Source organism: Pinus tabuliformis, chromosome 5_2, assembly GCF_031772625.1.
Source record: "Pinus tabuliformis cultivar Carrire ecotype Pingquan chromosome 5_2, CPIR1, whole genome shotgun sequence".
Classification (NCBI taxonomy): Eukaryota; Viridiplantae; Streptophyta; class Pinopsida; order Pinales; family Pinaceae; genus Pinus; species Pinus tabuliformis.
The window spans coordinates 121,951,544-122,023,632 of record NC_142306.1 but is presented as its reverse complement, the minus strand read 5'-3'; the positions used below and the strand labels follow the sequence as shown (position 1 = coordinate 122,023,632).

General features: G+C 37.8%; 1 protein-coding gene and 1 pseudogene across 2 annotated transcripts; one reads left to right on the top strand and one right to left on the bottom strand.

Moving 5' to 3' along the window:
* Positions 1 to 7,088: 7,088 nt before the first annotated feature.
* On the bottom strand, positions 7,089 to 8,613 carry LOC149157804 (taxadien-5-alpha-ol O-acetyltransferase pseudogene; annotated as a pseudogene).
* A 10,066-nt stretch (positions 8,614 to 18,679) lies between these two features.
* Positions 18,680 to 69,589, top strand: LOC149157803 (uncharacterized). 2 transcript variants are annotated; one of them, XM_089436020.1, is made up of 7 exons: positions 18,680 to 19,882; positions 20,559 to 20,769; positions 52,770 to 52,826; positions 53,137 to 53,172; positions 67,268 to 68,590; positions 68,724 to 68,930; positions 69,085 to 69,240. In XM_089436020.1, the coding sequence occupies exons 1-7, from the start codon at positions 19,185 to 19,187 to the stop codon at positions 69,103 to 69,105; spliced, it is 2,553 nt and encodes an 850-aa protein (XP_089292146.1). In that variant the 5' UTR covers positions 18,680 to 19,184; the 3' UTR covers positions 69,106 to 69,240. The 2 variants fall into 2 exon arrangements, with proteins under 2 accessions (XP_089292146.1, XP_089292145.1); XM_089436019.1 differs by having other exon boundaries at positions 68,724 to 69,589.
* The last annotated feature ends 2,500 nt before the right edge of the window (positions 69,590 to 72,089 follow it).

Below are 72,089 nucleotides of genomic sequence, written 5' to 3'. Positions count from 1 at the left end.
CATTTTTCAAACCAAAGGGCATCACAGTCCATTGATATTGGCCATGAGGAACAGTGAAGGCTGTTTTATACCTGTCAGCAGGAATAATACCAATCTGCCAAAATCCACTTTTAAGATCAAACTTGCTAAACACATTAGCATTAGCAATCTTAACAAGTAACAATTCTTTGTTAGGCAGAGGATATCGAATAGGAAGAAGAGCATCATTCAAAGCCTTATAATTAATCACAAACCTTTTCTTGCCTCTTTTCTGCTCACTATGCTTATTGACATAAAAAGTCGGGCAGGCCCAGGGGCTCTTGCAGGGTTCAATAAGCTTTTGTTCTAACAATTGTTCAATTTCTGCTTTGCATAATTCTTGCTCTTTTGGACTCATATGATTTGCACTGGCTTTTTGTGGCCTAGGAATATATCCTTCTCGGTAAGGTAGTGCAACAAAATACTTTTCTCTTACCCAAAAGGCATCTGGCCTACTGGAAGTACAATCTGCACGAAGTTTATCAGAAATTTGTTGCAAAGTTTTGGGACCATGTAACTCTGCATTTTTTACGATCTTATTAATCTTGGTCAGATCTTGCAGACTATACTGGAGAGGATCCTGATCTTCAGGCTGCACATTAATTTTGTAATCACTGGAAGCAGGGACTGTGATAGGACCAGCAGTGGTGGAGAATATAACATAATCTTGTCCAAAAGTGACTGGCAAATATTTCTTCAGAAAATCTTGTCCTAACAGAACATCAGCACCAGTATCAAAACTATACAAAGTGACAAAAACCTGGACATCATTCAAGAAAATAGGAAATTCAGGAGCTATGTGACTTATTTCCATTAAATCACCAGTGATAGCCCTGAATTGGAGTTTAGTAGGCTGCCAATAATAATGAGGAATGGCTTTATATTTGCAGCAGCTACTCATAGCACCAGAATCTATTTGAGCATCCAAAGTATAAGGTTTAATGCTAGGGACTTTAATTCTTATTGGAATAACTACTCTGTCTCCGATGCCCATAACATTAAAAAGCTCAACATTTTTCTTTGGGGATATCTCTTCAATAACTGGCACATTTTTCATCAGTAGGCTTGTTAATTTAGAATTACAATCATCATAATCAGAAATAAGTATTTGAAGTTTGGATGACAACTGTATCATTTCTGACCTTGTATGATGAATTGAAGATTCCAAATCTGTGATCTTCTTTTTAAGAGCATCAATTTGATTCATACCTGGAGATACTGAAATCTGCAAAGGTCTGAACATTGAATCGAACTCTTTCTCGATGAAGTCATCATCATCTCTTTCTTCTTCTGAAAATCTTTCTTTCCTTTTGGATGGCAGTTGTTTCTCAAGATTCTCAAGTTTTTCAGTCAATCTTCTTCTTGCCGTAAACTGAACTGGATCTAACTGTGCTAGATCAGCTTTGACTGCTGCAATCTTTGCTTGTATCTCTCCTGAGGAATTCAAACTGAACATTTTAATATCAGGAATGAATGTTTCATCAGAATCAGATGATTCTGAATCAATTGTTAATTTCCTGATTTCAGGAATTTCACTATCTGAAGATTCTGAAGAAGAACTTGAAACTTCAAAATATTCTCCATCAGAGTGGGATATGAGATCCCAATCTTGTGGATCATGTATTGTAGAAAAGATATTCATTACCTTCATCTGCTTTTTATCTTTTCTTTCTCTGCAAGCGTTCGCATAATGACCTTCTTTACCACAAATAAAACACACACCTTTTTTAGAAGGTTTTGATCTTTTCCTAAATACTACCCTTCGTCCTTTAAATGATCTTTTGGAAGGAAAGTATTTTTTCTTTTTAGGAAAGTATTTATCAGCCTTGCAGGAGCAAGAGTTATCAAACTTTGCCTTTTTAGAAACCTTTCTTTCACTTTTCTTGTGACAACCAAAATTATAGGTTTCTTTGAAATTATTGCAAAGCTTTGTGCTAAAGTGCATCTGTTTTGAAAAATTCTTCTTGGCTTTGCTCTCTGCACATTCTTTCTGCAATATTGTGACAATCAATTGGTGAATAGCTGCAAATGATTGTCCTTCCAAATTTACTTTATGATCTGCTATGTACTGGTTAATTAGATCAGGAATTTTACCAGGCATAGACTGGATGTAATATCTCAGATAGGCAACATTATGTGGATCACTAGCCTGATACAGAAGTTTTTGCATAACACAAAAATACTCTTGCAAGTAATCAATGTCGCATAACTTCTGGGAGAGAAATAGCTGTGAATGATGGGCTGAATCTTCAGGGACTAATCCAACAAATTCATGTTTTAAAGCTTCAAACAATGCTCTTAATGGATCAGTACTATGTTCAACTATTTGATCTTTCTCTTCCTCTGCAAGCCTTTCCCACCATTGCTTTAGTATGCCAGTAAAAGACCATACAATCTGAGTAACTACATCAGACCATGATACTTTGGCTTCAGCTTTCCTCTGTAATGCCCAAGCATGGACATTATGCAAAACAACAATTACTTCATTATAATCAAGGCAATCAATATTTACTAACAATGAATTTCCATATCCTCTGGAAGCAGGATTGTCTAGCCTTATAGGTATAGATTGCAGATTTTCAGTATATCTGCTGAACGGGCTGGATGCTGATGCTTCATGTGCATTGGTATCACCAGCACCTCTTTTCCCTTTGTTGGAATGGAAAAAAGAATCACTTCTGTCTCTTTTAGAACTTGATTCACCTTGTGTTTGCTCACCAGTTACTCCTGACATGGCCATTATTGAAGGAGCAGATGGTTGGCCATTTTGTTTCATCAAAGAACTAAGGCTGACATAGTTCTTTGGTAGTCTTAGACTTTCAACAGAAGGAAGATCAGCTAGTCTATTCTTCATCAACTTTGTCTTTTCTCTAGCTAGATTGATTCCTTTCTTGATCTTCTCAAGTCTGGCTTTATCTATATTCTCTATCCCTTTAAAAAAGATTTGCTTTGATTCATCAGAATTGGAGGAGAATTTCAGCTTTGAACTTAAGACATCTACTTCTCTATAATGAGGTGGAGAAGCAGGAGTGGGGAGTGCATTTGTAAGATGTTCCAAAGACTTGGAGATGATACCCATGTTTGACTGAATATTATTTAACTTTTGTGTGTGTGTATCTTGGATTCCCAATGTCTCAATATAACCAGTATGCATCTTTTTGATGTGCTCTTTAATTTCTAAAACATCTCGGGCTATATCATCAATATTCTGAAGCATACAAACTATTTGGTAGTTTGTATAATTATGCAGCTTTTCATTTTCATTCTGATCTGGATCAGAAGTTGCTCTCATAGATAACCATTGGAAATCTGCTTTCTTCGTTCCATTGCTAAATGTCCTTCTAGAATTTCCAGATTCTAAATATCTTTCTGGTATTTTTGCAGTAACTTCTGACTGAGCTCTAGGAAGTGAGAAACTTTTGATATCAGGTATAAAGACTTCAGAGCTAGGGGATTCATCAGTCTGGAATGTAGAAGATGAAGATGGAACACAGAACTGACAATCGTCAAGTTTATGAGAGGTGGATTTTCTATGATCCTCTCTTGGAGCAGAATGTCTTGATGATAAACTTCTGGGAACAGGGGGTATATGTGGATTCCTACCACCCAAAATTGTAGATCTGGGGAAGGATGACATAGATCTAGTAAGTGAAGGAGTGGTAGATTTAAGACCAGAGGATCCGTCAGGATGATGGACGAGAGACAATTTCGGAGGAACTTTAGATGTTTGCAGTTGAGGATATTTCTGTGAAAGTGGAATATAAGTACTATTCCATTCATCTGGAAGAGTACATTCTGCAAAACCAATCTGTAGGGGAGCAGTGTTACCAGGGCCAACAATAACACCTTCTTTTAAAGCTCTACCAGCTAACTTTGGATTCAGAGGAGGCATGGAGGTGGAGACAAATCTCAGGCATATAGAAGCATGGAGCTGAGCAATCTGTGACTGTGGGGCAACATCAAAACCATAAAACTGAATATAAGCATTCAAGAATTCATTGATATAAGGGTCTGTCAATGAAACTTGATACCTAGGGATAACTGATGACCAAACAGGGCCATTATTGAGGGGACTTTGGAATCCTCCCAATAAAGCGTCGTCGAAGTTATTCATTCTTGTATCAAGGACACATGTCAAGCATGAAGTATTTAGACCAGGACGGACTAGAGGATTAATTCCAAATTGTATGATACCGATATGGATATATCTATAACCATTTTCTAAACCCCATTTGATATTTTCTGGCTGTATTAGTGGGATTTGATATACAGACTGGCCAGTGGAAATAGGAATATTCACAGATGTAAATCTAAATAACTGAGCAGCTCGAAACTGGAAAACAGGCATTTTATAAAGCTTATCAATATCAATCTCTGGCAATGTCCAGTTAGGCTGTGGTTCAAATTCTTGTACTAATACTTTTTCATCATAGAGAACATCTTCATTTCTGGTTTTATTTAAAAACTTATTCATAAAAGACCATCGATTCTTATGAGCTATCTTTCTGTCTTCGGGCTTCTGAAGAGAAAACTCATTCACATAACCAGCCATTGAAAGAAAGTATGAGTAAGCACCTGAACAGAGGAGAATCAAAGCTTTTGTGCACCAGGAAAGCAAACACGACAGTCCTTCGCCTTCACAGCTCTCTACCAGCGCCTTATCGCAAACTTAGACTCGTGGACAGTAGCTCAGACAAATACTACTTAATGGAAGAACCAGACAATTTAAAACAGCTCTTGGACAAAGAACCAGATGGCTCTGATATATATATATATATATATATATATATATATATATATATAGCACTTAGTGATGATGGTCTGCGCCCTCGGAACAAGGAACAATTTTTGGCTACTACAATATGTAATTTTCATCATCCTTTTTTCCTTTTTGGAAAAATATATATAAACCACCTGTAATTTTTCATTGTTTAAGTTGCATTTTCACATGTAAACTTTTTTTAAACTACTTTCTTTGTCTATAAGTTAATATAAGATTATGTTATTTCATATTTCCTATGGACATCTAAATTTTTACCACTTCTCCTTAGTATGAACACTATTATTGATATTTTATAATACTTTTAATTAAACAAACCAAACACATGCATATCTCAAATACCCAATTTCAACAGTCGATTGAAAATTGTAATATTTATTTTTAAAAGCTTCGAACCTTCACATCCCAGTGCGGAAGATGCTTGCATTATACTCAAACTTGTATCCTCTGCAATTAATCACTTTAATAATCACAAATACCCAATTTCAAAATCCGGCTATTTGCTTTTCACACAAAAATCAAGATACTCAACCAAGAAAAAAAACAATTGTTGATGATGGTTTTTTCTAAAGTCGTTTATTTAACTTACAGTGGTCCTTTTGCTAAGCCACTGCACTATGAGGGAGGTTGATGTACCATTAAAAGCATCCAAAATTTTCACATGGCTTCATAGCTTCATTCACACCCTCTCAGGAATTTTAAAGATTTTAAGATTGGGGAGCAAAGTTGTGAACCCCCTGAATAAACCCTTCAACAGTGCGTAGGAGACTAGCATCCAATTAAACTCACATGCTCTGCCTCACTCACTATTGTACCCTGATTTCAACCTTGCTATGTTAGTTAGACAACACGCAATGCATAGAACTACCCAAGCAACAAAAGCAATAAAAATAAACCATGGCTGCACCAAAGCTTGAAGATATTAGCCATCGTCCAACAAAACGACTACATGGGATTTCTAAGCATCTTCTTTTCCTTTAGACAATGATGATTTTATCTCTTCTACTTTGTTGCCTTCTCTTTCTACCTAAAGAAATGTTTATGTAAGTCTAGAGTATTTTTCTGTACTCTCAGTTTCTAGTAGTGCGAGAACCAATGCTCTTTTTACAGTCAGTATGATTACTTCCAATGGCTTAAAATAGACTTGGGAAAATAGTTCTATTGAAGACCGTGAAGAGTTCATAAATATCATTAAAAACACAATTAAAAAACAACTAATTAAATATTAATTGAAAATAAATTATTGCTGAAAAAAAATTACAAAACTGACTTTTACCATATCTAAACCAAAAATACTAATAATAGTGGTTGACATGGAGTTGAACTTCTTTGAACTATAAATAAAACAGATTAACACATTATTACAAATATGGTTAAACTAGAATGTTGAACTTAACCATAAATAAAATATGTTAACACATTATTACAAATATAGTAAAACGATAATAAATAACAATACCAATAGCAATTTGTCCAATGTAAAACATCTTGGAGGAGAGGCTCGACTATCATGCTATTTAACGCATATAAAATCAATACCGTTCATGAGATTCGAATTTCTGGAAAGTCTTGTCACCTCCCAATTTCAACAACACGGTTTCCTTCAATGACGCGTATTTCTACTCTAGATTCTGCTCCTTTCAAATCCTCCAGTTCTGCTAAAAACTGCTTGTACTTTTCTTCCTCCCTCACCCTGCACTGTGGTATTTGGATTTCCATGGTTTGGAGGGCAAGAGTTGTCTCAAGCAACCAGTTTATCATAGCCATTTCTCTATCATTTAAATAATGTAGAAACACATTTACTGTTCGAACATTGAACATAGGGAAATCTTGACATGATGGGTTGGGAGCTCCCACAAACTAAAACCAGTCACAGAGTTTTAGAGGATGGAAAGCCTTTCAATCTATTTCCTCTTTTTTCTTTTTTACACAGATTTCAATCTGATGGTTTTTCCACTGAATTAAATGACAGCTTGTAAATAATTTGACCATGATGAATTTGACAGAATACTACACAGATTTCAATCTGATGGTTTCTCCACTGAATTAACTGACAGCGTGTAAATAATTTGACCATGACTTGCCACTTGGTAAAAGGAAATCATATCAGATACATTAATTAACTCCAACCATGACATGTTATAAACATAGTTACTCTTTAGCAGATAGAGAGATGCACATTGGAATTAGAAGAAAAAGTAAAAACAATGTACAACGGAATTAGAACAAGTAAAAACAGAGCTCCCACAAACTAAAACCAGTCACAGAGTTTTAGAGGATGGAAAGCCCTTCAATCTCTTCCGTCTTTTTTTATTTGAAAATTTAAACAGTCTTGCCAAAAATATGCATTCATGCCACCCAAAGATGTAGAAGGTATCTTCACACCACTCTTCTTTTTCGGGGGACGCAGGAATGCAATCGGGAATCCTAAAGTCCCAAGCAAACTGATAGGGCATGCAATCACGGGTTCACCCCGCCCAAAGTCGACTTCATTAAATCCCAACCACCTCCACTTCATTAAATCCTAGCCACCTCCAGTCATTAAGGTACGCGTCTTCAACACACATATGCACATCTGTCATCTCTGGGCATGAGCGTTTCATTTCAAGGAACGCTATGCTCGATCTCAGGTACTCCTCATTTAAACATAACTTTGCCTTCTTTATCATCTTTACAGCATGCGAAAGGGATCCAGTCACAACCTCTCGGGCTGTATTACTGCGTGCACATGCTAGGTACTGACCATTGCCGTAGTATCCCTCTGCAAGAGGGGGGTTGAACGCCCTCCTCACGTCCACCCCGAAGAGAAGCCTGACAGCTTGATCAAGAGGAATCCCCAGAGCCCTTGTTCTTACCCGCCAGGCCAACGCTGCTAACACTTCGAACGTGGTACAATGCTCCTTCAACTCTTCTGCGATGGGCTGCTTTATACTCTGTAAAACATCCGAGCTGAAGAAAAACGAAGCCAGTATTACGTCTTTGGTTTTCACATTGGCCATCTGCTGCTATTGAGCCACTTTCAAGGAGCTCATCATGCTGAAAACGGACCAGATGGGACTGCTGTTGGGGTTTCAGAAATTCCCTCTGCCATACTGCTTCAACAGACAGCTTCGTCTCTCCTCTCGCAATCTCTGCAAGTCCCATGAGAAACTGGGCTGCCCCTCGTCCGTCACACAGACTATGGTTGAAACTCACACCCACAACAAAACCCCCGCAATCGAAGCGAGTTACCTATTTTTGTCAAAACAGAAAACACACAAACGCAACAATCAAGATCAACTCAGGTTGGAGTTGAGCGAATCCATTAAAATTGAGGAATAATGGAAAAGTAAGAGGAAAAATTTCACCTGAAAAATGAGAGGGGGTACGTCCTCGACTTGTGCAGTGAGCGGAAACTGAAAGAGCAGTTGCTCAAATGAAGGTTTCAGCTCCTCCAACTCGCCCAGCAGTGAAAGAGTGTTATGCGTGGAGGCTTCCACAAAGAGAGCGCCCTCTCCTGTGCACTCCACCTGCAGTTTTCGGCCATCTTCGGTTCTCTTTACCCGGCCTGCAAGTGGATAATAGTACACTAATACTCGTGACAGTGCATCCCTAACAACTTTCACAGGATTTGTGGTACCATAAATATTATTACAGTCATTGTTATACACAAGCAATGTATCGAATCTGCGCCTGACGATAAGATGGTCATCTAGATTGGAGATATAGAGTGTGGTTTTGGGAGAAGGTGGGGAAGGCAGCACGATGACAAACCCCAAAACATTTACAGTCAGATGAACTTGGGAGCAATATTCTTTCATATCAAGCTTCTCCATGGACGAAACTCGCTTCTGCCTTGTTCATTAATCGTTTTTTCTGTTATTCATTAACTTATTTCAATTTTGGATTAACAATCAAAATTCCTTCAATAGTCTAACACACAAATCCACGGTGAACAATATGACACGGCCGCGGCCGGGGGAATTCGTTTCAAAGGGACACGCCTTATGGTGTAAAAATGTGGTTAGGTAGTAAATGTGACCAACATCACATTTAACAATCTCCCCTAACAATGTAAACTTTGAAACGGGAACTGTAAACTCAAAACGAGAACTTTAGCCAAAAAACCCCTTAAAAACATCAAAAACAGTGCTAAAAGCAAAAAGTGTTGATGCTGGAATAACACTCTTTTTTCTCTTTTTTTTTTTTTTTTTTAGGGTAAATTTTGAACATGTTTTAAAAATGACGGTGAAAACCAATTTTTTATGCAAAAATTGTCCCAAAAACGCCTTCAAAACAAAAAGTGTTAACGTTGGGATAACACATTTTTTTTTCCCTTTTTTTTTTCAAGGGTAATATTTCAACATTTCGAAATAATAGCGTAAAATATTTTATCATGACCCTAGAAAAGATTAAAATTTCAAACAAATAATGAAAACATAAAAAAAAAAAAAAAAAAAAATTAAAAAAAAAAACGCAAAACAAAAAAAGTTTAAAAATTTACAAAACATAAATTAAAGCATATACTAAAAAAAGAACAAAAAAAAAAAAATCAATCATAAAAATGTAAAAAAAAACTAAATTAAAAAACTAAAAAACACTTGAAAATTATAAACAAATAAATAGTAAAAAAACATATTTAAAAAAATGGAAAAAATCAAAAATCAAAAATCTTGTAAACAATAAAAAAAGTTGTCAAAAAAAAAAATATATATATATATGGAAAAGAAAAAAAAAAATTAAACAAACTATAAAATTTAGGTAAAAATAGAAAAATTTAAAAAACATTATCAAAAAACTAAAAAAAATGAAATTAAAAACAAACTAAATTTAATAAAAACATAGAAAATTAACCAAAAAATAATAATTTAAAAACTACTAAAATTAATATTAAAATGTTAATTACTTAAAATATATATATATATTAAAAAGACAAAAAAAAAAAAGTTAAAAAAAAATTATCTCATAAATCATAAAAGAATTAGGAAAAAAAAAACAAAATTAAAAATATATATATACAAAATTAAGTAAATAAAAACATCAAAAAACCTAGGAAAAAAAAAAAACAAACAAACAAACTAGATTAAAAAAAATATATATATATATAGTAAAATTAACATCAAAAACATTTAAAAAAACATTGAAATTAAAACACAAAAAAAAACCCAAAAAATTTAAAAATATGCCTTTTCAGATTAAAAACAAAAAAAAACAAAATATTTAAAATTTATAAATAAACATCTATTTATCTATTTAAAAAAAAAAAAAAAAAAATTAAATTTTTTTAATACATATTGTTTTTTTTATTTAGAAAAATATATATTAAAAATTTTTAAATTAATTGATAAACAAGTTTTTTTTATTATTATTTTAAAAAAACAATTATTAATTTTTTTTTTTTTTAAGCAACGTTTTTTTTGTTTTTTTTTTTTTATTATTTAAAAAAAACAATTATTAAGTTTGTTTTTTTTTTTTTTTTTTTTTTTTTTGTTTTTTTTTTTTTTTTTTTTTTTTTTTTTTTTAATGAAAATATTTATTAAAAAAAAAAAAACCAGTTTTAAAATTTTTATTTTAAAAAAAAAAAATTTATTAAAAAATTTGTTTTTCTGGCCTCCGGGCGGCCCACGGCGGCTCGACCACGGGCGGAGGCGCTGCGCGCAGCCCTCCACCCGTGGTCGAGCCGTCGCGGGCCGCCCGGGGGGCGAGGGGCGATTCCCGGAATCGCCCGTCGGCCCCCGGGCGATTCCCGGAATCGCCCTTCGGCCCCCGGGCGGCCTGTGGCCGCGCCGCCACGGGCCGCCCGAGGGGCCGAGGGGCGATTCCGGGAATCGCCCCTGGCCCAAAAAAACAAATTTTTTAATATTTTTTTTTTTAAATAGAAATTTTAAAACTGTTTTTTTTTTTTTAAATAAAAATTTTCATTTAAAAAAATTAATAATTGGTTTATTTTTTTTAAATAATTAAAAAAAACGTTGCTTAAAAAAAATAATTTTTTAATAAATGTTAAAAAAAAAAAAAAAAATTGTGCTTATCAATATCAAATTTGTATAAAAAAATTTTTTTTTTTTTTTTTTTTTTGTTTTAAATAAAAAAAAAAAAATGTAAGTTTAAAAAATTTTAATTTTTTTTGGTGTGTTTAATCAATTTTGTTTTTGATTTTTTAAATAGAAAATACATGATTCTTAAAAAATTTAATTTTTAATTTTAAATACATGTTTTATTTATTTATTTTAAACATATATTTCTAAAATTTCTATATTTTTATGGTTTTTTTTTTTGTAAATTTCATTGTATTTTTTGTTATTTTGTTTTTTTTTTTAAATGTTTTTAATGTTAATTTTACTAGTTTTTTATTTTTATTTTTTTTTAATTTTCTATTTTTTTTTTTTTAATCTAGTTTGTTTTCATTTATTTTTTTATTTTTTTTCTTGTTTTTGTTAATGTTTTTTTAGTTTTTATATTTTGACTTACTTAATTTTATATATATATATATATATATTTTTTTTAAATTATGTTTTTTTTTTTTTCCAAATTCTTTTATAGTGTATGAAATAATTTTCTTTTATTAACATTTTTTTTGGATCTTATTTTATATATATTTTTATATGACTTTCTTTTCTTTTTTTTTTCAAAAGGTGGAAAAACCTATCAAACTCAGTTTGTCAAACCAACAGTGAGGACAGCCATCTCTGGCTGCTATCCGCGAATGTCAGTTGACACATCACTGTTATCAAGGAAAACCACGCCACCTAAAATAACCCGCTGGTGGTCCGTAAGGGAGCAGGCTTTCACTCCTGCCAGATGCCTCTGGGTCTTGGGCCGTTACCCTGTTTCCTTACGTCCGAGGAAGACGAGCTCTTAGTCAAGCAGAAGCAGTTTTAGGGCATACTCCAGGCCCTTATATGACTTTCTTGAAGTAATCAACATTTAAAAAAATAAATATAAAACAACTTAATTTTTTTTTAAGTAATCATAATTTAAAAAAACAATGGACATAATAAATTTTAAAGTGTGAAAAAATAAATCCTCTAAAAAAAAAGGTATGATGCATAACGCGTTGCATCAACACGTTTCAAAATCAGCGTAAAAATCACTAACATTTAAAAACAAATATTTATATTTGATACATGAGAATATTTAAATTGTCAAAAATATGCTCCAAAAAATAATTATTGTATTCTGCATCACCACTCTTCAAAATCGGGTCATATTTTTACTACCTCTATGAAACGGATAATCGTATCGGTTATTTAAAGTGCCAAAAACTATGTTCTAAAAAAAATATGTGTATTCTGCATCGCCCCTTTTCAAAATCGGGTCAATTTTTTGTTATCTCTACGAAATGGGTAACAGTATCAGTTCCCGTTTCAAAGTTTACATTGTTCCCTTTCTAACAATATTTTATAACCTTATTTTTTAGGGATACTTTTTTTTGTTTAATTTATGAATGTCACATTTTGAGCATACAAAAGCTATCTTTTCTTCGGAGGTCAAGTTAGACACCAAATTAGTATATGAGACTCATTGTTTATGGAAAAGAGACCCACAAAATTACACAACTATGACTACTCTTTCTCGAGCATACAAAAACTCTCTTTTCTTTGGAGGCCAAGCTAGACACGAAATTAGTGTATGTCACCCATTATTTATAGAAAAGAGACCCACAAAATCACATAACATATGTACTCTTCCTCTTTGAATTTCAACCTCTTACAAGAAAATACATGTTATTAATTTCAATCCACTCATAATGTATTATAATCACCTACAAGAAAAAAAAAATTAAGGATGATTTTTTTTTTTTTTTTTTCACTAAAACGGGTATGTTTTATTAATATGAGAAATAGCTTGGGTTCACGCTATAGCGGCCAACTTTACATTACATCCATTTTTGTTTCTTGTGCTGCTACTATAATCAGGAACCTCATGGATTACAGGGATGAAAAGAGCTTTCGCCATTTATGAGGAGTTGTCCTTTCCCTAGCATGCAGCCTTTGTTTGCCATCAAGTCTGCTTCACTATTCAGGCTTCTGAGAATGTGAAGGAATTTGTAGGAGTCAAAGTCGAGCAGGACGCTCTTTAATCTGTTTAGAGATTTATTGAGGCCTGCGTTGTTGAACAATTTGCCCGTGTTTAAATTCTTTATTAAGATCTCTGAGTCTCCAAATGCTTGGAATTCTTTATCACCTCTGTCTCTAGCTATTTGACAAGCTGTAAGGAGACCTTGGATCTCTGCGTGATTGTTGGTTTTCTGCCCGATGCCCCAGCAGAAACTGTCCCTTTTAGTGCCATCCGGGGCATAGATGACCCCTCCGGCTCCTGCTGTCCCGGGGTTGCCTTTGGAGGCTCCGTAAAAAAAAATCGTGGTTATTTTTTGTTGCCGCCACCATTCCTGGAAGTTGGGTTCGGAATCCCTTTTACGCCATTCCGGGTTCACTGAATGTGGAGCTGTTAACTGCTTCCAAGGTTGAGGGAATAGGGGGCCCAGCCACCTCTCTTCTTCAGGGAGGAGCAAGGAATCTTCTGGAGAATGTTGTTGTTGGACTGCTTCAAGGAGAAGGGATTTGGACTTTGCCGCTGCCACGAAAGGAGTTTGCAGCTTGTCATTGAATATAAAGTCCTTCCGGGTCAGCCAGATCTGCCAGCAAACAAACTTGGGGATAGTGTTCTAAGCTTTTCTCCAGATGGACTTGCTGGGTATTTTGCTGGGGTAGCTTTGATTCCATGCATCGAATAGATCAGCAACAGAATTATAAGAGGGGGCTGGGACATGTAACTCTTGAAGGATGAGACCCCAAACTTCTTTGGCAAATTTGCATTCCATAAAGAGATGTCTGGCTGTTTCTGAGCTCCTTCTGCACAGCTTGCATTTGTGCGGCCCTGCTATGCTTTTCTTCATCAAATTGTCTCCAGTTAGCAACTTGTTGTGGACCAGCGTCCAGAAGAAAAAGTTTACTTTGGGAAGCGCTAATGGTTCCCATACTTTCTTCCAAAATTCTGGCGGTTTACTGTTGTTCCTGATGGGTTGGAGGGAATTATAGGCTGCGGCTGTTGTGTAAATCCCCAAGCGCCCCCATCCCCAGCTATCCTTCATCTTTCTGTTCACTGGGGTTGCGTCTTCTAACAGGTCTTCTAGGACGCTTTTCTGCTGATATAATCGCTCTGGAATTCCAAAGAAATCCCAGCTTTTCCAGTTATCGTGGCAATCCCAATTTGACAGGTCGTAGAGGCTTTTTATACGTGCGCGTTCAAGCCAACATTTTAACTCTGTTATTTCTTCATTTTCCGCAATGGGGTCATGATTCATGATTCTGTCTTGCCACAGATTTGTGTGTTTACCGCTTCCTGGGATCCTGTACGTGCTGCGCATGAAGAAACTCGTTGTTTTGCTGCATAGTTTCCATACCTGGGAGCAGTGATTTGAATGCGCTGTCTGAATATTCCTGAGCTGGACATTATGCGCATATTTTGTTTTCAGCATGTCGCTGACAGGGTGATTGGGCTCTTTGAAGAGTTTCCAAATGATCTTGCCTCCCAATGCCAGGTTGGCTAATGCTGGATCGCGTATCTGGAGGCCTCCTTCAGAGAATGGGCGCTTGACCACGTCCCATTTCACTAAATGAAACTTGTTTTGATTTCCTTTCCCACCCTTCCAAAGGAATTCCCTAAGAATTTTTGAGATTTGATCTGTTATGCTTTTGGGGGCGAGAAGGAAGGCTGCTTGGTAGATAGGGAGCGCCGACAAGACAGTCTTGATCAGGATGAGTTTGCCTGCTTTTGTAAGCCAATATCCTCCCCAGCCTATAATTTTTGTTTTTATTTTGCTGATGATTCCAGTCCACAACGACCTCTTGTTGACGCCGTTTGTGATGGGGAGGCCAAGGTAATTGATCTTTTCCCATTGAGCGTGTCCTTTGAAGCCTATCAGGTTGGAGATGCTTGTGAGTTCCTGCTGCCCAATGTTCCAGCCGTAGACTTCACTTTTATTCCTGTTGATGGAAGCTCCTGAGACCCTGCAATAGCAATTAAGAACGGAATCAAAGGCTTTGGCTATTCTGGCTGAGGCTCCTCCTAGGAGAAGGGAGTCATCCACGAAAAGAGCATGGTTCAGGGTTGGGGAGGATAGAGAGGGTTTGAGGCCAGGGAGGGAACCTGAGGCTTTTTCTGCATCTATCTTTCTGCTGAGGGAGTCTGCGAATAGTATTTAAAGGAAGGGAGAGAGCGGGCATCCTTGCCTGAGGCCTCTCTGGGCTTGAAAAAAGGAGGAGGGACGGCCATTAACGAGAGGGGAAATCCAGGGGTTGTGGGTGCAGGCAGAGATAAGATTGACAAAATGAGGGGAAAAGCCAAAGGAGAGGAGGACTTTATAGAGGAAGGGGCGGTTGACACGGTCAAAGGCATTGGCCATATCAAGTTTTATCAGCATGCCTTTTTCTTTGCGCTGGTTGCTTGAGTGGATGATCTCCTGCACCTGGATGACATTGTCTAAGATGTGTCTGCCTTCTACAAAGCCACCTTGATTGTTAGATATCAACCTATTGAGCAATGGCTTGATCCTGTTAGCTAGCAGCTTCGCTAGAATTTTGTATGAGACGTTACAAAGCGATATTGCCCTGAATCTGGAGAAAGTTTCTGGGTTGGTTTCTTTTGGGATGAGGGCGAGGTAAGTGGAGTTGGTTCCTCCCCCTACCTTGGCTTTTCCCATGAAGCCTTTTACCATTTTTAGCAGATCAATTTTGATAATATCCCAACAGATCTTGTACAAGTGAATGGTGAATCCGTCAGGGCCAGGGGCCTTGTCCGGATCCATAGACCAGATGACTTTGCTGACTTCTTCTTCAGTGATGGGGCTGATAAGAACGGAGTTGTCTTCAGGGCTGACCAGATGAGGGATATTGGAAAGGAGGTCAGCAGTTTCCTCCTCATTTGTATGATTATCTGCGGTGTAGAGCTGTCTGAAATGTTCAACGACTGCTTCTTTTATCTTATTGAACCCTTTGCAGATCTGCCCCTCTGTGGTTTTTATTTCAAAAATATGGTTTTTGGAGAGTCTTGCTCGGTATTGGCGGTGAAAGAAAGTGGTGTTCCGGTCACCAGCTTTCAGCCACAGACTTCGAGACTTAGTTCGCCAATACTCTTCCTCCCTTCGGAGAGATCGATATGTTGAGCATTGATTTTTGACCTCTTTGTCAAGGAGCGTTGGGGTTATTTCTTCTTTTTCCATTTTTGCTTGCAGGGCCTCAAGGGACTGTACATTTTCTTTTCTTTGACTGGTTGGATTTGGGACCGGTTTCTTAATCCAATCCTTCAGGGCTTGCTTTGTGGCTTTGAGCTTTTGTTCCCATACATAACTGGAGGATCCTGTGACTGGTTTTGCCCATGCAGTTTTCACTGTTTCTATAAAGCCTTCCCTTTCTATCCAAAGAGAACTGAATCGAAAGGGGATTGGGTCGAGGTCTTCTTCTTCTTCTAGAATTAGCTGGATAGGCTTATGATCTGAAGTCAGTTTGGGCAATATTTTGGTGGTGATTATCTTCTTATGCATCATCAGAGTGCCTTGGGCTAAAAAACGGTCCAGACGAGCAACGATATGGTCCTCGCCCACTCTGTTGTTGGACCAAGTGAAGGACCCTTTGACCAGAGTGAAATCGAGGAGATCCCACTGCTGGATGAGATCTTCCACCATGGGGAGCATGGGGTCTCTATTATTAGTGCCTCCCCTTTTTTCTTTTGCTTTTAAAACTATATTTAGATCCCCAGCAAGAATGATGTTACTGGGGGAGTGCTGCTCAAGGAATTCAGTGAGAGATTTCCAACAGTCCCTCTTTTCTGAATACAGAACAGGAACATAAAGGTTGAATAGGGAGAAGGTTAACTTACTTGTGCAGTGCGTAAGTTCCGTGTAGATCCAGTGCTGGGTCTCATGGTATTTGTTCAGCTGGAAGAGGTCTTCTGTCCAGAGAGTTGCCAGCCCTCCAGATGAGCCTCTTGCGCTGACTGCTATTCCTGTACTTTTCTTCCATTTCTTCTTGTTGATGTCTAGCAGGGCTTTCCCCTCTATCTTAGTCTCTTGGAGCATTAGAATGTCTGAGGGTTCTATTTTAAGGAGATCCTTGACCGCTTCTACTTTCGAGGGGTTTCCCAGACCTCTATAGTTCCAAGAGATGAGGCGCATTATTTACCAGGGGTGGGGTGCGAGCCCCTCTTTGGGGGCCTGTTCCTGGGGTTTCTCCCGATTGACATCTCTATTGTAGGCTGGCTCCCTTGAGTTTTGAGCCTTTCCGCCTCCTCTTCCCTTGCTTCTCTACGAGATTTCCTTCCAACTTTTCTTGTGGGTTGCTCGAAGGTTTCCTCATCCAAGGAGTCAGAGCTTTCGGCTGGTTTTTTCCTTGCTACTTCTGCGTATGAAGGGTTGGAGGGACTTCCTTGGGGGGCTTCCGAGTGTGCCATTTCTACGTCTTCTGTGTTGTTGATGGGAGGGTCGATTTGGTCCTCGTTTTCCGGGGTTGTTGCGACTGTCTTGCTCTGGCTCTTTTCTTTATCATTTGAAATCTTTTCTTGAGTGGGGTTGGAGCTGCTTGGAGTCTCTCTCTGGGTGCCTTTCCCATTGCCTTTCTTCTGATTAGTGGTTTTTTGTACTTGAATCCATTGCTCGCCGTTCTGTTTGTCTGATTGTTCTTCTGACTTCTTCTTGCAGTGTTTGGCGAAGTGCCCGTTGCCATGGCAGTGCCTGCATTTAAATGGCAGTTGTTCATAGTCCAGCTCTTGGACATGCGTCCAGCCTGCGACTGTAAGTTTTATGGCTTATGGCAAGCCCTCTTCCAGGTCTACTTCGACGCAGATGCATGCACATGAATATTGGTCTTTTCTTACCGCCTAATCTATATATTTCCCTAATCCATTGCCGATGATTTGGAGTGACTTCTGGTTCCAGCAGTGTAAGGGGAGATGAGGGAGCCGCACCCACACCGGTACAGCTGATGGGACATCCTGGGTTGGGTCGAAGTCTGGCGACCATTTATTTAAGTATAGACCTTTTGGGCCCATAAAATAAGCTCCGTTTATGAAGATTAGGCTTCTGTCCTCTGCGCCTTCAAATACAAAGATGAAAAAACCTTTGCCTACGAAGTAGCTTTTTATATCTTCTTTGATTAACGGCTTCCAGTTCCTTTGTGTCCAGTGCTCCACTGACTTGGGTGAAGGCCAGAGGCCTGTGAACTGACCTATGAGGCCTCTCGCAGCGAGATTCAAGGCTGCTTTGCAGGTTTCTTCTTCAGGAAGGGCTACCGTGGGGATGGAATCCATCTTCTTGACGAACTTCTGCTGATTGACAGAGGGCACTCTCTTACAGCTCGAGGCGATCATTGCTTTGAATGCTGTCACTTCCGGGGGTGGGGGCAAAGGAGGGTCCAAAGGATCCGGGCCCCCTGGGGGAGCCATGGCTAGGCGCAGCTGCACAAAACGCACAGTGAGGAGGCGCCGATCAGGTTAATGCGGGAAGAATCTCAGGGAGGTTGGGGCAGGGACGGGCGAGCCCAGCAGCAGGAGGCTGCCAGGCGGGGCGGCCGCAGGAGGCAGCTCGGGAAGGAGGGCGCGCGGCTAGGTCAAGCTCGCAGAGCTACGCGCAACCAGGTAAATTCAGTTATGTTTAGAAAATTTGACCAATAATAATAGTCTTTAACATGTAAATTGTATTATAATCATATTTTTATAAAAAATACAAATTTATAATAAAAAAATAGACAAATAATTTTTGATATTTTTTTTTGGGGGTAAAAAATACAAATTTATAATAATTTTATAATGGAAAATTAGACCGGAGCCCGAAAATTTGCTCGATTGTAGCGCGGGAACATTATAGTCAAGTCTATAAAACGTTGAACTTTAAACTGAACTTGAACTTCCATTAGAGCGAGATTACCTGACATGTAAATAACGAAAAACAGAGACCACTTGAACTTCCATTAGCGCGAGATTCGCTGAAATGTAAACAACTAAAACAGAAACGTCACTCGCACGAAGGCAGCAGATTAGGAGATGTTAGCTGCGCCAAGCCCACGCCTAGCAGGCAACTCAGCGCTCGAACTATACAACTCCATGTTCTAAATCCTCCTCTCATTCGGGTTTATATTGGATTGTAGTGATTGACAGGTTGAAAATCATTATCTGCTCGTTTCAAGACGACATTGGATGAAAGAAGGAAATCAGTAACTCTTTTGGTTTTAACAAAACATTTGGACAACACAGGGATTCGGGCCTGAAGGTCGAATAGAGGATTTCATCCCTGACCATCTGGCTCAAGTAATCATCTGGGTACTCAGTTTTAATCCAAGAAGAAGATAAAATCACCATCTGCTCTCAAAGCCCTTTAATTTTGATATGTGGTTGGGTTTTGCGGGTTTTTTCGATGGAGTGCACATGTGATTCTTCAGGCACCTGCTCCATTCAGGATTCATCTCGCAGGGACGTTTTTGAAAACATTTTGCCACCAATTGCGAATGGAGCTTTCTCAAATGAAGTTAAGGAAGTTATTTATTCGGGATTCCCAATTGACACTGTTACATCATCGTCTCCTTTTGTCGCAGAGAATCATTTGGACAGTACCGTTTCTGATGATTGTATCGAGTCCCCAAATTTTGAAGGAGGAGGAGAACAAAAATATTCAAAGAATCCCGGAAAACTTCATTCCAACGATCCGCAACATACCTTCAAATCTAAAGGGCAAGTTGAGGAGACCTTTCAAATTGCAGTAGCCACCCGTATGGAGGAAGTGGATGTCTGTCTTTCTCAGAGAGGTCTGCAGGTATCTTCAGCTAAATTCAGTAATAATGGCGGCAATGATGAAGAATATGGATTTCCAGTTGAAGCTCAGAATCTTCAGCCTGAAAACAATGAGGTTAAAGAAGTGGCTTCCCCGCATATTGATGACGCATCGGTTAGTGTTGTCAATATGGTTGGTCAGGATCAATTTGAATATGTGATGGACAGGAAAAAGCTCGATCCAAGATTAATGCCCACAGGCGAAGCCACAGTAGAACCCATTATGCCTGTGATGGAGAGCTCAGGATCAAGCAGTATTGGCATGCTCCGAAAGTCCTCTGGAAGGTAATGCCACTTTTTTTTTAAGATCCTTTGACATTTTCCTTTCTTAACACGGAGATGGAGTGGCTTGAGTGAAATCAGAAGCTTGCAAAGTCCAACATCCTCAGGTTCTTGTATTGACATGTACCCTTTTCAATATGGAGAGGAATTGTGTTAGCCTTTTATATGGATACCAGTTGGATTGATGGGATAGAACGCGATGATTGCAAATTAGCAAGCGGCCAGTGCGGACCTCTTAAGCCACAGAGTTACATTTGAGCCCCGAGCTTGTTTAGCTCAAAATCAAAACTGTCATTAGTTTTTAGCATTTGTAACCTGGATATCGCTATATCAATCCGTTAAAGAGTCATCATTTGCAAAGGCCTTATAGACCTTAATTGCAAGGAAACATGTACCATTATAGGGAATTGGGGTCTATAAGATAGAAACTGTAGTTTCTTCAGTATATTGATGTTTTGGTTAATATTTTGCGCAAGAGTGGTTTCATCTCTAAGATAACTACTGTTGGACAGTGGTAAAGGCTTCTAATGTTTCCCATGCCCATGGAGTTATTTCTTTGGATTGCATTTCAAACAATTGTGATTGAGCTATGAGTCTCCCTAAACTGCCGGGATGCCATATCAAGAAGTTATATAGATGTTGTAATTATGCTGACTGGAAATCTGTTTCTATTGGCCAGGGCATCAAAAGGGTGGAGTTTTAAACCATGTACTGAGGCAAAAAAATTTCGGAGTTTGCTGAAAAGTAAAGATGAACAAGTTACTGCTGAAAATTTTGCTTCTGAAGGCGTATGCATTGACAATGGAAGGAAAAAAGGACACGTTGAATCCCAGATAGTGGATGCCCTTGGTTCTCCCCTTGGCAGGTCAATTGCAGCTGTTTTGGCGGAGGTAGGCCTGATTTAATGCCAATCACTTTGCTATTTTCTAAGGTGCTTCTTATTTCTAATGCCTTGTTGAATGCATTGTAGAAACTCTGTTACATGCTAGCAAACTGACTGCACCAAATTGTGTGTTCTATCTTGTCTCTTGTGGCACCTCGTTCTATATGTGAGCTCCGACACAATCTTTTGAATTTGTGATTAGAACAAGTTTAGGATGGATCATTCAGTGGGAATGGAAACAATTTTTAGGTTTGGACTGTAAGGATATCAGGACAGAATATTCCGTAGGGTTGGAAAATAATTTTTAGGTTTTGGATTGCAAGGATCTCAGGATGAAATATTCATTTGGGTTGAATTTACTTTGTTTGGGCTTCAATGGGAGCTCATATTATTCGTACTAAGATTTTCAAGGCTAGACTAAAAATGCTTTTGTTACATCATTTCTTTTCTCTTTTTTTTTTTTTAATTCCCAATAAAAAACATATTTTATACGAGATAAACAAGAATACAATATTCGGAGGCTTCAGGCACTGTTCAAAAAAGATAATCCAAGGACAAATCTCTTCATATTCTTTTAATATAGATCCAGAAAGATCCACAGACTTCATATTGTAAAATATACTATCTACGAAGTCATTGAAAACAAATAGTGGACTTAACAGTTCCATGCACTGACAAATTTCTAGTTTAAAATGGGTTCATGAATCATTAAAAGAAAACTATTGTAAAACCATTGTATGACCATCTTGTACTTCTTCCAAGGAACCATAAAGCTCAGGTAGTTGAAGTCCTTCCTATCAGAGCTGATCTGCAACCTTGTTGTGCTTTCTATAAATATGAGTACAGTTGACCCAAAGAAACTGTAGATATTGCCTTTAATTGCTGTGCTACTAGCAGGGGAGAGTTATTTTTTACTTGGAGGCTTCCTTTCATCCAATTTATGTCCAAAATGAATCACCCATGGCCTGAAGCTTATCAATCCCTCTGTTCAAAATTCAAACCCATTTCCTTTCTCTTTCTCTCTCTCTCTCTCTCTTTCCAGGTTACACACCCAGGGAAAACACCTCAGTACTTCCCCTATATCGAGGATGGTACCCAGTGTAAACCCTAGAATCTTCATGGCAAAAGGCTGGTCAACAACCAGGCTTGAAGCCATTACAATAATATACTCATTAAGAGCTCGCTGCTCAAAATGTTGCTTGCGTGAATTAAACTTGCATGGGAGGATAACAACATTCCTCCCAACCACCTAAGCCAAACCCAATTGACACCTATTTCCTTTCTCTATGTTCTTGTTGGCAATAATTTCAGACCCTAGTATCTAAACTTTTAGGCTAACAATGGAATTCATTACTATTGGCATAATCAATATCCTGACAAGGATAAGATCTCACTCAAGACACTAATATACATTGCAGGGATAGGTTTTAATGATAAAAAAGCAGAATTTGGAAATGTAATGCATTCATCATACATTCATCAGGCATTCAGATCAACACACATAACACAGAAAATTTAGTGGAGAAACATCACACAATCTTTTCTGATCAGTCCATACAAACTCCTTATAGCCCCATTCAATAGTTAAGGGCTTCAAACCCTGATCACTCCTTCCATACTATCTCTGATACAAAAACTCAATATGAGAGCTCAAGACCGTCTTACCCTCGTGCTATCATTTACTTTCCTTTATATACAGTATAAATTGGTTACAAACATTGACAAACCAGTTATAACTTCCCACAGTGCAGACTTCTAACACAGGATAAGTGGGCATGTTACGTCTAGTTATATCTATAGTTTACCACTCAGATCAAGAATAGGGTGTGCAGTGTGAAAACTGAGTGCACAGAGCAAAACTAGGCGCACAAAGACTAGCTGTGTGCAGGGTCTTCAAAACTGCAAAATGGGTTGCCACCAGTTCTGTTTTTAGTAAGCGTAGTATTTCATCAGAATAATAGTATAACTATCCATTGGCAGTTTCAATTTTGATTTATATTGGAAAGGTTCATATGAATCTACAAGCATGAAATTATTATCCATCTGCAAATGCATTTAAGTGGATAGCTTGGATAGAGAACGTGCTGACATTAAAATAGAGAAACAATTCTTCTACCCATGGAATTGTATTATTGAAACCTTTGAAAGCAAGGTTCAAACTATGAACCACAAAGCGCCCAAAAATGATTTGCATCAATAACAGTATCGAACATCCATTGACTGCTCTTTTCTCATCATATATAATCAACTGCTTTGAAAAATATGGTCTTGCAAGAAACATCTTGATCAAATTGATGAATTGCCTATTGTGTGCTTTAATACAACAATTGGAAACAATGAATCTCTATAAATGCTCCATGTGAGAGGTATGGGTTCCAATATTTCTCCAAAAGGTGCTTCTCTTTCATGAGATTGGTTTGGAGTTTCTCAAAACTTGGGCTTTCATAACCTATGGGTTTGTAATTGATTGCTAGCACCATATCTCACTAATATGATGAAAGGACAACGTCAAACAGAAAAATTCAAGCAATATGGAATGCTTGAATTTTTTCTCTCCCTCTAATACCAAACGGACCATCCAAAGGCTTTGTTCTGAGTCTCTTGAGAGATTCTTAAATGATGACCTTGTAAAGATTCCGGGTGGGTTAATGATGAATTTTAGAGGGTTGATAGCATTGTTGATAACATTGCCGATTTTTTCGTCCAGTTGATTTCTTGGCCTGAAAAAAAATCACAATTTTTTGCTTAAAATAAACATTGCACAGTTTACTAAAAGATCATGATTTTTTATTTCTATTTTTTATTTTTTATTTTTTATTTTTTAATTTTTAATTTTATTTAATTTTAATTTTTTTATTTTTATTTAATTTTTATTTTTTTTTATTTTAATTTTTATTTTATTTTTATCTTTTCCTATTTTTTGCGTAGTTTACTAGAAATTCTCAGTCTTGAGTCATAATGTCTTCTTTTTTTGTCATTTCACTTAGCAAGTTGGAGGTGTGAGACCATTTGGAGAGCCTGTTAGGGTGCTAGCACTATGGCACATTCCAAGTGTAGAAAGCAACCAGTGCTGGCAAGTGCATATGTGTGGTATATGTTAACTATGTGTTAATGGCTAATGTTACTACTGGTATGATTGGCATATTGTATCATGATTGAATTTGTATCATCATAATGTATCAAATGTGCAAATGATTTAGTTTCTAAATTGTAATGAGATTTGAATGTGTATATTTCATTTTTGTATGTGTAATATTTCACTAATATATATATATATATATATATATCATGTTCTCTATGTCTTGTTGTTGGGGTCATTGTGTCTCGTGTTAGACACTTGTATTTCTATGTTCTCCATATCTTGTATCAGGTGACTTAGGTTTCTCCATATCTCCATGTCTCGTGCCAAGTGACTTAGGTTTCTCCATGTCTCCATGTGTCGTGTCAGGTGACTTAGGTTTTTCCACGTCTCCATGTCTCTGTCTTAGGTGACTTAGTTGTGAAACTATGATAATTGTTGTATTATAAACTATATGAAAATAACATGTTTATAATACAACAATTATTTGACAATAACATATAAATAAAATCTGATCTACAACATATTAAAGATGTAAGGAATTTGATTTGTAGCAATTTACATAAATACAACAACAAACAGAAGAATCCTTGATCCAGTGGCTCGGTTGGGGTGTTCTTGCTGGGGTTGTCTGACTGAATTTGCCACCTTGCCAACTAGGAATGTCTATCTGACTTTCTAGCCCAGGAAACCTCCATAGGTTCCCTAGCCCTCGAGCTCAAGTCCAACAACAATTGTCGTAATGTATCAAAAATAGGTGCCATACTCTCCAATAGATCCACGTCTGAGTTCTCCCACCTTTCTCTCGGTTCTCTCCCCTCTCCTTATCCACATCCCAGTCCAAAAATAGCCAAAGACCAAAAGAATCCCCTAAAAAAACAAAGATCGTCCCCACTTCCATTCTCCCTTACCCGTTTTATGCCTCCCTTCCTCATCCATCCCAACCACCTCTCATGAATGCCCCCCATTCTTTGAGGTAAATGCCTTGAATGCCCCCTATCATTTTGACTTCAAGGCCTTTGACTTTCACCCCCTGACACCTCCTCGAGCCACCCCCTCCTTATCACTCCACCTACCCCTTCTCCCTTAATTAACACTCAGGTGGTTCATTCCCCAACCACCCCTTATTAATTCAATAAAATATTACCATTCAATAAAATAATATTATTCTTGAAAGGTTAGTCGAACTTGAAGAATCAGAGGATCAACGAATATGCAGCTGACCTAAGACATGGGAGAACCAAGTCTTCAGCGTTAGCAGAGCATGTGGAAAAGACCAAGCATCAGGTTTGTATAGAGGAGGCCAAGGTTGTTGCCAAAGTTGCTCAATTCCATCATCGTAAATTCAGGGAAGCTATTGAGATTGAAAGAAGGCCTAACAATCTCAATAGAGATGACGACTGGAAAATTAGTAGCTGTTGGATCCTTGCCCTGTCGTTTTAGTCTTTCTCTTTCCCCCCCCTTGTTATCTTTTTGCTAGCTTTCTGTGTCCCCCCTGGAGCCTTCCTTCCTCCTAGGGTTTATCCGTTTTGCTCTGTGGTTTTTATTGGTCTTTTTCCTGTCCCTCTCCTTTTTATTTTTTGTCGTTCTTTCTATTATATATATATATATTTTTTTTTTTTTTCTTTTTCTTTTCAGGTATATTTATTTATTTATTATTTTTATCTAATTATTCATTTATTTTATTTTTACTTTTATTTTTATTCAATTTTTCAACTAACTTTTACCTTTATTAGCTTTGTTCTCTATTATATATTTTTATATATTTATGTATTTTTATTTATTTTATTTTTTTCCCTCTTTTATTTTTATTTATTTATTAATTTTGATTTTTTCAACTAACTTTTACCTTTACTAGCCACGTTCTTAATTATATTTACCTAGTTTTAGTTTTATATTTTTATTATTTATTTGATTATTATTATTATTATTATTTTTGTTTATCTAATTATTCATTTACTTTATTTTTACTTTTATTTTTATTTATTTTTTTAAACTATTTTTTTTTTTTACAGAAACGGTTATGGAGCTTTTATATTAATCTTGGGTTGAATGCCAAAATTTGATTACATTATGAGCTTCTTTGTCCTGATGCATTTCTCTGCTAAGGATGCAGTTGAAGCTTACAAGTTTCTTCCTTGGATAGACACCCACTGAGTTGATTTCAGAGATTTTCCCCCACTTGAAGATACAAACAAATTTGTTTAATAATAGACAGTAGAACATGGCAGCAATCTATTTATGGAATGGGTTCCCATGATTCTTCTTCCTCTTTCAGCTTGACCCCGGCAGAGAGAAGGGCAGCTTTATTGGCTTCGATGTCCGCCTTTTTGTTATGAGTTCTCAACACGTGGTAGTACTTCAAGTTCTGAAAATTGTTTTCCATACCTTTGATCCTAGTAATCAGCCTTGCTAGATTGAGGTCCGATACTGGAGTATTGGAAACCATTGCGTTTATAATGACTTGAGAGTCGCCTATAACAATTGCTTCATTTATGTCCAGATCTTTAAGGGTCTTGAGTCCTTGGAAGAGGGCCAAGGCCTCAGCTTGAATGCTGGTAGTGTAACCTAGTCCCCAAGCGTAGGAGTGAATTTTTTCCCCAGTTTGATTTAGAACAACACCTCCTGCACCAACTTTGCCCGGATTTCCCTTTGCTGCTCCATCAAAGAAAAGGAAGTGCCTTGCTTGCGATTTAAGCCAATCTTGAAAGTCATTCTCAGGTTTCCTTATTTGCCATTCTTTGATAGTGGGGGCTTTTTTGACTGCTGGATGAAATTGAAGTTCTAGTGTTGATCCCCATGCTATGTCCTGTTGACTAAGGCTGGAGTTGTCTTTTATATCAGTCAAGCACTCCTTTATGTGACATTTAATCTTGGCTTCTAAAACTTTGTGGCTCTGTTTTGTATTTCTAAAAATTCTTCTGTTACGCTCTATCCATAACTGCCAACAGATGATCTTTGGGAGGGCAGCCCATGCTGCTTTAATAATCAGATTTTTAGGAGGAGAACTTGGAAATTTGTTTGTCCATTCAGAGAAAAGTTCAAAAGTGGAGCAAGGGATAATGAAGTTAGGATCCAGATCATGAGTAAAGAAGGACCAGATCTGCCTGGAGAAGCTGCATTCTAGAATTAGGTGAACTGTTGTCTTAGCGTTTTCATTGCACAGTGAATAGATGGATGGGCTGTGGAATCCTTTCTTCTGCAAGTTATCATAAGTTAAGATTTTGCCGTGACAGTAAACCTAGGCAAAGAAATCAACCTTGGGCCATGAGGACAGACGCCAGACACCTTGCCAAGGAGCTGGATCTGGAGGAACGTATGGTCTCTCGATCAATTTAGCATACCCCAGTGAGACTGCGTATCCTCTGGCTTTCGGCCCCCAGCCCATCTCATCTCTTTTCCTCGAATGCGTGGGCGCCAATCCGTGGAGGGAGTTGAGCAGCGTGATCCACTCGGTGTTCAGGTTATCCGACACCTTTAAATGTTTCCAGCCTGCCCATATCGAATCGTTCCAGCATGAGATATCCCACAATGTTTGCAGTCCTTCTCTGTCCATCCAGCAGCGCAGCGAATTAATGGAGGCTCTGACTTCTATTGGCTCCTTGTTCATGATTCTGTCCGACTAGATATTGATTTTTTTCTCGTTGCCTGGTATCCAGTAAGAGTGGGCGGTGATGAGAGATGTAGCTCTGTCATAAATTTTGAGGAATGTCGAGTTTGGCAGATGAATCACTTTTTCTAAGCATCTGGATCTTGGACCTCTGAAATATCTTTTCCAGAGCACCTTTTGGGCCCAGCTAGGATTGGGTGCAATGATCCTCCAAATGATTTTTGTAGCCATTGCCACGTTCTGTTGACGAAGATTTTTGAAGTTTAGGCCACCTTCCCACAGTGGCTTGGAGATGATATCCCAGCTGATAAGAGGGATCTTTTTTTCATTTTGTTTCCCTCCCTTCCAGAAGAACCTCCTTATGTATTCCTCCATTTTGTTTAGAATGGATGCCAGAGCGAGGAGCCTAGCGAATTGAAATAGAGGCAAGCTGTTGAGAACAGATTTAATTAAGACTGTTTTGCCTGCAGTATTCAGCCAGGAATATCCCCAGGCTTGGATCTTTGCCTTGAATTTTTCTAACTGTGGGAGCCATTCTTTGCTAGTAGGTCTCTTGTGAGATATTGGGAGGCCCAGGTATTTAAAAGAAGACCAGGAGGTGGAAGCTTCAAAGCCCAAACATCTGGAGATGGCAGATAGCAGTCTAGGCGTAGTATTCCAACTGAAAATATGGCATTTGCTCTTGTTAACAACACTGCCTGAAGCTTCACTAAACTCATCCAGGACCTCTTTGAACTTTGTGGCAGAGGGAATAGAGGCAGGACCCAACAGCAAAGTGTCATCCGCAAACAAGGCATGGTTAATATTTTTGGTCCCTCTTGCAATACACAGTCCATTGATTTCTTGTTCATGCAACTTTTTGTCTAGCAGGAAGCTAAGGGCTGAGGCTTGGATGACAAAGAGCAGGGGGGATAGAGGACACCCTTGCTTGAGTCCTCTCGAGGCTTTAAAAAAGTCTGTGGCTTTTCCATTAACAAGAGGAGCAATCCCTGGCTCCGAGATGCATGCCCGGATCCAATTAATGAAATTTGCTCCAAAGCCAAACTTACACATAACATTTAAAAGAAAGCTATGATTTACTCAATCAAAAGCATTTGCTAAATCAAGTTTAATCACCATACCTTGCTCTTTTCGAAGGAGACTTGAGTGAATTGCCTCTTGTACCAGTCAAAAGTTGTCCACGATTTGCCTACCATGGATGAAGCCTCCTTGATTCTCTGGAATTATTTTGGGGAGAATAAACTTCAATTTGTTTGCAATTACTTTGGTGATTAATTTGTACCCTGTATTACATAGAGAAATCGGCTGAAATCTGCTGAAGTTATTGGCACCTTTTTCCTTGGGTATGAGTGCTAAAAACGCAGAATTAGTACTGCCTTCGATTTTTTGAATATTTTGGGATTTTTGTACCATTTTGAGTAGATTTTTTTCAATAATCGGTCAGCAAGCTTGGAGGAATCTAGCAGAGAAACCATCCGGCCCAGGGGCCTTATCCGGGTCCATATCGAAGAGAGCCTTTTTCACCTCATCTTTAGTGACTTTGGCCTCAAGAGATTCATTACTTCGCTGAGAAATTACAGAGGGTATATTTTCTAACAGATCAGGATAGTGGCTTGGATCCTTGTCTTCACTATATAAGTTCTGGAAATGGGTAAACGCTGCTCTCTTTATGTGATCAAAATCCTTATGGATATCTCCCTCTTCTTTAATCTCTGAGATGGTGTTGAAACATTTCCTTGCCTGGGCTTGTTTGTGAAAATAAGTAGTGTTCCTATCCCCTGCTTTAAGCCAGAGGTTTTGGGATTTCAATCTCCAATACTCTTCTTCAGCTAAGCAGGCTTTGTGGTATCGCTGTTGTAACTGGGTTTCTTGTTCTAATAAATCCTTTGTGGGCATTGCGTTTTCCATACCATTTTGATGAGAAACAAGAGCAGCTTTAATGGTTTTCCTTATTGTGGCCGGATTGGACAGCGTTTTGGCCCATCTTTTTAGAGCTCCTTTCACCCTTCTGAGCTTTTCCTCCCAAATATAGAATGGCGATCCTTTAACTGGTTGGTTCCAACATTCCTTGACAGTTTGCATGAAATCGGGCTCCTTTACCCAAAGAGGGCTGAATCTAAATGGGATAGGGCCCAGATCATGATGAGCTAAGAGATCTAGCTTTATGGGCTTATGATCAGAGATGCTGTTGGCAAGAATATGCATTCTGGGCTCTAATCCTAGCAGCAGATAGGAACTTTGAATGATAAACCTATCTAGCCTGGTAGCAATGTGTCCAGGTCCCACTCTTTTATTAGACCAAGAGTACTTACCTGAAGAGGGTTTGATGTCCAGCAAATCCCAGTCTTGCACTATGTCCTCCACCCATTCTCTAGCCGGATCTCTAACTATGCTGCCTCCCCTTTTTTCTGATGGGTGTAGGGTGAGGTTGAGGTCGCCAACAATTATTATATTTTCCAGGTTTGTCAAATCTGCTTGATGTCTTATAGAGTCCCAACAGTCTTTTTTTCCCCAACGTTGACTGGAGAGTAAACATTGAATAGACAGAACGTTTCCTTAGTGTCCAGGTTCTGCATTTTCAGCAGCAACCAATGGATATTCCTGGCCTCGAATAGGACTGTAAATTTATTGGCATTCCAAAGAGTGCCTATCCCTCCTGAGGCACCCCGGGCGGAGATTGCTCTTGCTTCGCTTTTATTCCAAAGTTTCTTGCTTGTTTGAAGGAAGACTATGTCTTCCAGCTTTGTCTCCTGGACAAGAAGTAGATCTGGGGTTTCTGTCCTGATTAGACTTCTGATGGCTTCTTCTTTAGCTTTGCTCCCCATACCTCTGCAATTCCAGGAGATGACCTTCATTATTTATGCTTCTGGTGGGCTCCCTTGGAGCCTTGGGGCAGATTTTTCAATATCTTAGGCTTTGAGGCTAGCATTTTCTCCAAGGTTGGTTGACTGCCCTGAAGTTTCTCTTTGTAAGTCTCCTGCTCCCTTTTTTCCCTATCTGTTTTCCAGCCTCTTGTTGATCTTCTTATCGAGGTATGGGACTCTCCTATTTCTCCTTCCTCTTCTGATTCTTCCGTTTCCTGCCCTTCTTCTTCATCTTCTATGGTCATGCCTTTTGGATCTTCAGCACTTGTTCCTTTGAGGGAGGCTGAGGGAGTACCTTTGCTTGTGGGTTGAGCCTCGGTCTCCTGTGTTGCTTCTGCCTCCTTTTGAACTTCGCCCTCTTGTGTGCTCTCTGGATGCGAACTCAGGGGATCAAACTTGTTTTCAGGATTGGATTTGGTGGGGATCTGCTGAGCAGTGGTCTGCTGGGTTCCTTTGCCATTAGGGCCTCCTTGCTTCTGATTCTTGGGGTAATTTTTGGATCGCTTGACTTGATTCCATCCATCCTCTTTTCCCTGCTCAGCCTCTTTGTTAGTTGGGCAGCCTCTGGCGAAATGTCCATAAACATGACATTTCCGACATTTGAAGGGCAGCTGCTCATAGTCCAGTTTCTGCATGTGCGTCCAGCTTCCGACCTTTATTGTGATGGCCTCTGGTAGTCCCACCTCCAGATCTACTTCTACACAGATCCTGGCACAATTGTACTGATCCTTGTTGTTCGCACGATCTATGAATTTTCCCAGGGCGTTTCCAATGTGTTTCAGCGAATCCCAGTTCTAGCAGTGCACTGGGAGATTTGGGAGCCTGACCCACACCAGGACTGCTTTGGGTACATCTACTGCCGGATTGAAGTTCGGGGTCCATTTGTTCAGATATAGGCCCTGAGGACCCATGAAGTAGGGGCCATTTTAGAAGATCAGGTTTTTATCTTCTTTTGATGTGAATTCGAAGAGGAAATAACCTCTCCCCAGAAAGTAAGAGGTGACGCTTTCTTTGATCAGAGGTGCCCAATTTCTGTTAACCCAGCTTTCTGTGGTTTTTGGAGACGGCCATAGCCCGGTGAACTGGCCGATGAGAGCCCTTTCAGCCAGTGACAGGGCAACTTGGATCGGGGTTTCTGGAGGGAGGGAGATCACCGGAATATCGTCCAATCTCTTGACAAACTTCGCAGCTTCAGTGTTTTTCTTCTTTGGCAGTCCTGCCAAAAGCCTGTTAAAAGCCTCAGAAGGTGAGGTCGGCGGAGGAGGCGGAAGAGGCGCCTGAGGGGTGCCCAGCCCCTCCATGGCCACAATCTCTGAGAGCGGATCTGTCAGTCTGCTGAACGATCCATGAAAGGCAGACCGCAGCAAGTAGGAGGCTCACCAGCGGACGGGTTCGCAGGAGCCGGGCCAGCAAAGGGCGGGGGCTCGCTGTCTGCAACTCGCGGAGGATGCGGATCTCGTTTTGCAGGGCCGAGGGTTGCAGAGCTTAGTCGCAGCTTAATTTTAATTTCCCTCCACCGCGACGAGCCATGATTTTTTAAACTAACTTTTACTTTTATTAGCTATGTTCTTTATTATAGTTTTATATATTTATGTATTTTAATTAATTAATTTATTTTTCCTCTTTTTTTTTTTTTTTTTTTCTTTTTCTTTTTCCATCTGGTTCAAGGTCATAGGCCTCAAACTTTGGTTCCATATGCTTCCCACTATGGAGTGCTGATGTAACCTTTATATACCAACCATCTTCAAAGAGTTTCTCCAACACATGCTCCCTCAAATTGACCCTTCCTTAGGGATGTACATCCTCCCTTGAAATCTCAATAACCATCTAGTTCAAGGTCACAGGCCTCAAAATTTGGTTCTTTCTACTTCCCACTCTGGAGTGCTGATGTAACTTTCAGATGCCAACCATCTTCAAAGAGTTTCTCCAACACATGCTCCCTCAAATTGACCCTCAAGTGTACTAGGGAGAAGGTCCGTGGCCTCTTGCTTACTATTGGAAAATCAATTAGGGCAACATATTAATTCACTTTTTCCTTACTTTGACATTATTTGTGACATTATATTCTTCTTCTTTTGTTTATGCTTATGTTCTTATCATCGAATCAATGCCAAAAGAAAAATAATGAAGATCACATGAACACAAGATATAGGCTCCAAGCTAGGGCAAAACCCCTCCAAGGGGAAACCCAAAAGAACTCCAATTCTTATAGAATCTGTTTCAAAGGAGACATCCAAGACCAAACCCTAAACCAGGGCTCCCACCAAGAACCAAGCCAACCAACTAACCTTCCTCTTGCAAAACAAGACAAGGCTCTTCCAAGGATAGTGAAGCAACATTCCTTCAAGATAAAGGTTCTTCTAGCCTTCTGTACTTACCCAAATAATCTGCAACTTTCTATGCAATTTTGGACCCTAGAAACCCTAGGTTACTTGCACATGTGGACAATAAAGGACAAATTTCAGACTTTCGATTTCTTCCAGGGTTTCTTCCTTCCTTCTCTAGCTTTCTCCTTGTTTTTCATGGATTTGTCTTGTGATGGTACAAGTGGATGGCACATTCTGATATGGAGAATTGGCTTGAAATATTTCATTGATAGTTGGATCCTTTACAAGATCACTTTCATTCTGTTGCATAGTATTAGGGGCACAACGCGAGCCACCTTGATCACCATATGTATCTTTAAAAGCATTGATGACGTCTTGTAAAGAAGCGAAAGAATCTTCAGGACAATTATGAAACCAATTCAAAGCATCACCCTCTAAAGAAAAGGCAAAGACGCATTTTGACATCTTCATGTTCATATGGGGATAACTACAATATTTGATTATTGTATGAGTAACCTTGCATAGATGCTTTCTAACAGCAACTGAATCACCACTCGAGAACAAAGGCAATTTATGAATAGTCTCTTCCAGCATATCATGGAGAAAATCAGTAAAATGACACGGGGTAAACTAATCATCCATGATGACTTGCTTGAAAGGATAAGGAGGGACCAAATGGATGCTAGAGAGGGACCCCTGCTCAAGAAAAATCAAGAGATCCACAAGAAGCGAGCTTCTAGTAGAAATTCTTGTAAGAAATGAAAGAAGTGGAGTCGCCACTTGAACATGAATCTAACTCTAAGATCCAAAAGGCAAATAATTGGATATAAGGGAGGGTTTCTTGTTTGAGAAATAATGGATGAATAAGTGGAGTTGCCACCCAAACAGGAAAAAAACCAATGTCGAGGAAACCAAGGATAGAAAAACTCTATCCCCGGCAACGGTGCCAAAAAATGTTGTCGTTGCCGACTCAAATGAAAAGATGAGAAATGAGAAGAATGATGAGGAAATGTCGTTGAAATGCCGAGAATAAAATATCCTCGGCAACGACGCCAAAAAATGTTGTCGTTGCCGACTCAAATGAAAAGATGAGAAACGAGAAGAATGATGAGGAAATGTCGTTGAAACGCCGAGAATAAAATATCCCCAACAACGCACCAAAAAATGTTGTCGTTGTTGACTCAAATGAAAAGATGAGAAATGAGAAGAATGATGAGGAAATGTCGTTGAAATGCTGAGAATAAAATATCCTCGGCAACGATGCTAAAAAATGTTGTCGTACAGAATGTCTAGGCACCATGACAACGGTTCAGATTGGGGGCTGTCACCCTGATCCCCAATCTCTCCGTTTAAGTTTCCTCCCTACAACAGGCTAAGGGGGGTAGACCCTATGGAAAAATGGAATGAAGAAGAACTAGTTGGGAACCAACCATTTTGGGAGATAGTGAAGCAACCAAGTACTTGATTAAGACTTAACAAGACTTATAGGATTTGATTAGATTTTAAACGATTGATACCAGTGTCTTATGGAGTCAACGATCTTGCTAGGGAAATTAGAACCAAGTAATTGATTAGCAACTGTTGCTTAGATGAATGACTCTCTTATAATCCTAAAACTGATGTGAGATGCAAGAATATTGGTTAATTTTAGTTAAATGCCTAATTGAATTTGAATCCTTCGATCATTTTTGTGTTGAGCTTGATTTCGTAGTAATTGACAGAAAGAAGATAAGGTGAAGCACACTAAAGTGTGATTAACGATACCTCTCCTGAAAATCTAACATACCCGATGCCTCCGGTGTTGCAGAGAGATGTGGCTTTGACGACTGCAATGTCACCATTTTAAGTACTATTAAAAACAGGTTTCTCAAGTATAAAGATGGATGGATACCTATCTCTATATCGACCAAGCTTATGCTTGGAAGTAAATTTTATTTATGCAAAACTAATTTATATGCAAATGCACCAGATGATGAGAAGAAGTTAGACCCGAGGATTAGAAACACTTGTGTCGCAAAAGCCCTTAATCACTAAAATAAAATGTTTGCTTTATTGGATGAAGACTTAAAAATAAACCTCTGAAAATATTACAATCAAACCACAAGCTTATTTCAAATATTTTTTGATACAATTATAGCTCAAAGAGAACAAAAACTTCTTTGCAATCAATGTCAACAAATGCTCAAAAAAGACTCAGTTTATGAAACAAAAGATATGCATTTTATCACAATTCCATGACAGAGTACTTAATTTTTAGAAATTATTTTTTAGGACAGCAGTAAGAAAAACTTTATGACAACAACAATATGACAATGAAAACAGTAAGCTATCAATGATATTTTTATGCCAAAAATTTACTTAAAATTTTTCAAACTTGCCCACATGAATTATCAAAAATTTTCAGCCTGATGAATGCCCAACTCAAGAAATTAATTATTTAATGTATTAGACAACTTAGGAACTTATTTTAGGCTACCCACATGAAATTTTGCCACTGTTATATTTCATTGTTTAGAGATAAAAGTCACCCAAAATGTAGATCTAGGTCAAATTTTTGATACACATAAAACATAAATGACTTATTAATGTATTTAGCAATTTTTTTAGTTAATTTCAAACCACTTAGATGTGTTTTTCACCACTATTAAAAAGGTATATGACCGCTATAGCAACCAGTGAGGAAAAAAATAGTTTACAAATCAAACCTTTAAGCTTTAGGCCTTGAAGATCACTTGCCCAAGTTGCCAAAAGAAATTACAATACCTAAAACACAAATTTTTACCAATTTTTTAGCAAAAACCCACCAATGATTAGTTTCATAAAATCAAATATTCAAATCAGAAATGGAGCAAGGGGAATCTAGGGCCAATGAGAGTTAGCACTAGGCCCAATAGAACTAGCGTTGGGTTAGGAGAAGACAGATCTGGGCTTAGGAGCCCCAAAACTTGAAATCCTTGTTTTGAAAAAAATTATTTTGGTTCAAATCTTCAGATTTATTGCAAGACCTTTAATGGCTGGCCTTGCAAAAATATTTGGGACAAGATATTGCCCTCTAGGGCCTAGATCTGTCTCAAAGCCCCCAGATCTGCTTGAAAAAGTCTCAAATCTGAAGATTTACTTGGTTGATTTCCCAGATCTATTCCTGCAAACAATCTTTGAGCCGAGATCTTGCTCTCTAGGGCTTAGATCTAGCTCAGATTTGAAGGTTTTCTTGGTTGATTTTTCAGATCTATTCCTGCACAAGCGGAAAGAGAAAAACCCAATACCCAAATGTACAAAAATAGAGAAAATCCCAAAAACCCAAATGTTAAAATTCAAAATTATGTTACAAAATTTCAGATCTACACAAGTAAATAACTGATCTATACAAATAATTTACAGATCTATCAGATTTGAGGAGTATGAGTTCAACTCCGCTTCCAGATTCGATAATCTAAGGCTGTTAATAGCTGGATCTATCAAAATTTCCACAAAATATTTAAAAGATTTTGAAATTTTAGAGAGGTACTAGCCCAAAACACCCTGTAGAAAAAAGATTATCGTTAGATAAATCCTGAGGCTTATATGAAGTAAGCTCTTCAGAAAATATGTGTTGAGAGTTGGCTGGTCCAATCGAAGACTATTCCCAAATGCTCAATGAGAACTTGAGAGATCTTCTGCAAACACTAGATCAACCATCAAATCAAGTAGAGAAATAGAACAACAATAAAATTATGAAGAAATAGAGATATCTGGTACTTCATTCAAAAGTAAAAATGTTACCCTAGATCCAACAAACTGAATAAAATACCTGTATTCAGATTATTCCAAGAGAGCTATTGATTGATAGTTTTCACATAATATTAAGCAGAAATTAAGACAATGTTACCATAAATTCATGAAGAGGAACACTACAACATGTTGAAACCCCAAAGACTTTTGCATTAATTCAAAAAAGTATACAAGAGAGCTTGAGAGCTTAGTACACGATTCAAAGCTTGGATGGATCAACTGAGAAATGACCTCTTATTTAAAGATAAACCTTCCCACGACTAGTTCGAGTAATCCTTGTCAAAACAATATTGACTGTTGATGAGGATTAAAATTTCTTTTAATCTCATCCGTCGAAATTTTAAATTCTTGAGGAAATTTGAATTTTTCAATTAAATGCATTTTAATTAACTCAAAATTAAAAAATTTTGAGATAATTTCCTCAAAAATTTGACTTTGACTTAAACTCCATGGACCAAAGGCTTAAAATTTAGCAAAATAATTAATTTACTTTTACTTTTTTTTTGGGTATAAATTTAGGTTGTGGTTCACGGACATCGTGGTCAACGGGTGGTGCTACGTCCACGGAAATATCTGGGTTGATCGACCTCGAGGGGAATCTAGCCCCGTAGCCCACTAGCAAGGCCTGACCCCAAGGGCTTCGGGGAGATTGGACCTTGTGACCTCCCGATGGCGAGGCACTGACTTTGACCAACTGAGCTAATCGTTGGGGTTTATAATTAATTAATTAATTAATTTACTTTAGTCCCGGGACTTTTTAAAATTTGAATTTTAAGGACCAACGAATTTTGCCTTTGAAAAATTTAAATTTGCCTAGGACCTAGAATTAATTAAGTTTTTGGCTTATGATTTTAATTAATTTTTGGCCAGAAAATTTAATTAATTAACCTTTGATGAGGGGATAAATTATTTTTCCAACCCTCAAGACACTTTACATCATAAGGGGAAAACCCATTTGAAACAGACCTTCACAGACTACCCATTTCTGCGACACAATATAATCCAGCAGACCAAACAATTTGTAATAAGATAACCTAACCAAATAGTTAGGATTATTCCCAAATCACTTTTACATAGACTCGATCTATAACACTAGGACTCTCCTAACATCCCAATGACAAAATACATTTCGGCTTTGGGGTAAGACTGAAGGAAACTCTACTGACCATCCAAGAATGGATCGGTGAGACAAAAAACCTCCCAGAATGTAGGTTGTCACCGAAAAATTAGGTTTACCTAGGCAATTACATACATAACACAGATATGCTGAGATTATTTACATCATATACATGCAAAATGGGTTTACATTATAACATGAAGATCAGACTGATGATGATAGCTGGACGACATCGACACATCGATCAGGCACTATCTCTTTTGCGAAAAAAGGGGGTGTACTGCTATGGGTTGTTGACACGTAGTGGTCAACAGGCCCAATTATCATTTTAGATCAGAGATAAGATAGCTTTCAATCTCGATTTTGAAGGACTTTTCCTCACGTTAGAACAAAGGCACTAAAATTGACATATATTCCAGCTGAAGGCTCTCACAAGACTCGACTGTTCTTCCTCCTTTACTTGAGCCAAAACAGACCCAAACCAAACATGTCCTTTCTTTAACTTTTGATCTACTCGACTTCCTGAGGTATGCGAAGTCTTTCTTGAGAGCGATTTGCTCTTGTTGGATGCTCAGAAAATGACTTTTTCTTGCTTGGATTTACTTTTCAATGGCTCATTAATCAAGACTAATATATATAGTCCATTCTTTTTGGTTTCTCAGAGTAATGCAAAACCCTTCAGTGATCTTCTAGCTGCCAAGATTCTTGACTTTTGCTCTGAAACCATGTTGGAAAATCAATTAGGGCAGCATACTAATTCACCTTTTCCTTACTTTGACATTGTCTGTGACATTATATTATTCTTCTTTTGTTTATGCTTATGTTCTACTCATCAATCAATGCCAAAAGAAAAGCAATGAAGACCACATGAATACAAGATATAGGCTCCAAGTCAGGGCAAAACCCCTCCAAGCGGAAAACCAAAAGAACTTCTCTTCTTATAGAATCAGTTTCAAAAGAGACTTCCAAGACCAAACCCTAGACCAGGGCTCCCACCAAGAACCAAGCCAACCAACTAACCTTCCTCCTGCAAAACAAGACAAGGCTCTTCTAAGGATAGCGAAGCAATATTCCTTCAAGATGAAGGTTCTTATAGTCTTTTGTCCTTACCTAAATAATTTGCATCTTTCTCTGCAATTTCGGACCCTAAACCCTAGGGTACTTGCACGTGTGGACAATAAAGGACATATTTCAGAGTTATGATTTCTTCTAGGGCTTCTTCCTTGCTTCGCTAGCTTTCTCCTTATTTTTCTAGGACCTTCACACTTCCTTTCAATTGCAGATCGAACCCAAAGATGTATGCTTGGTGTGTGTATTAATGGAGGTCAAAGTCCTTCCTTATGTAGCCTTCCAAGTGGCTCTTTAAGCCTACTCTAGGCCAACTTTAGTTGGCTAGCTGACTTGTTCTTGAGAACCCTCTAAACACTTCCAAATACAAAATAAATTTTCTTTTTCTTGATACAAGTGCCTGCAAGGGTCTTTTACAAAGTGGCAATGACTCTTGACTTATGAAAAACCCTAGGAGCATTCAATGGATGCTTGACCTAGTGACAAATAACTTGAGCATGGAACTCATGCTTTACAAATAATTTTTCTTTTGTTCTTTACATTATTTTATTTCTTCTTTTAATAGATACATAAGAATTACATCATGTTCAGAGTCAAATGACAATTTACATTCTTCAACACTTAGTGCATCAGCCACCACATTCTACTTTCCGTTAATGTACGAAATCCCAAAATCATACTTACTCATAACTTCGCCCCGCCACCTTTGCCTATCATTTAGATCTCTCTGAGTGAAGAGGTGCTTCAGGCTCTCATGATCAGTTCTTAACTCAAAGCTTCTCCCAATGAGGTAGTGTCTCCATCATTGTTGCTAATTCTAAGTCACGGGAAGCATACAACTGTTCATGTTTCTTTAACTTTCTGGATGCATAAACTATTACTTTGCCTTCTTGCATTATCATTGCTCCTAATCCCTTCTTTGAAGCATTTGTACAAACAGTTAAGTCCTTTTCCATGTCAGGCACTTGAAGGATCAGAGCATTGGTTAGTAATCTCTTTAGTTTGGTGAATGCAGTGTCATATTCATCTGTCCATTCATACCTAACCCACTTTTGCTATAATGTGATGATGTGTTTCGCAATCTTTGAAAACCCTTCCACGAATCTTCAATAATAACTTCGCTAGCTTCATGTAGCTACACACCTCATGAGCATTTTTTGGTATTGGCCAATCCATTATGGCCCTTACCTTTTCCAAGTCAACTGAAATCCCTTCACCTGAAATGATGTGCCCAAGATAATGAATTTTCTTCTGAAAGAAAGAATATTTCGACAACTTTCCATACAATTGATTTTCTGTTAAGCATGTCAATACAACCCTTAGGTGCTTTTCATTCTCCTTTTCATTTTTGGAATACACGAGAATATTGTCCAAAAAGACGCACAAATTGGTCCAAATACTTTCGGAACACGCCATTCATGAGACGCTGAAGTGCTTGAAAGTAAAGAAAATGAGAAAACTAAAAGACTAAACTAGATAGATGTACAATGAAATGGAAAGTAAGTCAAATCAAATGTATGAAGTAACTAGTGTAGCTTGCAAATGACATTGAATCCATCTGGTGTTAAATCTACTCTACTTTAGTTTTAGATGACACAAGAAGAGAACCACTCAAGCATCACACAAGGGTCTTTCCCAAATGGGCAAGGGGATGCTTAGGGGGAAAGCCCCCCTAACTCCAAGAAAATGTGTCTTCTATTAGATTAGATCCCCCTTATAAAGTGAGGGATAAAGAGTCGTTTTGGAGAGGAGTTTACAAGTGAGTTCCTTAAAGGGAATGGCACTCCTTCCAATAAAGTTATGAGTGATCTAACTTTTGCTCAAAAATTACAATATAAGTTAAGTAGAAAGTTACAATGTTTGGCTTGATCTCTCACACAAGATGAGATCAAGACCAAAAGAAAGATCTAACACTCCCTTATGAAGAAATGAGAGATATTACAATAAGCTACAAGAAAAGGAAATCCTTGGAGGATTCTCCAATGGAGAAGCAAACTTAAAGGGGACTACAATGGTTAAAATTTGATGGCTTTACTAATGCTTTGTCTTTGTTGTCCAAGTACAAAGTCCACCAATGCTCTTCCCTATCAAAGCTGTCCAAAAAATCAGCCAAAAGACAGTCCCCAATATCTGCAAATCTGCCTCAACAAACATCCCCCAAAAAAGAGGTTCTTGCTGTCTGCAAGTTTTGCCCAAGAAAACTTGGTGCCTTCTTGGACAAATTGAACTGTTGTTATAACAAAAACCAAAACAAAGCCTTAGATGCTTAGATGTTTAAATTTTGCACATAGATAAAGTGACCCAAGAATAATAGATTTAAAGTGATGAAAGGAAGAGATGGTATGGGCTATTTAAACCCTCTTCTCTTGATCTTTTTGAAATCCCTGGGATGGCCCCAAGTCATCTTGAATTATGGGTTCCTTGGCTAGCTTGGAGGTGGCTAGTTTAGCCAACAAAGTCCCCATCTCCAAGTCCTTTGGTAACTTGTACATACTAAGTCAAATATTGCAATACAAAAATTAGTATCAAGAGAGCTTGCTCATATAATGTCAAGGTTGGACTTGTTGTTCAACCAAGAACGCACAAGTCTAAATCAAGCCTAGGATATGAGCAAGTCTAAGAGGAACTACAAATAGTTCTCGCTCCTCCTCCCTAGACAACAGGGCCTTTAGGCTGAGATAGAAAATGAATGTAAGCAAGTGAAAAGAATCATGGAAATAAGCACCAATGTTGTGATAATAGCAATTGGGATTAAATTGGCGAGGGATTGAAATCGGAAAAAATCATAAAAATTGGGATAAAATCGGTAAAAGTCGGCAAAATCAAAATATATATATATATATATATTTCATTTTTTCAATTCTTTGTAGTATCTAAAGGATCCACAATATAAAATAAATGCATTGACGCAAATATGAAAAAAGAACTAATCTATATGATGTGTAATATCATAATATGTTTAGTGTTACATCACACATAATGATGAATCATATCTTGAATCTTGAGTCTTGACTCAACCTCGAAATGTCAACAAAAAATATAATAATGTATCTCATATAATGAGTCAACTGTCATATACAATGAAATAAACCAGCTAACTAATGATTTCCTCTGCCCCCCTTGCGAGAAACTGTAGCAACTTTCCCTTTAGATGAAGAAGACCCTAGGGTTGGCATTGGACTCTGATGTCCTCTAGAAGTTGAAGAACTAGGAGCCATAGAAGGTAGACCATGTCCTCTATTGGCGGCCGTGGTAGGTGGTGTCACCTCCTCCTCCTGTTTCTCCTCCTCTTCTTCTTGTTGCTCCTCCTCCTCTTTTGCAGCTGCTACCCCCTCACTACCTCCTCCTCTAACCAACTAGGGCCTAATTCTATGATAGGCCGCTCGGTCTCAACCCTCCATGCAGAATTGGTGTCAATCCCATCCAATGAGATACCCTCCACATAAGGTGCCCTCTCAAGTTGCCTAATCCACAATTTGAGATTGTAGTAGATATATGCCATGTCGTTAAGGCTTTGGGACCCCAACCTGTACAAGGGTCATAAATTATAAATTAATAATTATAAAAATAATAAATTATATTTTTTATTATTTAATGAATTCAAAAAAGTAATTGGAAAATTTTGAACCTGTTGCGCTTCTTGGTGTGTATTTTTTCAAACACTCCAGTTGTGCTCGCATCTGGAGGAGCTACATGTTTGGCTAAGCACTCGAATGGCAAGCTTTTGGAGATTGGGTGCTCTGCCACAATAGCTTCTCCATCACGCATCTACAACAAATAAAAGAAGCATAAGAAAAAGATTGAAATTTGAAAGTTGAAGCAAAGTATGAACTTTGAAGAGAATGAAATTTGAAAATTGAAAAAAATTAGGAAATTTGGTTTTCCTATCATGGATAGCCATGTCAAAGCTAAATGTGCCACCTACCATCTTGTATATCTCCATTTCTTTGGAGATTTCTACATGTCCTGCTAGAGATGACACCATTTTTTGAACATAGGTGAAGAATCCATCCATGACCTCAACATCAAATATGAAACCACAAGAGTAAGAAAATGCAGGGTTCAGGTAGATCCATGCAACATGAATGGGACGATGGAGTGTATTGTTCTATCGCTTATCAATCACTGCCCATATGAGTTGTTGTTTCTCAAACTCCTCATCCCCCTTATCATAATAGTAGCTATGAATGGATTCTTTGGCCCTATCCATGACCTCATACAAGTATCCCATTGTGGGCTTGTCTCCATCAACTAATCGAAGAACCTTTACCAAAGGTTCAGTAATGCTACACACCTCCTGCACTCTTGCTGGGAAGCTTTCCTAGTTTGAAACTAGCTTGCATATGCCCTCTCCCTCTGGTTTGCAACTATATGACAAAGCACACCACTCCTCTGAAGGAAACTTTCTCTTCACATCCCACATAAAATTCAAGAGGGATTGAAGAGATATGAAGCTAGTGGCAAACCGTGTAATGGTAGGGTGTACCATCTCCTTGTTGCTGGTGAATGTTCTTATCAAATGAAGCACAAATGCATGATTATATATAAATTTTGTAATGCTTTTTGATGATTCAACAATATCCTTGACAAAAGGAATTTTTCCTTGACAAAATGAAATTTCCCTTTGTCCTCCAACATCAAGTCAATGTAGTGTGCAACACAAGGTGTCCAAAATAAGTTAGGATGCCTCTCCATAAGCATCCTACAAACAACAACATAATTTGCAGCATTATCCGTTATGACTTGGACAACATGTTGTAGACCCACCTCCCGAACGAACACGTCCAACAAATCACATAATAACCGTGCATCTTTTATATGTGCAGATGCATCAATACATTTCGTAAACATTGTCCCCTTGGGACAATTAACCAAGAAGTTAATAAGGGTTCTACCCTTTTGATCGGTCCAACCATTCGATATCACAGTGCATCCTGTTTGTGCCCATGAGCCCCCAAACTTCTCCAATCTCTTAGTGCATTCAACCTTTTCATTCTAAAGAATACACCCTATAAAGTCATCATAGGAAGGGGCTTTGTACACCGAGCCAACAATAGCAATAACATCAATCGCGGGCTGAAAAAAATGGATTGTTCCTGGCAATGCTGAAAGAAACATCACTTCAAAGAAGACACTTGCCCAATAACTTGTCAGCTTCTTACTTCTCCTTTTTTTAAGAATTGACATGATAGATGGTTGTGCACCAAATGTGGTTCTAGGAACAAAAAATGATGAGGCAACTGTGGGGTTGAATTTAGAAATTTATGCTGAAGAGGAACCAATACCACTCTCACGGTCACCTCCCAGTCCCACCACTCCACTCTCTGCTGTTTGACTCTTCAGAGATGCCTTGGTCAGTTTGGTTGTCTCTATTTCTTCCAATGTTTTGAGGGTTCTACAGATGATTTCAGGATTTATTTTTGTGCAAATCCCTACATGTCCAAGAATTTGTGCAAGGTGGAATTTCAATCAGTATACTCCCCCTGTCATATGTTGCCCACATAACTTGCAAGTCAAATTTGATCTGTCAAACCCCTCATCAAGTTCACCAAATTCCTTGGCATGTTTGTAACTTTGTTGAACTCTTGAGTTTTAATGCAAGATTTAAGTTTGAACCTAGGGAACAAGAAGAATTGCAATTTAAACAATTGAAATTAAAATTTAACATACAACATTTTGATTTTTTTGACAAAAAAACCCTCAAATCAATGCAACAATACTGGCAAAAAAAACACATTTGAACCCAAGCAAAAATCATGGAAAAAAACTAGGGCACAAGAAGAATTTAAACAAATAAATATAACAATCAAGATTTTGAATTTTTGACCAGAAAAACCCCTCTCCACTAAATGCAACAAAAATGACAAAAAACACACACTCAAATCCAAGCAAAAATCATGGAAAATGTATGGGTGGCTGAAACCCAAGGAAAACAAGGAAGAAACAAAAAAAAATAGAGCCAAATTTGATGCCCATTCTTGAAAACCATGCTCTGTTGAAGAAACTTGGTCCAAACTCAATTTTCTAATGCTAAATTCCTTCATTTTTCTCCTCTCTTGCCCTTGTGGATGAGTTCTTCTTTTCCTTAGCTCTCACCCTTGCCCTCTGTTTGCAAAATGAATCACAAAAAACCAAAAAAAGTGTTTAAAAAGTCGTTGTATGCCAGTCCCATGATTTTTTCACATTGGGTCGCGATTTTTTGATAAAATCGTCGATTTAATTTCCACCGCCAAAAAATCACGATTTTCGCAACAATGATAAGCACATAAACATCATTGGATTAAACACATAAGGTTACCTCATAAGCCAAGGATCAATCACCATAACACAAGACATGAGACCTCCAAAGTCTTTCTTATTGATAGCAAAAATATTTTGACGGAATGTACCCAAGCATAGAGCTTTCAACCATGGGCAACAATGAGCCGAAGAGGTTGATTTATACAAGTCTAGGGAGTGAATCCCAATGAAAGATGAAATAACAAGTGGAAAATGGAAGCTAATCCCAAGGCAGTTCGAGTCTCCAAGTGGTCTCTTGATTGGTTGTAGGTGGCAATCAAACTCTCCTTGTTGGTTGAGCAAATATCCCCTGAATTGTTATGCTGATTTCTTGTAGCTGGTGCGAGGTAGGAAGTATGTCAAGTGTGGAGATTTAGTGGAGATAAGTGGGAGCCATATCCCACTAAACTACCAACTAATAAAACGTGCCCCAATAGGTGTCTTTCTAAGCCTGCGTGGGGTGCAAGAGGACTGCCGTATATAACTATATAGATTGCTTGTGTGGGAGCTCTAATTTGGCAGTTAACTCACGTATGGAGGAGAGTGTCAAGGGGAGCTAACTCCCGCACAAACTCCACTCAACATTCAAACCAATCTTCATTCATTTGTTGGCATATCCATGAGGAAAACAAGGGAAAATGCGACCCACTGAGTAGGCAACTTGGGCCCTCCAAGAGTTAGTCAAACTTGACCTCACTAAAACTCAAGACTTGGTGCCAAAGTGGCTGCCAAATCAACCCTTTATCTTGCACTTTGACTTAACTTTGATGCCATGTCACTTTGCCTTGACCTTTTGACATGGGAACATATTTAATGTGTCCATCACTTATTAATTTTTGGGATTTTCTTGTCTTTTTGGCCACTTACATTAGAGAAAGTGGATTTTCAAGGGGAGAGTCATTTTTTGACCCACAAAGATGGTCTTAAGATAATTTTGGGGTTGTGAGCATGAATTCTGAGCACCCACATGCCACTGACAAATCCTAGTGCCACTTATTTACAACATTACATAGGAAATTAATTAAAATCCCGTCCTGCGGGAAATTTTAATTAATTAAAAAATCCTAAAAAAATTTAGTCAAATTTTGCGAGACTCTGGATATGACCTAGCATGGTAATATGCATTGACCCTAGGCATTAGGATGGACCCAAGGCCCGGTTATTAAGTCACACTTTAGCTTTGGAGTTATCGAGTGAAAAAGCTCAACTAATTATTTATCGCTGAAGAGTGAAAAAAATTGGTCGAGTAAAAAACACTCTAGAGTGGACTCACTTATTAACTGGGTCCCGAGTCACCTGAGTTTGTTACAAAAATTCATCATGCTAACAACATTTATCATAAATCCCGTGCAAGGGTGCGAAATTTGCGAGAGTGTAGAGAGAGGAGAGAGAGAGAAAGGGGCATAGGTTGCTTGCTGACTTTTGATCTTCTAAGAAAATGTCAAGTGCCCATCTTCATTGGGCAATGGGGCTTGGTTCCCTACCATGTGCACATGAGCAGGTAACAAACTACAGACTGTAGTTTGAGCAGCATTGACTTTTGACTCTTTTCGCTGGTTTGATTGACGTTGACTTGCTGGCATGTGAAAAAGTCGACCTCAAGAATAAGTCAGCAAGGGTCCGGAAATTGAAAAAGTTGTTAAATTCGGGAAGTTTTTAAACATGACTCTTCAATATCAAATACAAGCATACATACCTCATTTTTCTTTTAGTTCATCTTAGACTTCCTTCAATAGCTTCCTTGATTGAAAGAACTTCAATCCCTTGATTTGCTTCACCTCTTTTGTCATCATACCTTCATCCCATGAATTCCACAAGTTGGAATTCCTGATGAAACCCTTGCTTCCTTTTGCTTGGTGAACCTTCTGACAAAAATTCCAATAGAGGAACTTGAGTATCCTCATCCAACAAACGTTTCCTTTTGGCAAGTGTATGATGAGCCTTGTACTAGATGACCTTTTCTTTTCCCATAAGTATCGCCTATGCTACTAATGAGGTTTCCAAGAGCTATATCATTCCATGGGTGACTGCTATGGACTTCAGATTCAACCATCTTTCATGCTTATCTATGATGATGTCACGAGCTCTTGCTTTCAATGCTTCTATGATGCCATGATGCATCCCATCATTTTTCTTAGTGAATCATGATAGCCATATCTTACAACAGAAGACTTAAGAACAAGAACTTGAAAAGAACTTAGGTGAGGAAGACTATCTCAGTCATAGTAGAGATCTCTTACTTCCTCTTTCTTGGATTTCTTCTTTTCAACTTCCTCCACTTCTTCGGTGATATGGGCTTCTTCTCTACCTCTTTTATTATTGTCCTTCTTGAGCTTAGGACAATCTCTTTTGTAATGCCCATATTCTTGACATCCATAGCATTGAATCTTAGCCATGTTCCTTCTCTTTTTTTGAGAACCAAATTTTTCAAACTTTCCTCTTCTCTTTGTCATAGTAGCATATGCTTGATTTTGCTCACTGGTTCCCACATCAGTTTTAGCCTTCAGCCTAGTTTCTTCAATCTTGCATAGTGACCATAGATCTTGGAATGGAGTAGCTTCTTTCTTCCCATAAATACTTGAAGTAAAGTTACCCCATTCCTCTAGTAGTGCATTTAGTACTACAGTGGTCATTTCCTTGTCAGACATTACTTCTCCCAAATCTTGAAGTTGATCCCTTATTTCGGATATCCTCATAAAGTATGAGGCTATTCCCTCTTCTTTCAATATGCTTAGTTTGTAGGGTTCTTGCCTTAGAAAGATAAATTCTCTTGAGTGCTTACATAAAACAACTCTACCTATTTGTCATATATTTCTTTCGAGGTGTCGAGTTTAGATACATATGGAATGGGGGGATCCTTGATGGATTCTATGACAATCCTTTCAGCCCTCACTTCCCCTTTCATAAACTTTGCAAGTGCTTGAGCATCTTCTTTCGCTGGTTTGGTGATAGATCCTTTGAAATATTCCATAACATAATTTTCAATGAGATTCAGATATGTCTCCTTGAATTTTATGATAGTAAAGATGATAGAAAACTCTCCTAGATGAAGATAGATCTCTTCAAGAGTGATCCTTGAGTCCACAAAGGAGTTCGCTTTAGATCTTTTGATGGTGATGTCCTTGTTGATGATGAGCAATGATGACTTCAATGGTAAGGACCTTGCTTCAACGAGAGGGAGATCGCCTTAGAATCTTGATGACAACGTCCTTGGTCTTGCTTCTCTAGAAAGGAACTTGATGTATAAGTCCTTCAACTTGAGTAGGGTCTTTGTGGTCTCTTGAGATGACTTGAGGATTCCAAGACTTCTTGTTGGTGTAGACTTTCTTCTTCGATCTAGGGTTTTGACACTTCTTTGTAGATCTTGACTCCAAGATGATCTTCTAGATTTGCTTTGATGCCTTTCTGGAGATTTGATCCTTGAGTGTCCCTTGATAAGATGCCCTTCCTTGACTTTGTTATCTTAGCTCTGATACCATGTTGAGAAATCTAGGGCATCAAGATTAGGTGATTTCTCTATTAATGATAACTGCTTGTGAATGCTTTTTACTTCAATAGATTAGGATCTTCTCTTTAGTTAGATTATTATAGTGTTCTTCTTCATCAAACAACTACCAAAGCATAAACAATAAACAATAAACAATAAAGAGACAAGAGACACAGAATGTAGGCTATCAGCCAAGGCCAAAACCTCTCCCACTTGAGAGGAAAACCCAAACGAATTCTTCTTCTTATAGAGACTTCAATTGACAAATACCAAGACCAAGACCCTTGACCTATTTGACCTCTCCAAGACCAAGTCACCTCTTCTTCCTCGAGTCAACTATAGTCAAACTCCTTGTTTCTTTCTCCTTCTCGACTAACTTGTAGTGTTTCGACTCCTAGGACAGACCTACAACTTTCGGCCCTAATTCAGAAGCCCTAGTTGCAGCACCTTGTTACCACTTCGCTTGAATGGGGGGACTTTCTTCTACACTTCGGCTTGATGATTGCAATGTCTTCTCCTTTATTCGACTTTTATAATGAACTTACCAACTTCGACCCTTCCTTGCAACAAACATTGATACTCTCAACCCTTCCTCAAGCAGATGATGCCTCCCTTCTTCGCACGTGTGACAAGAAATAGTCCTAAAACAGATCCAAAGAAACATCAAAGACTTCACTTTTCCTTCTATTTTCTTCGCTTGGGTTTAGGGTTGCTATTGACCCTTAAATCGAACTTCTTCGCACCTTTCTCACTCAGATTGCCTTGACCAAAAGTCTTGTCTCTGAAATGAGGACGCGCTGCCCTATTTATAGTGGTTGGCCCATCAAATAAGCCGACTTGAGCTGAGGGTGAGTCGGCATGTCCTTTGGTGCAATCCTATTAATCCATCTTGAAGCCGACTTGAAGGAGATGCTTTAGCTTGGTCTTGGAGGGCCTTTTTATTCTTTTAATGACTCATACAAATATGTAACATGCCCAAGAAGGGTTCTTCATACATGACATTGACTCAATTTGACTTTATGACCAATCCTAAGGGCTCACAATGGGAGCCTTACCTAAAAATAAAATTCCTTGCTCATGAAACCCATGAGACAAGCATTACAATAATAATTTTATTTTTCTTCTTTGCATCAATTACATAAAATCACAATTACACATGTCATTATGAAGACCAAACCTAGTTACACTTTTCAACACTAACATCCCCTTGCTAGGTGATAACTCGTTGCGTTGATGGATATTCTTATGTCCATGGGTGGTATGCTTATGTCCATGGGTGGTATGCGGGCATCATGGAGATGGACCTACTCGGACTCATGATTTATGGGAGCACTTATTGTTTAGCCTTGTAAAGGTGATCACTTATTGTACCTTTTCCCCTCATTTCCCTTTATGTAAGCACACCTCTTTTGTTCGGATGTTCCCCACATAGACCACCTCTTTGTTTGTTGTAACCTCCTTTTTAAGAGAAATCAGCTCCAAGTCAAAACACTCCAAATGCCCTCCAGAAAGTGCCTTTTCTAGCTTCAAGGTACCTTCTAGAGGGGCTGACTTCATGTTTGGGGCAACAATGAGGTCAAAAAGAGACAACGTAGCACATGTGTTGAGAAAGTGAGAGCTCAAAGACACACCATGGACCAAAGACATCTTCAAGCATGTTCAAGCCTTAAATTACACACCAAGCAAGCAAATGGACCAAATTCAAGAGTGTTGTCCACCCTTCCTAGCTATTGGAGCATGTCAAAGTCAAAGTAGAGGAACATTGAGGCAAACCAGGGGGTGGTTTGATGTTCCAAGAAAGACATTATTTCAAGCAAAGTCAAGCTATTATTTGATGGAACATTGTACCTTAAGGCCAAATTGGCCCTCCTTTTTGTCAAATCAAACCTCTATTGATGGGATGTCTCACCTCATTGGAGGGTTTTAAGCAATGTAATAATTTTTTCTTCTCATTTGACCTAGTCTCCAAGCATATTGTGGATGACAAGTCACCTTTTTTTCGAGCAAAAGGAGGAGAGATGTTGAGAGCCTCATCTATAAATTGAGAGCTCTCCCTCATTAGCAAATCTTTGTAAATTGTTGAAATCATTTGCCAGAATGTGAAATATTTTCATGAGAGCTTTGGTTGTCATCTTGTTTCTCTTTCTTGGTTAAGATCAAATATTTTTCCAAGGCAAAGTATAGATAACTAAAGACTAGTAGAAGGCTAATTAGATCGATCCATTTGGAGGGCAACTTTGTCACTTTGATAGGGATATCTAGGGTATTTACTCACACTCTCTCTTGTTGGTGTAAGGTAAGTTTTGTTTCTCCTTGTTGCGATATGCCCTAGTGCTCCTCATCAAGGGTTTCAATTTATTTTGCATCATAGTTGATCTACTGATTGAAGGTTTTTCCCTAATTGGAATCCCTTCCAGTAGGGCTAGGTTTCATAACTTGTTCTTGATTAGTCTTGAGGTGATTTAACTTCTAGGGTTCCACCTCTAAGCCCTAATCCACAAGCATTGATTAACTGACTTAAGAGGGGCATCAATTTGACCCCATATCCCTAGTGGAAATAAGGCACAATTTCCAGCAACCAACCATCCTTTTTCCAAGTTTTTTGCAGTTGTATTTATTTTATTTAATCTAAAAAGCCCGAAAAATAGAACAAAATATAAAAAGATAACCATCAAAATAAAATCTAAACTGGTCGATCTCTTCATCATTTTGTCTAGAATTGATTTGATGGATTGCTTTTTGTATCTAGATTTTATTTCTTGGAAGTCGTGCCTCATTGGAAATCTAGAAGGCTAGCAACCCTATCTTTTCTTGCATTTAAAGCCGATCTAACATGTGTGAGGGTTTTGAAGTTGATTTTAGCAATTTGATTTTATCTTCAGCACTTATAGCTCAAAGATTGGTGAAATCCCTTGCCTTGGAATTCGTGAAAGGTTGATTCTAGCTAGTCTAACCCCAAGTATCATTTCTAAGTATTTTAATTGAAAATTACTCATCTTTGGAAGTGTTTTCAGCTGTCCTAACAATTGCAACATGTTTCATCTTGATTGACACAATTTCATTTTTCACCCCTCGGGGATTGGACCTCCAAAACTGAGTAACAATTTCTAGATTTGAATACCTTTCTGAACACTCGGTGTTTTTGAGTGCTAGTACGCTCATTTTGGTCATATTTCATTATACAAACATCTCCAACTCACAGCCATAAATTTTCATATCGTCTTTAGGCTTATGGGAGGCCCCAAAGTGGGCTTTTGCTTGCTGGTTTCTGCAGATTTCTGTAGAATTACAGGTTTGCAAGATAAATGATCATTTCTAGCCCCAAACCAAAGGTAAACTTCAAGTTTTCAATCCCAATGTTGGTAGGGGCCTTCATACTCAATTTTGGCACTTTTCTTAAAGTTTTTCATTGATAAATTGAGTATTTCCTTTGCTGCTTTACATTTTTTGTAGTAAATATCATATCTGAGATCTGGTTTGTAAGTTCTCTTTAACTCCCAGCCTTCATCATTTGACTGTTTCTAGGCACTGGTCATTGTAAGACTTTTGGTGAAGCTAGGTAGTTTGGGATACCCCTTGTGGCATTCTAGGATTTGGCCAAAAGTGAGAGGAGACTGCATTGAGATAACAGTGGGTGCATCTTTTCTGTGCTTATTGTTTGGCATCTTAGCTAGACGATGCCAAGCTTGCTTATCTGAGTGGTAATAGGACCATTGACGAGTTAAGGAACCAGCTAAATGCGTGAGGGAGAGCCGGAGGAGGCCATGGGCCTAGCAGAGGCTGCAGGCCCGACAAAGTTCAAACTTCGCAGGGACAGGAGAAGAGGACCATGCTTGCTAGTACATCCACAAGTTGGGAAGACAAAGATGGAGGTTGCCATAGCTAGCCACGGCTGCAATTTATTTATTTTGTTACATCTGTTATTCTGCACTGATTTATGACCTTTAATTAAGGAACTTAGCTCTATGACTGTTGGGGGAAGAAAAGTTAAAAATCTAAAATAATGCTGTTTTTTCTCTGGCATATAACTCTTAGCTAATACGTGTTTAGAGTAATCAATGCAAATCCCTTTAGACCTGCTTGATAGCTTGTGATCTACCTTGGGAAGTTGTGAACTGGCGAAGTTCTTCTAATGGAATAAGAATGCCATGCAAATGAAAATTTCAATACTTGATATTATATATGGAAGGAGTAAGTGTAGTTAGATATGCCATTACTAACTATGCAAAAATGGACATCTCATAATGGAGAATTTGACATGGTATGGTTTTGGATAGGAAGTGCATCCGGTGTTTTTTCTCTTCAATTTAGTGTTGGATTCAAGAATTTCTCTCTTTTAGAGTCTAAGGGGTAGTTTTGGTTTAAATGCTTCTTACAAATCGTTTCATAATATGTTTCTGTACAGATTCTGGAAAGCAATTATGAGTTGAAACAGGACATGTCAGCAGAAAAATTATCCGAGGTACTTATTTTTGCAAACGCTCATATTTGTCTACCCATAAAATATTCTTATCATGGTCATTAAGCTGCGTTTCTTTGAGGCCCCAACTTTTCTTTGTAAGTTTGCACTTTAAATAGCTGGTGTACTTTTAATATAGTTTCCCTCGTGATTTGTTTTATGTTTTATCATACTTATCTATGAGCACTATTCTAGTTGTATCTGCTTTTGTTTTGTCAGTTTTAGTTTTTTTGTTAATTCCTCATTTGTCTTCTGTTACTAAAATATTATAGGCAATGCAGAATTTGCATTAACTCTTTGACTTTCTTTGCAGCTTTTGGGGTTGGCAATAAGGGAATCACTCTACGAGGTCAGTGTAGTAGGCTTTAAGGTCTTCCATACACTATACTGGATTATTATGAACAAATAGCTAGTTGCTTTTTAATTTCTATTAGTTGAGTGGTATTTTTATGTCGGAAATGTTGCGTGGTGTAAATGAAAAATTGAAAGAGGGACTGTTAGAATATAGTTCTCTTTTACATCCCTGCATAAGAATTCAATGTAAAAAACATAAACGACATTAAAATCAATAGAAGGAAGTTATTTACTCATCTAGATATTAAATATTGGCTGTCGTAGATATTAAAAAAAAGTAGCTGTACAAGATTCCAGTAATAGCTATACTACATATTACCCCTCAATATTTCACTTGCATTTCGAGCCTTATTTCTAGCATACAAATGAGCCAAGGCAGCAGAGTGAAGTCCAGATGGGATTCTTTCCTGTTGTTCCTTCATCACTCAGCGGCTGGAGATGTATATTCATGGTTGTCAGGAGGAAGCTATAGGAATGCAAGAGATAAAGCATTCTGATGGAATGGCCTGTGGTGTTCTTTTGAAACCTTTCCAGATCTGTATTAACTTATTAAGCTTCTTCGATGGCCAGTTCAGAATCTTAGAGGTTGTTCCTAACAGAATTAATAATATATTAATATGCAATACCCAGAGTAGATAGAGACTTTTCAGCACTTGGAAAAGATTCCTTGGAAAACTACTCTCATAAATTGTTATAATTTTCCATCTTTAGATATATTCTTACCAGCAGCAAGAGCTCATTACATTCAAGAAGACCATGATGATGTGTGAAACCCTTCGTTTTGGATAATATGACCATGCATAGGCCGTTTTCTGATTATCAGACATTTAAGAGGGATGACATAAGTTCCAAAGAGAGGCTTCTTATGCATCTAGGGCCAACCTGTGCCTAGTAGCCCCCTAAGGTCAACATTGTAGTGAATGGGAAAAGGTATTTTTAAGGTGTAAAGGGCACTTTTTTATGGTGTGTCTATGGTTATCTGATGATGTTAGCTATGCTTAATCTTGGGGCCTTCTCTCTCTATTTGAAAGGTATGCATCACTGCAAGGGACATCAAAAGACATCTGAGTTTATCCTTTTATGTTTCTTCTGGTGTTGAAAATATAGCGAGCAAGGTCTTCTAGATTGTGCCTTAGCCAATGAAGAACTCGAATTGTCCTTCTCCCAGTATGAGTGCGAGCTCATGAGTTAGATTTCAATTAGGATGAGTTATTTCCAGTTTACTGGAATAATAATCAAGTTAGCATGCATAGAGTTGGAGCTTCAGTTAGAATGAGTTGGTCTTCAATCTTTGGCTACAGAACGAGGTAGCGGTTAAAAGTTCAATTAGAATGAGTTAGTCTTCAATTTTGATTGAAGGAAGAGCAAGTTGAGAAGCCTTGATTGTGGAGAGCACAAGAATTTTTTCCTAAGAAATAGGAGGAACAAGTGAGCAAGGATTTAGGAGTTGATTGTGTGCAAAGAATAGGAGCTGAGTCCTAAAGAATAGGAGGCTGAAAGTGCGCTAGAAAATAGGACGTGAAGTGTGCTAGGAAATAGGGAATATGCGCAGGGAATAGAGCTGCCATGTGCGTAAGGAAGGAGGAGCAGGATCAAGCAAGAGATCAGTGAATTTATAGAGCATTTCAAGGAGGCAACAGAGGATTTGTTGCTAGCTAGAGGGCCAAGATCAAGCAGCGATCTAGGCAGGTCGAGATCAACTATATCAGTTGAGATTTGTTAGAGAAGTAGAACACTTTCTCAAGAGTGACAGATTGCTTTGTAATGGATTCAATTGCTCCAAGACAATAAATAAAATACCACATCAAGCAAGCAGGTTTTCCCTGTTGGGTTTCCCGAGAAAAATAAGTGTGTCAATTTGTGTGATGTGTTTTTATATCTCTAGTGTTTTTATTCCACTGCTTATGAATTTTTAAGAAACTCTATATCTTGGTGAAAGTAAACTAGTTTTCAGTTTTCAATTATTCATCTAAGTAGTTGCAGAGTTTCATGGAAATCTAGCATGGTGTCAGAGCAGAGATTAGTATAAAGACTAGCACCGGATTGATCAATTAGTGGACAACGCAGATCGAGCAGAAGACTTGTGCTAGAGTTTGAAGAGCAGTGCAGTTCTTTGGATAGCATTATTGCATTCCAAGGATTGAGGTCAGATCATAGTTTAGAAGGAGCCTCAAATTTCTGCTCATGGAAGGAGCAGATCTTAGTGGTATTGGAAGATAATGGAGTGCTCGAGTATGTGAAGCAGGCAGTAGCTCCACCTCAATATGCCCATCAATTGATCCAACATAACAAGAATGAAACCAAGGCGAGGAGGATTATTCTTGAGGGGATCAAAGATCATATCATCCCTCATCTCCATGAGAAGAAGACAACATATGAGCTGTTTCAAGCTATCTTAGATCCGTGTTAGGGTTTGAGTAATGCCAAGAAGCTTGCTCTCAAGGAGACGCTAAGAGGTATCTGGATGAGCAAAGGAGATCCTATCATCACATATCTTTCAGAGTTCACTCAGGTTCAAGATGAGCTACATGGAGTGGGCGTCATTGTAGCGGATAGTGACCTTGTGATGTTGAAATTTGGTTGCAAGAGAGAATTTCTTAACACGATAATTATGCTAGAGGCCAGGGCAAAACCCATAAGGGGAAAACCCACCATCCTTTCTAATAGAATCTTTAGTCAACAAGAGAAATCCAAGTCATAAATGAATTGATCAGTAGACCACATACCAAGTGCCAAGTCAACCCTCTCAAAATGTCATAATGCTTGTCCTTCAGAACTTTGTCATCCACAAAAAAGGCCTCAGAACTTTGTATAAGAGTTTTAGACCTAAATTTCAACCTGCCTTGGAAATACTTCAGATGTTGTACACAATCTATCTCAAAAAATGTCTTTGATGCTGCACACAAACTACCTCAGATGTCTGAATTTCTTATCCACAAAAGAACTCGAGTTGGTTTCCAAATGGTGAAGGAATGATGCTAATATATAGTTGTTTCCTCATGCGAAGGGACACGTCCCTTGGGTAGTTGACTTGTCTTCTAGAGGGCTGACTTGGTCAACTTGGAGACACTAAAAATATACTTTTAAAATTCAATTTTCTTTCTTTTAAATGTCCAAATGGGACATGATAAAATAAATTCTTTTTGACTTCTTTAAAAACATAATTATGAAGACCGAACCTAGTTACAACTTCAACACTCCCTCTTAACTAGGGAGGTATTCATAATGACTATTATGATGTTCTCAAGTTGAAGACTTCTATAAGAAAGAATTATCAAGATTAGGATACACATCATCATCAATATCATTACCAACATCAACCACATTTCCATAACCCAGTTAGTACCCCTGACGGATGGCAAAACAAGCTCACTCTAGAATGGGACCAGAGCATGACACTGGGAGGTTACAACCTCTAGGACCACTCTCTAATCAGGTCAAAGTGGCACAGGGATAACCTCCCAAATCAGATCACTATACAATGACATAGAGAGAATGACTATCCTTTGTCGGACCATTTTCCTATATAGGTCAAAGTGACATAGGGACTACAACCCTAATTAAGTCACTATACAATGACACATGAAAATGTTTGTCCACAGGACCGTTCTTCCTAATAAGGTCAAAGTGACACGAGGACTACAACCCTAATCAGGTCACTATACAATGACACAGGAAAAATGTCAGTCCACCAAACCATTCTTCGACCAAGGTCTATGTACTTGACATAGTGATAACCTCCCTAATTAAGTCAAAGTACAAGATACATGAAGAATGTTAGTCCATGATGCTATCCAATCGTTTAAACCATTCTCCAGCCAAGGTCATAATGATACAGGGAGAATATTGGACCACTCTCCATCCAAGTTCATGAAGACACAGGGAAAATGTCCATTTCATCAACTCTCCCTCTCAATGGGAGAGGTAATCTCTACAAGCCCAAGCTTAAGTCTGTAGCTGTACTTCTCAAAGAATTCACGACTAATTGTACCATGCTGGTAACACATGTTGAGCAACACATCTTGGCTTGATCATAGAATGTTTTGTTCCCTTCACAAATGCTTTCCAAATATCGAAACTGGATGCTCCCTCTCACACTGACAGTCCATCATCCAAGAATCTGAGGTTAGCTTTCTCTGGGGTCAAAATAGGGATTTTTGATTGCTCCCTCTGAAGATAATACTTTCTTCACAACAGCTCCCTTTGTCAGAGACAAATTATATATGATTATCCTTGATCATGAGGCTATATGATTATCCTTGATCATGAGGCTCCTTAATGCTCTTAAAAAATCTAAGGCAACTGAGGCAAACGTCTTGACATGATCCTCTCCCTCTTTCTCGGAGAACTTTCTCAAATCTTTCTACCATGTTGCCATCTGTTGCTTGCTAGATCTTGAATTCTCTTTGGCATAACTGAGGCATACTTCAAACTGCCCACTCCCTTTGAACTTAAGGCTCATCTGGTACAATATGGTTCAAGTATCAATTCTGGAAGTTGTAACAAACAAAGTTCATATATGCAATATGTTATATACCTAGGGGGGATAATATGGGGTACAAAGGGAGGTACTCAAGGGAATAATGTAATAATGGGATGGGCCATAGTAATAAATAAGGTGGTTAACCCGTATCATGTCAGGGACCACAAGTAGTTAGTAATAATGTAATGGGCCCATGGTATTAGATAGATGGTATTGAGGGAACCATGGTAATGACCCATGGTATTGTATGTATGAGGCCTATATAGAGGCTAGAGACTCCCCATTGAGGGATGTCAAGGATTATTGTATGAACAAACATATGGCTTATGAAGTGTTCTCTTTTCTTAAGGAGTGAATGTATGGTGTTACTCTACCTTAAGGGTTAGATATTAATAAAGAATCATTTTTATCTATTCAGATTTTATTATTTCTTGGGTTTATTTCTATTATCATATATTTCTGGGTGAGATCCATAACAAGTGAGATCAGAGCTATAACAAGTGGTATCAGAGCACTTTCTTGGGCAAAAGGGGATAATTTTTTATTTTTATTTTTTGCATGAACTTTCTGGAGCGGCAAGTTTGCTGATCAGATCTGTACGTTTTGGGGCAAAATCTGCAAAAATCTAATTGCAGATCTGGATTCTTTGTGAAAAAGACCTGATTTCAAAAAAAAAATCGGCCGAATCAGAGTCCGGATGAAGGAGATATCGCTAATCTAAAAATCAGTGGTCTTGCAGACAATTTTTCAGGGCAATGAGTTTGTGGCGCAGATATAGACGCCCTGGTACAAGATCTGCAAAATCTAATTGCAGATCTGGATTCTTTGTGAAAAAATACCCAATTTCAAAAAAAAAAATCAGTCAAATCGGAGTCCGGATGAGAGAGATATCGTTGATTTAAAATCAGTGCTTTTTTTTTTTTTTCAGAATTTTTGGTGACGGTGGGAGAGTTGCAACGCAGATCTGAAATTCCAATGCCTGGATTGAGATTTCTATCACATGGGCAGATGCAGAATGGTTGTTCCATTTCCGAAAACAGGTCATAATAGGGATTCTGAGCAATATTCACTAAATTGTGACAATTTCAAATTTTTGCCAAGTAAGTGAATTTTTTTCCAAACCTTCATGGCTTCTAGCAAGGAATTTTTTACAGGGAATGATAAGGGCCCTACTATTGAAGAATTTATAGAATATCACAAATCTCGACGCAAACAATTTTGGGTAAGTCGCCTACTATTTAATCTAAAAGATGAAACTGCTAAATGGTGGGACTCACTTGACAATTCAGTGATGGGACTTCCTCATGAAAAACTAGAAGAATTTCTTTTAGAAAAATGGTCTCATGCTAGAAAACAAGATAAGGAAAAACAAGTGAGGTTATTTCTTACTGGTATTTCCTTATTGCAGGTTCATGGATTGATTCAGAAGGAGAAGATCATTGTGTCTATAAATCCTAGTTGCAAGCAAAATCTCATAAATGTCAATTTGGCAAAAAAATTACAAGTGCCAACAAAACACATTGAAAACACACAGGATGTGCAAGTTTATAAAGATTTGAAGCTTTCAATGGATAAGTATGTGTTGCATGGTGATTTTTATACGTCAGATATGGATAACATGGATGTTGTTTTGGGATATCCTTGGATGGAATCCGTGGGTACTATCAATATTAATGTGCAGAAGGAATTCCTAAAGCTCTGGTATAAAAAGAAGAAAATTACATTACAGGATATTTCCATCAATAAACAGGTAGAGTACACGGAGGCTGAAGCAGAAGATGTTCCAGGGACTGACATATCAAATGATGAGCTAGTGATGATCGACAATCAAACACAAACAGAGACTGAAGCAAAAAAGGTTATAGGTGCTGATACATTAGATGAGGGCTCAGTGGTTGAAGTAATATTGGACGATAAGACACCACAGCAGGCACCACAACATGCACCAGATAACAGTCAGGCTCCAGTATGGGGTGAATTAAAGAAAAGACATCGTGGGTTAAAACTTCAACATATCATCACCCACATCACCCCGCCAGACAACAACCAACAAGATGGCAACCAATTAGCCACAAGGACAACAACCCCTGCATGACAGATAAAGAGGAGCGAAGATCCACCTACTACACATCAACACAGAGGAGCTGCCACAGTCAACCTCCATCTCAAGCGAGCGAGGCACCAGTGAGATCGAGGGTTCACTTTTTTTTTGGATGGATAGATGCACGTGCATGGTACCAGTGGACTACTCTTTTGAGTAGATCTTATTATTTGTGTTCTTCCCATGTTTCGGGGACGAAACATGCTAAGGGGAGTGGAATGTTATATACCTAGGGGGGATAATATGGGGTATAAAGGGAGGTACCCAAGGGAATAATGTAATAATGGGATGGGCCATAGTAATAAATAAGGTGGTTAACCCGTATCATGTAAGGGACCACAAGTAGTTAGTAATAATGTAATGGGCCCACGGTATTAGATAGATGGTATTGAGGGAACCATGGTAATGACCCATGGTATTGTATGTATGAGGCCTATATAGAGGCTAGAGACTCCCCATTGAGGGATGTCACTGATTATTGTATGAACAAGCATATGGCTTGTGGAGTGTTCTCCTTCCTTAAGGAGTGAATGCATGGTGTTACCCTACCTTAAGGGTTAGATATTAATAAAGAATCATTTCTATCTATTCAAATCTTATTATTTCTTGGGTTTATTTCTATTATCATGTATTTCTGGGTGAGATCCATAACAAGTGGGATCAGAGCTATAACACAATAGAATACTCAGAAGATCTGGTATATGTAAATATCCATGATAGGAAAATATATATTAATATAGAAATGTACAAAAGATATGAGATATGAGATGATTACAAATGAAGGTGAGGTTTGCTTATATACCTAAGTAGGTGGAGAATTGTATATTCAAGGGAGGTCAAGAGCTTAAAACTTTCCTAGATATGCGCAATGAGGATTGCAAGAGGATATCAGTTCGTGGAAATAGTATTGAAAATCTGCCCACTAATTTCACATGCCCAAAACTTGTGAGTCTCTTCTTAAGCACAACTCATATCAGTGTGGTTCCATCAGAATTTCTAGTCAGCATGACGTCTCTTAGGGTTCTCATTCTGGGTAATCCATAGAGCAGACTAGATTCAATACCATCCTCAGTGGGGCAACTAAAACAACTTGAGTTTCTCGACTTAAAAGGTTTGAACATCACTGATTTTCCTGAAGATATATGTGATCTCTCTGCCCTTCGATTTTTGGATCTTTTGCACTGCACCCATGTACAATCATTGCCATCTAGGATTGGATAATTGAAAAATCTCAAGTTTCTTAATTTAGAATATTGTTTTAACTTGAGGGCGATTTCACATGAAATATCCCAACTTACTTCATTGAGATAATGCTTTGATTTGGGTGCATAGCTTAGGAGCCCAAGCTTGCTTTTAGAGATTTAGCATTTATTACCCCTTAATGATGAGGCATTTTATCCCTCATCTAGGTTGGGACAATACAAAGGTTCCTTTTTATTCATGGAGTATCATGTGCTCTAGGAATTGGGTGATCACTAATCAAGGGGGTAGAGCTCATGCCAGGGTTTTGCCTACACACTAAGTTTTGCCCTAGCTATCTTTTTCTTCCATTGCGGCTTTCTTTTGCTTTTATCTTTCTTTTAGCTGTCTCAACTTTGAGGTCAAAGTTTTCCAGCCCAGACTCGAGGATGAGGATGAGAAGGTGCCAATCCCCATGATCAATGACCACAAGCCCAAAAAATGGAGATGGAATAATGGGAAGAATGGAAAGTGCTAAGTATGGAATGCCATGGACACAGGACTTCAATCAAAGCCTCTCTAGTAGTGTCCTTCCTATAACCCATGGCCTCAGATGAGGTCCCTGTTGACCACTCTATGTCGACTACCCTGTAGCAGTGCACTTTTTTGCAAAGGAATTCCTTCATGTTTGAGCAGTCAAATATCCAAGATTCATCAGTCATCAGTGTATCAGAGTTATAAACCCATTCTGCAATGTTTATAATGTAAATGATTCTAGTAAGACCATATACGTATGTAACAACCTAGGTAAGCCTATTATTTTGGCGATAATTTTCATCCTAGGAGGTTTTTCGTCTCACTGATTCGTCCGTATTTAAAAAAAAAACACAGATGATCGGAAGAGTTTTTCCCTCTAGCCTCACCCCAAAGCTAGGGTGGAATTTATCGTCAAGGTCTTAGGTGAGTACCGAGTCTTTTGTAAAAGTGATTTGGGAATAATTTAAGCTAATTGGCTAAATTATTCTGTTACAAGTCACTTGGTCCACTAAATCATATTGGTCGCAGAATTGGTATTAAGGGTCTATGGCTAAAGGTGTTTCCCCCTTTCAAGGGTTGAGTTAACTCTAATATCTTGATGTAAAAATATTTTGGTGCATGGTCCCTCATATTTAGACACCATGGCTTAAATATTTAAGGGTGGAATAAATTATTAATACCCTTTAGTATCAATCAATTAATTTTTCTGGCCAAAATAAATTAAAATTCTAAGCCAGAAAATTAATTGATTTTTATTTTTGGTTTTCTGACAAAAAGATGGTTAAATAATTAGCCAGAATTTGGTCAGAAAATAAAAATGAGAGAAAAATAAATTCTCTCCAAGTGAAAAATATTAAAAAGTGAATGTGCACTTTTCAAGAAGGGAATCTCCACAAATCAAGCAAGAAAATATTTTTGGCCTAGAAAAAAGGAATTAATTCCCAGGAAAATCGATTTCTTAATGAAAATCGAATTCATGGTCCAAGTTGGTTAAGAGAATGGGGGTTTTTCGAGGAGAAAATGTCAGAAAAAAATTATTTTTGGACCAAGAAAAGGGCAACATCAAGGAATTCGAATTTTCTCTCAAGCAATCAACGGTGGAGATCATTTTGACATGGATCAAGCATTTAATGGTGCACCTTCATGGAACTAGCCGTTATTCACTTGGAAGCCTCTAGAGCTCTCGTTTTTTCTATATAAGGAAGCATATGCTCCTCATTGTATCATCTCTCGATGCTGTGCTCTAGCTTTTGGTCTTGAAGCTTTTTCTATTTTGCAATAATAATACACAAGTCTTTGGGGTGAAAATTTGTGGCTTTTCTCTTATGGATATGGTAATGAATTATTGAGCTTAATTTCCTACTCGTAATTTTATTTGTTACTTCATTTGCTTATATAGAACTACTAGTGTATAGCTATCTTACACTGGTAATTAGATCTGGAAAATATTTTAGGATTGGAAGTGGCTAGTGTGCTTTCGCTTAAGTTGCTAGGATTTTCTTCCATTATATTTTTCATGTCTCATTTGAAGCTAACAAAATATTTCTAAGGTATGTAGAGAATATTAAGTTGAAACAGATCTCAAGCGTAAGGGGATGCTTTTGCTGAAGTTAACCAACTCTTGAGTGATTCAGTAGGAGAGCCCATTTTATTTCACTTGAAAGATTTATCTGACGAATTTGTTGTAGGGTTTCTAGACTTTAGCTAGAGGAAAAATTTATTTATCTCATTTATCTCTTTTAAAATTATTGTGCTCAATAGAATAAATCTGCTATTTAAAGAGCTAGTTACATTATAACTGTTTGTAAATGACATTTGAATTATTTTTGTTTTAATATTTTTGTAAATATAATATTTGTAGATATTTTACTTTAGTATTTGTAAATATTTCAAACTTCATTAAAAATAAAAAATAAAAAAATAAAGTAACAAAAATAAAAATAAAAATTATTTGACCTTTATGCTTATGACTTTCTTTTATATATATTTGTGGTCTCCATAGGAACATCGTAGGTTTTGGCATTTCTTTTTTTACAAGTGTATTTGTGGGCCCATCCCTCACCCAGCCTAAACGGTTAGGGTTTGAGGCCTCTATTTGAATTTTATTTTTTATTTTTATCCCAAAGCTAGGCAGTAAAGGACCGAGAACCTCTTTTCGCTTCAGAAAATTTGCATGGTTTCTTTAATTTTTGTTTGGTTCTCCAATTCAGATTTCGATTTGGGTTTGATTTGCAGTCTCATAGATAAGTTTTGTGGCTCAGATTTAGGCTAGCGGCAGGGTTATAGAAACTTATAATTTTATTTCTAATCCTCATTTGTGTTGGCAGAAGCAAATTAATTTTTTTGCAGGGTTTCTCAACGATTTGAAGGCCTCATTTGACCAACGAAATTTTTAAGTGGATTCACTGGCCTCATTGTCAATTCTGGCTTAGTCGCAGGCCCCTTTTTGAGGCTCAATCCCCTTGGCTGTTGGATTATTAAAATCTCTTTCTCGTTGGATATGATTTAGAGATTTATTTTGGGTTTTTGCAAGGTTTGTTGCCATCTCATAATTCTTTTTTTCTGTTTTGCCTTTTTTTTTTTGAAAAATAATTTCTTTCATTTGTGGCATATTTCCCTTTAGCTGTGAGCTTTAGAGGAGCCTTTGTCCACAAGTGCGAAGAGTCAGATTGAAGGAGGGTTTTTTCAGCGAATTTTCAGATCTAAAGCTTCAAGAAATTCACCCAGAAATTGAAATCAAATTTAAGTCTAAACTCTAATTAATTCTCTGAGCTAGGTTGTGAACATTTTCTGCCCTTTTCTTTAGACTGGCTGTGAGCATTATTGGGTAACTAGTGGATCAATTTTTTTTGAAGGTTGAGAGCTCTTTGAGTGTTTAAACTTTAAATCAGTTCTTGGTAGCATTTGTATCATTCTTGATTACTGGTCTGATTTGGTTTGGAGAGATAAACTGACCCTCATTTTTTTTGTAGATTTATCATCATTTTTATTTGAGGGTTTTTCATGCTATTTTAAATGATTCAACTTTATTGTTTTGCAGAGATCTCAAACCATCTTCTAGCAGAGATTATTTATAGTTTTCTGAGTCTTGGGCCAAGTTGACTGTAAGCTTATCCCTGTGAGAAAAATTGGTTGAACATATTTGTAATTTCATTATCTTGCAGGGTTAACTACTAATACTTGTGTGCAGGACCTTCTATCACTGGTTTTCTAATCTTCTTTTATAGCAAAGACAGACCTGGTATACTTGTCACCTATTTCATTTGAAGGGAGCTGGAATTTTAGTCCTCCTATTTGGAAAAGGTCTCCTCCCAACTGTGCAAAAGTCTGACAAAAAGGAAGATTTACAGTGATTGTTTTGAGGGAGTTCTTAATAAATTCACCTTCAAACTTTAATAATTTCAAGACTAAAGCTTAATTAATTTCTGAGCAATTTTCTTGACAGACTGTGAGCATTTGAGCCTTTTTGTTCTCTGTTTTGGGCTGAAAGCATTTTCAGCACTGGTGCAAGGAGACTACATATAAGTTTCAAGCTTTGGGAGCATTGAAATTTTCTTTTGAAGATGCTAAAGGCTTGAATGACTTGGGAAATTCATCATATTTTTTTTATTTTACAGGCTGTAGGGTTTCAAAAGTTTGGGAGCAAGTCATTTGTTGTTAGAATCTATCACCTATTGACTTGTAATCTTGTTTTTTGGGTATACTGAGGTTTGAGGAGTGATTGGTCATTGTAAAAGAACTGTCATTCGTAATTCTCCTCAAGACATCAAAAGGCCTTTGTCTCTATCAAAAGGCTTCTGCATCTTTGTAACTCACATTAATAAAAGTTTATCTTTCTCTTGGGGAGCTTGGGATCTTCATCCCTTGGCATCCTGTTTCTCCTTGTTTAAAAAGGAGAGTTTGTGTTTGGTTTTGTAACTCACTAAGCTGCTCATGCATCTCATCTCTTTAGCATGCTAGATCTAACTTCAATATTTGCATCTAAGTGTTTGGTATATTTCTTGTCTCTATTTCAGATGCAATTGTAGATCTAAGTGGTAATTTCTTTAATTTCCTGTTAGCAATCTCATCTGCCATAATTTGCTTTTGTTTACATCATATAAGCTAAGTGAAGAACATTTTTAACTAGCGCTTCTTAAAAGCATTCTGAGTTTTGCTCTAAGTCAGCATTGTCCTTGTTGTTTCATTGATCATTGTCATTAACAAGTAACCTTGTGCTTTGAAGCATTTAGCTACTTTGTGATTACAAGTTTATTGGCATTTTACTTTCCTTGAAGCAACATTGTTATCATTGTAGTCCATTGAAAATCTTGCATTAATATTTGCATTCTAAAGTTAGATTTTGCATTCCACTTAACTTAGTTTGCATCCACCTATCTGGCTTTGTCTAATTTGGCATATTGTTATTTTGTGAGCACTCTATCTTTACTTTAATTTGCTTGCTCATTGTCCATTGATATTGTTACATTTATTTGAGCATCTCTTTAAAAGCGAAGTACATGTTTCTTTTATTCTTGCAAGGTAGATTTTCTGCTCATCTTTTAATATTGTGTCATTTCCAATACTAATACTTGTCTTGCAGCATTATTTATCTTGTGACTTGAAATATTTTGCAAGTGTTGAATCTCTTCTAAGCATTGTTATAAGGCACTGGTTTATCATTGTATCTAGTCATTGTCTTATTTATCTTATTGGGATTGTCCTGTTAAATATTTACTTTGCTCTTTTTGTAATCAAACTTGCTAAATCATTTTAATCAAGTTGCTTAGATAAAGAATTGCCTTGCTCTTAATCTCCTAGACTTGTTGTTGCAACAAGTTTTCCCTTTCTAACTATCCTCAGGGACTACCCCCCTTAGGTTATCTAGGAGAGAGCTTAAACGGAGTGAGTAGGGAATAGATGACAGCCCCTACTCTGAGGGTTGTGCTTTAAAGATTATATCTTGCGGGGTTAGAAACTTTTCCTGCACTTAGGTGTACATCTTAGGCAACAACAGTCTCATTGAACTATAGTCAAAGACTAACCTCCCAGATGAAGTGAGGGAACAAGAATACAGTCAAGACTGGTCAATCATCTGGATCACCCCTTAATTCATATTAATATTCCCCAAAACATCAAGTAAAATCACATGATTACAGAATAAAGTACTTGCCGATGGATGACCTACCTTGCGTCAAGAAGGAATGCTAGATGGGAGAGATAAATCTGACTAGAGAAATATGTGGAGTATCAATGTCATCATGTCATGTGTTGATCAGTAGGGCTGCTGGCTGCTGGTTGGCTGAGGAGAAAAACTTCTCCTATTGGTTACCCATGTTTTGGTGGATAACAGTCAATTTATTTTATCCAAGCAGTCATTTGTAAATGGATGTATGTTGTAAAAGGACAAGGAAAATATGAATTTGTATATTGAAAGCTGGGGCCAAAGGGGATTGCTAAACTCTTAAGATGGGGACTCTCTAGTGTTTTCTCCAAAAGTCTCTCAGGCACTGGTGTTAGTTATTGGACTGTTCTGCTGCACTCTGGTCTTTGGTTAGACGACTGTCTTTCCCCTCTCGTAACTTGTCTTCTATTTCCCCATAAAACATGGCAGGTTCAGTCCTTTGAGCTGCAGCTATCTCCTCAGGAGTCATTCTTGTTCGATCTAAACAATTGTTGTGTATATAATTAGCTTTCATTGTTCATTTGTAGATTTGAGGAATATGTAATATTCTGTTTAAAGAAAGTTTTTCAAAGTACAATTTAAATTTGAAGTAGTGGCACAAAGCAGCTGATGGTTCACTTGTATAGCTTTTGGGCAGTGGATGTGATCGTATAGCAAGGGACTTCGAGGGAGCATTCATAGCAACTTTTAAGACAATCAGACTGGTAAAGCAAGTACATTGTGATAACTGGAGAATATCTTCCCTATCAGAGGAAAAGATTTCAAATCCATATGGGCAGAGGCCTGGATTAGCTACAGATGGGTGTGTTAATGATGCAAACGTGGAACATACAGATGTTTTGGCAAGCCTTGGCGAAAAACTAAAACAGAATTCAGGTGGCAAAAAGCATGCTCAAGAACGTTCTTGTGACATATGTTCTGCACAAGAAAATGGAATGAATGGCACAGGTCAGCAGCATTGCAAGCCAAGCCTCATGGAAGCTGATATGCAGGACACTTTAAGCCCTAGACATGAAGCCTTTAAAGGAAACTGCATAACTGATTGCCACAAAACTAAAAGATGTATAACTGCTGCTGTCAGTGATGCAAAATGTAATAATTGCAGTTGTCTGAACTCTTCTATATTAAATGAACCTTCTGGTGATGGTCCAACATCACTTTGGAAGACTGGTTTTGCCAAGAACAAAATTGAGGAAATTAGCAAAAAATTAAAAAATATAAAACTTGAACATGCAGATTGCAAAGATATTTCTATGGGAGATCTTCCTCATGTTGCCACTGAAAGAACTTGTATATGCAAAAAAGAAAATTTTTCTGTATTAACAAGGATAACATATGACAATTGTAAAACATCTAATATGTCAAGTTCTATGGGAGACTTCCCTTTTATAGCCGCTGACGGGAAAACTCCTACAGGTGAAAGGAATGGACAGCAATTTTGTGAACTTCAAAAGGCAATACATGATGATGGTAAAACATCTAGTATGCCAGGTTCCAATCTCAATCACCAAGTTGTTTTGCATGGGCAGTTTGAGCAACAGCTGGCCCATGCTGCAAGCAGCATGAATTATCCACAATTGAAGCAATCGATATGTAATGTTCTTGAGAAGTCTGCCATTGAGCAGGAACTGTGTAATGATCTAAGAGAAATTGAGATTGGACTTACAATGAGGCAATTGCAGCTCAATGAATCAAAGTTGTTTGCTGATGTAGAGGCAAATGACCTAATAAGACAAAATATATCTTTAAATCAGTCCAAAGCATTACTGAAAGAGAGCAAATTCGTTGATGATAAATTAAATGCTGCATGCATGGAACTTAGTAGAACATGTGCAGATCATCTGGTAGCTGGACTGCTTGTCATGCTTTTCTGTCTTGCATATGGTGGTTGCAAGTACTCATATGCACGTCTTTCAGAAGCAGTTGCGATGTGCCAGGCATCTTCCAAAGTAAGAGTGTTGTCATGCATTAGCACTTACGGCAAAGAAAGAAATCAACATTTCAATTTTCTTTTTATTTGAAATTCGAAGATGTTTCCTTGTGAATTTAAATAATCTTATTCTATTATGTGATGCTTTTCAGGAGTCACAGGAATCGTCTTGGTTTGACAACCCAATTGGTTCTGTAATGAAATCATCTGGGTTTTACAATCCAATTGGTTATGTAACAAGTCACTTCCAAATACTTTTATGTGAACTTGCTGTACTTTTCCGCATGCTCCTTGGTTTCGCAGCAATTGCCGTTATTGCTTCTACGCTTGTACGAAACACTGTTACAAGCACTAGTCAGGTTAGGCCTACAACTATCATTGTACTTTTGCTAGGACTTGTATGTGGTTGTGCCGGTAAGTTCTCTGTGGATACCTTGGGTGGCAGTGGTTTTCATTGGTTGGTACAGTGGGAGATTTTTTGCTTATTGCATGTCTTTTGCACCTCCTGTCCAGCCTCTCTATTCCAGATTTTGAATGGCCCTGCTTCCATCCATGTGGGAATCGAGAAAAAGCCACGTTGGTTTCCTTTATGGATTCGTAAATTTGCTTTTCACACGGTCTTACTGGTTCTTCCGGTAATGGCTGGTCTAACACCATTTGCACCAATTAGGGAATGGGCAGAACATATATCCCTTTTCATTTTTGACAATGTATTGGTGCCTATGAGGAAATCTGTCAGCAGTGGTCTTGAATAGTTTTCCTCTCTGTAATTTTGGGAGCACGTATAATTATTGATAGTTTCTGAGAAATCATGCATGCTGATATGAGATCATATTTGAAAGGGAAAGATCACCATTCTTTATGGTTTTGCTTCCTCACATACTGTGCGAATAATTGCAGAATGCATGTGCCTTTATATCTTGTGTTTTGTAGCAGCTATAGGTAGAATGATTGTGGAATCACCATAATGGCATGTTATTTGTATCGGTTAAGTGACAAAAGTCACTGTATCTTATGTAATATTTGATTTCTCTCTTCTGGATTCTTGATTATGGATTTTTAACACTTGCAAATTTTCATTTTTGCAAGACCCAAAGTTTAACAAGAATTATAACTGATTAAGAAGGATTTCGTTATGGCACAACAAGCTGAGTCCCAGTAATTTTCATTGCCATGGGTGTGGACCCCAAAGTTTTCTTGGAGGTTTTGAACACGCATGTGTGTGAGCTTCTTACAACATTGCAGCCTAACTTCTATTGAATACACGTCTGTCAAATTTATTGGGTAGATTAGTGAAACCACAATTTTCTTATCCTTAAGCTTTGAACTGTGCCACTCGTTTAATATGGACATTGTCACTATTGTTGCACTCCTTTGCAGAGTAGTAGTGAAAGTTACATAATATTTCTCTCTAGTGCGAAGAGTATTTATCCCATTAAATATTAGTAATTTCTGGAGAAACATAAAGTGCCAATTCTGTGGTGCTTCATAGTCCAATCCGTTATAATTTAAAATATGAAGTGAGATATTTTATTTTTGAGTCCATTCTTAAGAAAATCATTTCACCTGACCAACGCCGAATCTGGCCAAGATCCCTATGCACATATAATTCTTCATTACAATTCTCTTACACCTTTTTATTGGGAACATTTAAGAGTTATTCCTCTGTTTAGATATGTACTTCATTCCATCCCAATATTACATCATCTATCCTTGTCAACGTCCATGGAGTGTAATGGTCTTTCTACAAGGATTTTTAATGTTATCATAAATAGTAATCTTAAATATGTTTTGCATACATCAACTAGTATATCTAACCTTTATTATTGAAATTCCATCCATTGATTAACAAAGTCTTATGGTTGTCATACACCTAGAAGACTAATTATGATGTCATTTTAAACATATCGACCTAACAAACTAAAGACCCATTGCATCATCTCATTGACATGCTAAATTTCTAGAGAAAATGTTGGTGCAGATTTTGTTGGGCATTTCAAATATTGATATAGCATTTAGTGCAAAATATCAAGAATCTGGGCACTAATTTCAAATATTGATGTTTGAAACAACTGCCAAGTTTTCCGAATGATTTCTTAAAATGGATATAGTAATTTAAAATGTTTTCAAGGTTGTGATGCATTGGTGTTTGTGGAACTTATTAATATTATTTTAGAATCTTTTCGAGGTTGTGATGCATTGATGCTGATGTAACTTACTAATATTTACTAATATGCTGCTAGCATCTTATGCTAGTTGTAGGAAAGTATTTCATGTGTGATAAGGCAATGCTGATCACTAAATTCCAACCACTAAGTGTCAAATGCTCTAGATAGTAGCACTAGTATGATATAGTTATCTATAAGTTGAATCATGAATTTTGCCTCACCTCTTGTTTGTAGGACATTTAGAAAATTCAATAGAAGTTATTCACTCGTGAATTTAGAGTAACATAATAATTTTTTTTTTACCATGACTTGACTATTGCATTTTCTCTCTCTCTCTTTGTAATATTTTCCCTTTAATTCCATGAAATTATAGTTGTTAAATATCTTTGTCTCATGGTATAATTGGCCTCATGGACAATTTTGTAAAATTTACCTATTTATCTATCTATTTATGAGTACTTAGGGTGACATAAGTCAACTCTTGTGAATAAGGTTGACATAACAAAAAATAGTGGCCCTATAATGGTAAGTTAGCCTTGTGATGTTTTATTTTTCTTTGAGGGGAACAATGGCAATTACAATAAAGAAAATAATGATTTGTAAGAAAATACCATTCACAGTCATTGTACTGTAGTATGAAGTATGAAAAAAGAGTTTTTGGTGTGTATATGTATGTATGTATGTTGGGATCATAAAATAATGGATCTACAATTAACTCTCCAACAAAGGTCCTAATCCAATGAAGTGAAGATGCAACATAAATGTACCAACACTTAAATGATGAACACAAGGGATATCATTGTCATACCCAAACACATGAATACGAGAAGTGAACTATATGAAGATTTTTCTTAGGCCTTCATTGATGAATAACTTGAGTGAATGATTTAAATTGAACAGTGTGTTGTATATATACACCTCCTTTAGGGTTGGGGCACTAGCCCTAAGGGGTTAACTAGCTCATCCTTAACCAAATTAGCCAAATAATATATAAAAAATGCATTGCATTATGTACCCATATGCGGGTTCAATAAAGCCATCAACACATCAAATAGATTCGGTTGGCATGTAGCCTCAAGTAAGATTTATCACATAATATCAACACCTTCCTTGTGATGAACAAGGGTCCATAGTGAAAGCATTACATTTGTAAGAGGCATCTACAAAATATCACAACACACCTTCCATTGTTAATATCAATATCGGGGTCATAAAAAACTATAACGCTCTCAAAGAAACCCTTTATGATCTTCATTAGGTTGATCTTGCTTAAAAGTGTCTTTTGGGGAGAAAATTAATATTTGTTTGTAAGAGTAGAAGGGTCAGTGAAAATAAAAGCCTAAGATGGAG

Coding starts and splice junctions, on each gene's coding strand:
- LOC149157803 (XM_089436019.1), top strand. CDS start 19,185: ATGGAGTGCACATGTGATTCTTCAGGCACCTGCTCCATTCAGGATTCA. Junction 19,883..20,558: donor CTCCGAAAGTCCTCTGGAAG/GTAATGCCACTT, acceptor TCTATTGGCCAG/GGCATCAAAAGGGTGGAGTT. Junction 52,827..53,136: donor CAGCAGAAAAATTATCCGAG/GTACTTATTTTT, acceptor CTTTCTTTGCAG/CTTTTGGGGTTGGCAATAAG.